This window comes from Macaca fascicularis, chromosome 15, assembly GCF_037993035.2.
Source record: "Macaca fascicularis isolate 582-1 chromosome 15, T2T-MFA8v1.1".
NCBI classification, from domain to species: domain Eukaryota; kingdom Metazoa; phylum Chordata; class Mammalia; order Primates; family Cercopithecidae; genus Macaca; species Macaca fascicularis.
The window spans coordinates 123,350,536-123,407,889 of record NC_088389.1 but is presented as its reverse complement, the minus strand read 5'-3'; the positions used below and the strand labels follow the sequence as shown (position 1 = coordinate 123,407,889).

General features: G+C 55.6%; 2 protein-coding genes across 8 annotated transcripts; one reads left to right on the top strand and one right to left on the bottom strand.

Moving 5' to 3' along the window:
• Window positions 1-10,043: 10,043 nt before the first annotated feature.
• NINJ1 (ninjurin 1) lies at window positions 10,044-23,883 on the top strand. Its single transcript, XM_065530828.1, has 4 exons — window positions 10,044-10,152; window positions 17,720-17,948; window positions 19,266-19,429; window positions 23,154-23,883. Exons 1-3 carry the CDS (start codon window positions 10,078-10,080, stop codon window positions 19,418-19,420), a joined length of 459 nt encoding a protein of 152 aa, XP_065386900.1. The 5' UTR covers window positions 10,044-10,077; the 3' UTR covers window positions 19,421-19,429; window positions 23,154-23,883.
• Window positions 23,884-32,608: 8,725 nt separating this feature from the next.
• CARD19 (caspase recruitment domain family member 19) lies at window positions 32,609-51,104 on the bottom strand. 7 transcript variants are annotated; one of them, XM_005582265.4, is made up of 6 exons: window positions 50,933-51,104; window positions 38,712-38,854; window positions 35,656-35,809; window positions 34,259-34,318; window positions 33,915-33,986; window positions 32,609-33,213 (listed from the first exon to the last, which is right to left on the bottom strand). In XM_005582265.4, the coding sequence occupies exons 1-6, from the start codon at window positions 50,937-50,939 to the stop codon at window positions 33,098-33,100; spliced, it is 552 nt and encodes a 183-aa protein (XP_005582322.1). In that variant the 5' UTR covers window positions 50,940-51,104; the 3' UTR covers window positions 32,609-33,097. The 7 variants fall into 7 exon arrangements, 5 of the variants coding, with proteins under 5 accessions (XP_005582322.1, XP_045228906.1, XP_015292075.1 ...); XR_012424909.1 differs by having other exon boundaries at window positions 33,915-34,318; XR_012424910.1 differs by lacking the exon at window positions 34,259-34,318 and having other exon boundaries at window positions 33,915-34,194.
• Window positions 51,105-57,354: the final 6,250 nt, after the last annotated feature.

The following is a 57,354-nucleotide window of genomic DNA, read 5'->3' as shown; positions in this document are numbered from 1 at the left end:
TTCCTTTTTTTTTTTTTTCTTTTTTTTTTTTAATAAATCACCACAACCAGACAATGAGATGCCTGACCCGGATTCACCATGACCCTTTCTTGCCCTTCTCCAGTTCCTGTTTTCTTACACATTGTTACGTTTTTTCCCTGCTCTGTAGACCCCTAGTTGTAGTCAGTCAGGGAGATGGATTTGAGACTGAGCTCCCATCTCCTCAGTTACAGCACCTGATTAAAGCTTCTTCCTTGGCAGTACTTGTCTCAGTGACTAGCTTTGTGCGCGGTGAGAAGCTGGACCTAGACAGAACCCTGGTGTTTTGGTAACATTTCCATACTCAGCCTCTCAGTGGTGGTGGTATCATCACTCTTTCAATTTATTTATTTATTTTATATTTTTTTGAGACGGAGCCTCGCTCTGTCACCAGGCTGGAGTGCAGTGGTGCAATCTCAGCTCACTGCAACCTCTGCCTCCCGGGTTCAAGGGGTTATCCTGCCTCAGCCTCCCAAGTAGCTGGGATTACAGGCACCCACCAGTATGCCCAGCTAATTTTTGTTTTTAATAGAGACAGGGTTTCGCCATGTTGGCCAGGCTGGTCTCCAACTCCTGACCTCAAGTGATTCACCTACCTCAGCCTCCCAAAGTGCTGGGATTGCAGGTGTGAGCCACCATGCCCGGCCCTCAAATTTTTTAGGAAAACAGCCATAACTCATAGCTCTGGACACCCCAACAGCCTGGAACGGGTGGGAAAATGTGTGGGAGGCTGTTGGGTGCTAACAGACGGAAACAGCTACTGTTCAGCCCTCTGAACCTCCTGGGGCATGGGGTGTCCGTGGAGGGGGCTGAGGGTGGGAAGGGGAAGACTGTGGGCCCCAGTGGACCTAGTGAGGGGGCATGTGTGTGCAGAGAGGATGCCCTCAGGGGAATCTGGGGGTTTATTGGAGGAGGTGCCCCAGACTTGGAGAAGGGGGACTTTGGTCCCCGGCAGAGGAGGCAGGACAGACGGGGCCTGCTGGCTGGGTGCACTAGCCCCACCACCATCTGATGCGAGCTCACATTGGCCCGTTAATGGCTGTGCACTGAGCCCTGGGCCAGGCACTGAGCTTTGAGACCCAGTTGACTAAAGAGATGTTACCTAATTGTAGCCCCAGGGTTGGGCTTTCAGCCCAGCTGGCTCCCTGGATGGGCCAAGGCCAGCGGATGAGGCTGAGCTCGGAGCTCGGAGCTTGGCCTGGGCTCTTGGGAGAGGAAGGGGGAGGTACCCACGCTGAATCTGATTCGCCGGTGGATGTCTGTTCGCCAAACCACAGATCACCTGCCCCGCCAGAGGCCCATCCTTGCTCCCATGCTCTCTGGCCCCGTGGCTTTGTGGCCTGAGTCAGCGGTCGATGTCAGGACCAAGAATAAGAAGCCTGGGCGGCCCCTGTCATTAGTGGTTTGCTGGGAATGGGCTGGGCCGAGCAAGCTGGACAGAGGGACGCCTGGGAAGTGTGCCTGGAGGCTGGACAAAGAGAACGTGGCCAGGCCATGCCCCGGGCAACCACCTGGGTGGTGGGCAGCCTGTCGGCGGCACCTGGGGGCTTTGAAGTGGATTTCCCTCCCTCTGGGTCCACTGCCACTGAGATGCTAGCCTTTTGGGGAGAAGGGCAGACAACACTCACACAAGCACCGGCACTGACCCAGGTGTAGACAGGTGTTCCGCACTCAGGTGACGACGGGAAGGAGCCAGTCACGTGGCGATCTGGCGCAGGATATTCAGGTGGAGGAAATGGGGAGGACAAACAGCCTGAGGTAGAGAAAAGTCGACAGAACAAAAGAAGGGGATGGCCAGTGTGGAGCGGGCGAGGGGAGGGCAGGGGGTCAGGCAATGTGGGGGCTCAGTATGCAGGGGCCAGGAGTAAGGATGGTCATGGGGAGCCTTCAGGGAGATTTAAGCTGGTCAGTGACATAATGTAATTCACTTTTGCAAAGTAGGATTGACATCAGCTCTATCAGAAAAAAACCAAATTACAGCAGCCGCTGAACAGGATAGTTGTTTGTTTTTTTGTTTTGTTTTGTTTTGTTTTTGTTTGTTTGTTTGTTTGTTTTGAGACGGAGTCTCGCTGTGTCACCCAGGCTGGAGTGCAGTGGCGCGATCTCGGCTCACTGCAAGCTCCGCCTCCCGGGTTTACGCCATTCTCCCGCCTCAGCCTCCGAGTAGCTGGGACTACAGGCGCCCGCCACCACGTCCGGCTAATTTTTTTTTTTTTTTTTTTTTTTTGTATTTTTAGTAGAGACGGGGTTTCACCATATTAGCCAGGATGGTCTCGATCTCCTGACCTCGTGATCCACCCGCCTCGGCCTCCCAAAGTGCTGGGATTACAGGCTTGAGCCACCGCGCCCGGCCTGTTTTGTTTTGTTTTTGTCCTTACTTACACTTAAGAAGTCTGGAAGTGGGCAGCCCAGGGAGGCCTGTGCTGCAGGCTTTGTGGATGCAGGTTGTTTCTGTCTTCGACTCCACTATTTGAGGCTCCCACAGCCAAGGTCTCCTCATGGTCCAACATGGCTATTGGAACTCCAGCCATTACATCCACTTTCCAGCCAGCAGGATAGAGGAAGTAATAAAGAATGGCACACGCCTTCTGTTTAGGATCCCTTCCCCGATGTTGCACACGCACTTTCATTTCCAGATGTAGCCATAAGGGTATCTCTAGCTGCAGGGGAGACGGAAACGAAGCTCTGATTCTGAGAAGCCACTGGTGCAGCTGAAAGTCAGCAGCCTGGGACTGAGGGGGAAGAAGAGAGCACATAGTGGGGGATGACTACTCTCCCTGCCACTTTGCTGTGGCAGCTGGGGACAAGAGCTTTGCTGGGCACAGATGTCCATAAATGCAAAGTGGCATCAGCCCCAGCCTGGCCCCTGGGAGCCCCAGTGGGAGAGACGGAAGCACAAACAGGCAGGAACAGAGCAGTGTGTCAGGGCGCAGCAGAGGAAGCGGGGCCAGCCTCCAGCTCCTGCCTGTTCTCTGCCCGCAGTGCGGCTGGACCCCTCCACATCTCCTGGCCTGGCCTCGCTTGCTCTGTAGACGAAGCATCCCACTCCCGAATGCAGATGGCCATTATCCACTTAGCTACTCCCTTGTGGTGGACATCCACTTTGTTTCTGCTGTTATGTGGCCTTCTAGGGCCAGCTGTGCCTCGCTGTGCAGCCTGAACACATTGCTCCTCTGTGGTGGACAGCATGAGAGGCTGTCATACCTGCGTGGTGCTCATCTCCTGTCACCTAGCCCCTTATCATCCTTGACCTGGCTGTGCCTCCCCTCCCACTGGACCCTGCCTGGTGACCTTGGTGAGTCCCTTGGCTCTCCGAGTCTCTGCCATCCCGTCTTTAGTGTGGGGATGATGGCATGGCCACATCCAGTCCTCGCAGGCCTGGGCTTCCTTCCTCTGTCCTTCTGGAAATGGGGTGGCTATGCCACCCTCCCGCCTCCCTTACCTCCCTGCTCTGTCCGCTGACCTGGTGGGAGCTGTGGTCCCTGGGGACCGCCTGATAGCAACGCAGACTCTGGGCCCACCCTGATGCCAGGTAACGGCTCCCTCAGGTGGGTGGGGAGTGGATGGGCCACACCTGGTGCTGGCAACACCACAGGCTTCCAGGGAGTTGCCATTGCCCTGGGCCAAATGCCGGTCCCGTCCTCATCCCGCTCACGTTAGCAAGAGCATGTGCAGGCGGGCAGGCGGGCATGCAGAACTGGGTCGCCTCGGGCATGCCACGCCACCTTGCCAAACTCGCTTTCTCCCTTGCTGATGTGGAAATGGCATCCCGGCCTGCAAGCCTCTCCGAAGTGGAGGCAGCCGGGGCTGGCTGCTTCTGAAGGCTTTCTGTGGGTAAAAACATGGTCCGTCTGACCCACTGACCTTTCAACAGCTTGGTGCTTTCACCACATGTTATCCAGGTCCAAGAGACACAACTGTACTCCCCACAGCAGGCGGTGGGGGGGCGCTCAGACCGTGCTCAGTCCCAGCTCCTAGGACAGTGGGTGAGTGAGAGGCCCAGGCCTCCGGTGTGCCTGTCCTCTGCCCCACTGGGGTCTCGTTCTTGGTCAGCGGGATGGAGTCACCTGCTTGAGGTGGCACTGTGAGGAGTGGGCTGAGGTGACGCCTCCATGGTCCTCACACACCATCTTGCCATATACCCACTTTACATATGATGAAGCGCACCCCAAACCAGAAGGGGCAGATCTGAACTCAACACAACACCAGCCCCAGAAGAATCCACCAGTCTTTGACGGGGGAGAGGGATGCACCACGCCTCCCTGGGCACCAGACAGGCATCCCGAAATACCCTGTGGGCTGCTCCGCAGAGGCCTGGGGCCCTCGTGCATATACAGTGTTTGTGTGAGCACACCCACCCACACATGGGCCTGCTCTGCCGGAGCACCTGCCAGCCCGTTCCTCCCAGCCACAGCCCTCCTCTGTGTCTCTCATGGGGACGTGTCCCTCAGCTCAGGGTCAGCATCTAGAAACTGGTCTTGGACAGGCCATGCACTCATGGTCTCCAGGAGAACTTGAAAGTAGGTGGATGGGCCGGGCGCAGTGGTTCACGCCTGTAATCCGAGGACTTTGGAAGCCTGAGGTGGGCAGATCACGAGGTCAGGAGACGGAGATCATCCTGGCCAACATGGTGAAACCCCGTCTCTGCTAAAAATACAAAAAATTAGCTGGGTGTGGTGGCACGTGCCTGTAGTCCCAGCTACTTGGGAGGCTGAGGCCAGAGAATCATTGAACCTGGCAGACAGAGGTTGCAGTGAGCTGAGATCACGCCACTGCACTCCAGCCTGAGCAATAGAGCGAGACTCCATCTCAAAAAAAAAAAAAAAAAAAAAGGTAGATGGAGGGGACACGGGGGACACTGTGCCTTTAAGACTTGTCCTGGGTTGGATCCAGCAGAGAACAGTTGGGTAAACAGCATTGAGCACAGTGGGGAAAACAGACACTACATACGCAAATGAGGATGACGGAGCAGACACGGGAACTCCGGGAACTCCAGCGCTGCAGCCTGCCTGAGCCCTGACACCCACACGTCCTCCCAGCAGCCCCAGGAGCTGAGGAAACTGAGGCTGGGAGAGGGTCGGATGGCCAGCACAGAGCAGGTTTACAAACCCTGAGGCTGATTTCCCAATGTCACTGGCACTGCGACCCTCCCAGCTTCCTCTTAGAAGGTGGGAATGGGGCCAGGCACTGTGGCTCACGCCTGTAATCCCAGCAACTTAGGAGGCCGAGGTGGGCAGATCACCTGAGGTCAGGAGTTTGAGATCAGCCTGGCCAACATGGTGAAACTCTGTCTCTACTAAAAACACAAAAATTAGCCGGGTGTGGTGGTGCCACACCCGTAGTCCCAGCTACTCAGGAGACTGAGGCAGGAGGATGACTTGAACCTGCAAGGTGGATGTTGCAGTGAGCCAAGATCGCACCACTGCACTCCAGCCTGGCGACAGAGCGAGATTCCATCTAAAAAAACAAACAACAACAAAAACAAACAAATAAACAAACAAAAAACAGCGGGAATGGTGAAGCACACTGAGGAGCTGCCGCGTGGCCCGAAGGAAGGAATACTCTCAGGATGGGGTCTCCGCCCATCAACCCCTCCCACCAACCCCTCCCGCCAACCCCTCCCAACTCAGGGCCTCTCCACCCGCCCTTGGCCTTCCAAGGTCTCAGGGCTCGTTCCCAGGGCCCTTTCTGGCTGTGCCGTATTTTCTCTGTGGTCCCCCACCTCCTGCCCCTCCAGGAATTGAGCCCTCATGGGCTGGTACTCTCCCCAGAATAGCAATTTGTCCCATCCTGTGAGACACCTTTTTTTTTTTTTTTTTTTTGAGAGGGAGTCTCGCTCTGTCGCCCAGGCTGGAGTGCAGTGGCGTGATCTCAGCTCACTGCAAGCTCCGCCTCCCAGGTTTACACCATTCTCCTGCCTCAGCCTCCCGAGTAGCTGGGACTACAGGTGCCCGCCACTGCACCCAACTAATTTTTTGTATTTTTTAGTAGAGATGGGGTTTCACCAGGTTAGCCAGGATGGTCTCGATCTCCTGACCTTGTGATCCACCCGTCTCGGCCTCCCAAAGTGCTGGGATTACAGTTTTGAGCCACAAGATACTTTTTTGTGTGGATGGTGCTGGATTTCCAGCTGCTGGTGAACACTCAGGTGTGCCAACAGTATCCTGATTATGCATGAACAACAGCAACTATCCCCATTGTGGGTCATGATGCCAGACCCAGTCCTGCAGATCCCCTCTGAGGCAGAGCTGGGGCAGTGACAGCCTGAGCCTCAGTTTCTCTGCTGTGAAGTGGGCCAACAACAGCTCCTCCTTCATAGGATGACCCCATTGGGAGGAGCCAGACAAGCGCAATCCTGCTGCCCTGCCCATGCCCATACACTCCTACCTCCTGTCCCGCTGGTGGCCTGGTCGAACGGAGCCTGGGGTCTGAGCTGGCCTGCCTTCCTCTGCCCTTCTGGAAATAGGGTGGCCATGCTGCCGCATGCTGACTATGCTGTGGTCAGGATGAACTCCCCTGGCCTCCCAGGGTGGCCCTCACATGCTGTCAACCCCAGGTGGGCACAGTGCTGAGAAATGAACAGATGGAGAAACAAAGGCCAAGCAACCACTTCAATCATACAACAGGTGGAGACCTGCTTGGCATCTGGCCAGGGTTCTGGGCACTGTGATGCCCCCAGCCCACCTCCTGCCACAGGTGGCACAGATGTGCCCAAGTCAGGAGCAAGGCCTGGACAGGGTGGAGTGGAAGATCCTTTTTTTCCTGAAAAGTTGCTCATGGTGACTTGCATTTTCCCCACTTACAAAACTCACCCCCTCCCCCAGCAAGGGTGAGGCATGGGTCAGGGGGAGAATGGGAGCCCTACACAGGCGAGGCAGGCACAGGGTTCCAACGCTGGTTGGGTGGCCACCTGTGCAGCCTGAGGGCCGAGCAGACCTCACTTTAGGGAGCGTCCAATGAGGCAGGGGACAGTGCAGGCAAGCTGTGGCCTAGAGGACAGCACAGCCTCCTCAGGAGTTCTGAGGAGGGGCTCCGGTGCTGAGGGCTCCCTCCTGGGCTCTCCCCAACTGTGCCTCAGTTTCCTCCCCTGTCAGGTTGGGGGGGATGCCCACTTTCCAGGGCTGACAGTAAAATAAGAACTGACGCAGCTGTCTGTGTGCCTCTTGTTCATTGTCGGACCCCATCGGTGCCACAGGAGCAGGCTTCCACTTACAGGAAGAAACTCCAGACTGGGCTGGGCTCCAGGCTGCCCTGAGGATTTGCATGGTGATCTCGCACACTGCTACCTAACCTCTCTCTGCTCTTGTTTCTTTACAGGCAGGGAGAAGGGATCATGCTCACATGGCCTTGACCAAACCCCAGCCTTATGCTGTAGCAGGACGCGCCGCAGACAAAACTCCTCAGACACTGAGTTAAAGAAGGAAGGGGTTTATTTGGCCGGGGGCATCGGCAAGACTCCTGTTTCAAGAGCCCAGCTCCCCGAGTGAGCAATTCCTGCCCCTTTTAAGGGCTCATAACTCTAAGGGGGTGCACATGAGAGGGTCGTGATTGATTGAGCCAACAGTGGGTATGTGACTGGGGGTTACATGCACCAGTAATTAGATGGGAACACAACAGGATAGGGATTTTCACAGTGCATTTCTATACAATGTCTGTAATCTATAGATAACATAACCTATTAGGTCTGGGGTCAATCTTTAACTACCAGGCCCAGGGTGGTGCCGGGCTGTCTGCCTGTGGATTTCATTTCTGCCTTTTAGTTTTTACTTTTTCTTTCTTTGGAGGCAGAAATTGGGCATAAGACAATATGAGGGGTGGTCTCCTCCTTTAATGCTAATAGCACCAAAAGGGAAGCTGATGCAGAGAGGTTAAGCCACCTGCCTGAGCCCACATAACTACTGGTGGCAGTTCTGGGATGTAGAGTCCTGCCAGGGTGACCCCCATCTGACCTCCCCAGGGAGTTTGGGGGGTCAAGAGTCCACTCACTGTTTTGGAGGCTTTAGTGGAGGCACCAGCAGACATGGTGAGAGAATGCACGCCTTGGGTGGGTCCTGGAGGGGTGGGGGGCTATGAAGCAGTGGGATCTGGGAGTGAGGCCAAGGCCAGAAGTAAAAGACACTGTTGCGGGAAGTCAGGGACCCCAAACAGAGGGACTGGCTGAAGCCATGGCAGAAGATCATAAATTGTGAAGATTTCATGCACATTTATTAGTTCCCCAAATTAATACTTTTATAATTTCTTACGGCTGTCTTTACTGCAATCTCTGAACATAAATTGTGAAGATTTCATGGACGTTTATCACTTCCCCAATCAATACTCTTGTGATTTCCTATGCCTGTCTTTACTTTAATCTCTTAATCCCATCTTCAAAAGCTGAGGATGTATGTCACCTCAGGACCCTGTGATGATTGCATTAACTGCACAAATTGTTTGAACAATATGAAATCTGGGCACCTTGAAAAAAGAACAGGACAACAGCGATGTTTAGGGAACAAAGGAGATAACCATTAGGTCTGGCTGCCTGAGAGCCGGGAGGAACAGAGCCATATTTCTCTTCTTTCAAAAGCAAATAGGAGAAATATTGCTGAATTCTTTTTCTAAGCAAGGAACAGCCCTGAGAAAGAGAATGTGTTCCTAGGGGTAGGTCTCTAAAATGGCCACTCTGGGAATGTCTGTCTTTTACGGTTGCAGATAAGGGATGAAATAAGCCCCAGTCTTCCATAGTACTCCCAGGCCTATTAGGACCAGGAAATTCCTGCCTAGTAAATTTTGGTCAGACCAGTTGTCTGCTGTCAAACCCTGTCTCCTGAAAAGATGTTATCAATGACAATGCGTGCCCTAAACTTCATTAGCAATTTTAATTTTGCCCCTTCCTGTGATCTCGCCCTGCCTCCATTTGCCTTGTGATATTTGTGATCTCTGGGACCTACACTCTATTCGTACACTCCCTCCCCTTTTGAAAATCACTAATAAAAACTTGCTGATTTTGCAGCTTGGTGATGCCTCCCCCAGCACCCAGCTTTAAAATTTCTCTCTTTTGTACTCTTTCCCTTTATTTCTCAGACTGGCTGACACTTAGGAAAACAGAAAAGAACGTACGTGAAATAACGTTGAATTATCGGGGGCAGCTTCCCCCGATAGGACACAGCACCCCAGCCTTCACCCCAAGCTCCTGCAGCCCAGTGCCACCAGGGGAAATAACGTCCTCTGCATCTCACCTGGCTTTCCAGCCTGGAAGAGGCTTTACCAGCACGTCCTGGGGAAAAAAGGGCCGATTGAACCAAGGGCTGGAAGGTCCAACACACTTTGCCCAGCCCCTGGTGACTGGCCTGGGCACAGAGTGCCACCCTAGGGCAAGTCAGGCTCCCTCTAGTCCTCTGACACAGAGACGGCTCCATCATGCAGGAGAGGCTGAGAGCCAGCGCACCTTCATCCCCTTTGTGCCTCCCCCCGCCCCTTCAGGAGTCTGTGCCCTCATAACCCCCATTTCCCAGCAAGAAAGCCTAAGGTCAGGGAGTGGGAAGCTGCATGCCAGCGTGACCCGCAGTCAGGGGAAACCTGGACTCTGACGCTGTTACTAGGGGCGCAGTAGGCGCTGTGCTGGAGCGATCTGCGGTTCTCAGAGCGAACCCCGCCTGGGAAAAACCCAACGTGGGCGCCAGCGGCAACGCCCGCTCGCTTTCATGCAGTTTGCCTGGTGGCCAGGGAAAGGTCTGTTCTTGGCCTCATTTTGTGTATTAAAAGTGTCCGCGACGGAGGTTCAAAGCAAGATGCAGCGCAGGGTCCTCTGGGGCCATCGGCGTCGCGCCCCCTCCCTTGGGGGGTCCCGCGGGAGCGTCTCAGGCTGGAGAGGTTGGAGTCGCCCGGAACCGCTCGCTCTCAGCGGACGGCCTCTAGACCCGGTTCCGCCCTGAGTGGAGGCGGAGTCTGGGGCAGCCGCTGGCTGCGGGGCGGGCCGGGGGCGGGCCGGGGGCGGGCCGGGGGCGGGCACGCAGCTGGAGTCAGGTTGAGGCTCGGGCGCGCTCAGGCCCGGATCCTGGCGGCCTGGGCGGCCGCACCATGGACTCGAGGACCGAGGAGTACGAGCTCAACGGCGGCCTGCCGCCGGGCACACCCGGCTCCCCGGACGCCTCGGTAAGACCTTCCTCCCACTGCTGCGTGATCTTGCCCGGCCCTGTCCTTTCCGGGTGCCGCGGCTCCCCGGGCACCTGTGGGCGCCCGGCCGAGTGCGCGCCGCGTTCGCACTGCAGAGTGGTGGGGGACGTCCCGCTCCAGGCCAAGTCCCTCCTGCCCCATCAGGGTCAGAACGATGCCCACGGGAGTTCCAGCCACCCCCGGCAAGTGGGCGGGATGTGGGGGCGTGGGGGCGCAGGGCTGGCTGGCGTCCCCAGCCCTACTGAGCAGCGCCCGCGTTTGGCTGCGCGGCGGAGCGGGCCTGGGCGCAGCTCCTCGGGCTAAGGACTGCCGGCGCCCGGCTTTCCCGACCTCCCCCGACTCCCGCGCGGCCCCCTCTAACTTCAGCCTCGCCGCGCCGGCTCCTCAGCGCACTTTGCCCGGGGGTGGGCGGAGAGGAGTCACAGCCTCCGGGCTCCAGACCAGCGACATGCAGACACTTACGTCACCCCACGCTGACTACACAATCTGATGCGTGCCTTGATGGGGGAACTTGGAGCCCGCTGTGGTCCCTATTCCACTTACCTGCCTTGAGAAATAGAAACGTCACACAACCTTCAGTGTATGTCCCCACAGGCCCTCCAGAGCTTGCCCTGTCCGGCCTAGTAGGACTGTGGGCAGGGGCAGGCCCTGGCAATGGTCTTGCTTCAGAATTCTTCATCCCAGGACTCAGAACTTACTGAGCACCTTGTGTTTGTTGCAAGGTCCTGGCATGGCCCTCTGATGACTTGTTTACTTTGGACATTCTTTCCTTTTCCAACCCCCCAGGGATGGGGGCAGGGAACAGCAGCCTGTGGGTTTTTCCAGGCCTCTCCGTGGCGTGGACCAGACGGGGGCAAAGATGCTCTGCCCGCTTGCTGGTGGACAGTCCTAGGCCGTGCTGTGGGGACAGGCCATGTTCAGGGAGGTGGGGCCCCATGAGCCCCGGGATAGGATGGCCCTGGGGCTGCATGGACACTTGTCGCTAGGTTAGAGATGAGGAAACTGAGGGCTGAGAGGAGCTGTCGCACTGCAGGACTTGACCGGTGTGCAGGACCCCAGGGACCTGCCCCTACCCCAATGTGTGAGCACTTTGGAGCAATAGGCAGGGGGCTTCTCTGGCTGTGTGTCCCTGGGAAGTTGCCGCACCTCGCTGGGCCTTTTAGACATGGTCTTATAAAGACAGAACACAGGCTCCCACCTGCCTTCAGGGAAGTGGGGAAAGCAAGTCAGGTAGTAAACAGGGCAGTGGCTTGGAAGCGCCTTGGAAAGGGAGGGATACTACTGCTCCCCCACCCTTGACCTTGCCTGGGCAGTGCCCTCCACTCAGAGCAGTCTCTGCTCACCTCTGCGGGCGGCAGGATGGGCTGTGCCTCCTGAGATGGGTACATCTCAGGCCCAGAGGAGATTGGGTTGGATTTGTTCCCGGATCACTGTCTTGGCTCTGGGCACCAGAGGGAGGGAAACACAGCCCCGCCCCATCACGACGCGGTTGGAAAGCAGCCCAACCCAGACAGGGCAGGAGAGGCCAAGGCAAAGCATGGGGTGCCCTAGGGGCTGGCGGACCGTTGTGGGGGGCGGGGCATGGTGGTCAGGGAAGGCTTTCTGTGGAGGTGGGGACATTGGCGCTGAGCCCTGGAGGGTGGGGAAGATGGGTGGGCAGATCTGGCTCTCTGAGATGTGTGGAAGGGCATCTAGGCAGAGGGAACAGCAGGAGCAAAGGCTCGGAGGCTGGACCACAAAGCACATGAGGGCTGGGTAGGAGGTGGGGGGATGGGAAGCCAGGCCGATGAGAGGGGCCTTGCAGGCCTGATCACGGTCTGGTGTCCAGGGAGCTGTGGAAGGGCTATGAGCCAGTGTGAGGATGAGCACATTTCCCCTTGAAGGGTAAAAACTTCGAGGGCCACTCTACTCACCGAGCCTGGAGGCCCAGGACCACCCAACACACCTGTTCCTCTTCCCACCCTCAAGACCTTGCTTCTCCATTTCTTGGGCACATCATGTCAGCACTCTGTGCCTCAGTTTCTCATCTGTGAAATGGGCGTGATTGCAGTACCTGCCGCAGAGGGTGGTGAGGACTCAGTGGCTGATGTACATGAAGTGCTTAGAGCCAGGCCAGCACTCAGCGCCCTCATCCTTACTTCTGCCTGCCATGGAGACCCTCTCCCGGTGGTGAGCCCTGGCAGTGGTTTGGAGAGGGCAGTGCTTTGCCCAGCGTGGGTCCCAAGGAGAGTCTCAGTTTCCTTTTCTGTAAAATGGGGCACAACTGCTCACCTCCCAGGGTGGCCGAGGCTCAGGGAGGAGCCGCACGTGGAACTCCGGCCTGGGTGGGCTCTGTTGGGCCACGGCCGTGGGAAGCTCTCAGGTCTCCCCCGCCCCATGTGTCCTGTGCCCCTGTGGCCCTTCATGTGAGGGCCCCCATCAGTGTCCAGGGATTGAGTCAGCTCGCTGTGGCTGTCAGCAGAAGGAACAGTAAACAACAATTTCAATGTGAAAATGGCCTGAATCTGTTATCCCGAGGGCATCTCAAGGCAGGGAGGTGGTGGGGATGGGGTTGGGACACGGCCATCTGGTGCCAGCCACACCTTCCTGACCCTCACGGCCCGCATGTTGAAGGTTCCTGGGGCCACATCTGGGCCGAGAGGCATGGTCTTCGGACGCAGGTAGCTGTGCCCGGTACACCTGCCGTCTGGGCCGTGCATGGCCTCAGCTGCCCAGGGGGAGGTTTGCTCTTTTTCGCATTTCTGCTTTCCTGGCAGATCCTGAGGCTGGCAGGGTCTGGGCCAAGTTCTGAAAGGCAACCCTATGGTCTCAGGGCCACTCCTGGTCAGTGCTGAGTCCACAGGAAGTGGGTCTGCTTGGCCCAGCTGCGGTGGGGACCCCGCCTCCCAGCACTTCCTGCTCTCTTGCTGGGGATTTCCTGCCAGGAACACAGACGTGGAGCTGGGAGACCCTCTCGGGGCCTGCTTCCTGGGCTGGCCAGTAGGAGATGGTGCAGGGCTCCAGTGCCAGTCCCCGCCTGTCTGTGTGGCATCTGGGGAATGGGCACAGCAGCTCATGCCCCTACTGGTGGGTCAGACAAGGGATGTCGGAGGCCCCAGGCAGGTCCTAGCATATGGTAGGGGAGAAGAGGGGTTGCCTGATTCTCAGGTCCCCCCACCGTCTGCCAATGCCTGCTGAGTCCAAGGTTAGGGCCAGTGAGTAGGACAGGCTGCGAGCAGCCAAGGTCTAGACTAGGACCCCCCAGGCACCCCGGGCAGGCACCTCATCCACTGGGTCCTGCTCAGCACAGGAGAGCCTGTGCCCCAGGCTGTCCTTTCTTTGCCGTGTGACTGTTATGTGAGCCTGTTCAGCTGCTTTTGAGTCAGTGGAGTTGGTTGGGGAGGCAGAGTCTTTCAAAACAGTGAGAGCCAGGCATCAAGGAAGAACAGCCCTGCCACCTACTGCCATGTGCTCCACCAGCTACGGGGCCTCTGAGGCCATCCCATTCAGTCGCCTCCACATCCTTGTCTACCCATTTTACAGATGAGGAAACTGAGGCATAGAGTGGTCAGTGTTGAGGCAGGACTGGGGAGGTAAAGGAGGTGCTGTGGCAGCTTCCAGCCCTGCTTCTCACAGGCCCTTGGAAGGGGTGGATGATATGCATCACCACATTTGTGGACCCCCAGCCCCTGACCCTGTCTCTGCCCATCCAAGCCCTGGGTGAGCCGGAGCACCCATTATGCTACGGCCAGAGCCAGGCCCGTGGATGCAGCAAGCCTAGTTCATATCCCACTTCTGTGCCAACCCCTCCTGCCTGAGCGGAGGATGCTCACTGCAGTGGCCCTGGGACCCACCGTGCGGCCCAGCCCCAACATGTGCAGCCTGCAGTGGGGAGGCTGACTGTCCACAGAAGGTTGCACGAAGAGCCAGCCACGCCCCTGCCCAGAGCTGACCTCCTCACCAAGCCTCCTTCCTAACTTTCAGAGGAGAAATATCTGGCCTGGCCCCAGGCCCCGGGTGCTGCTGAGGTTCTGGGAAAGTCCCGCTGGCCCTGGGAATATATTAACCAGGGTGTTTATTCCCTGCCCTGTCCAAGCTATGGGCACAGGTCTTGGCAGGGCTCAGCTCCTGGCAGCTCCTGCTGGCCGGTCAGGACCACAGGGCTCCCTCACGTGTGGTAGCTGGGTCCCCCGGCCACCCTAAGGCCCATCCCAACATAGAGGCAAGTGCCCAGGACTGGGGGAGAGTGGGGTCGTCCTCCCTGGGACCTCCCTGTGCGGTGGTCAGCTCCAGGGCTCCAAGGCCCAGAGCACCGAGGTGAGGGACAGGGAAGCAGACCGGCCCTGCCGCCCTCCCCTCCACATGACGCTCCCAATGTGGCCTGCTGCCCGCGGTGGTTGACAGCTACGCTGTATCCTGGGGCAGCCCTATGCTTTGGGACACACAGTCCTGGGAGGTGGCTCTGGGCAAACCTCCTCCGAGCTGCAGTCTGCTGGTCTGTAGAATGGAGAGGAACACAGCCTCTCCCTTGGTGAGTGGGAGCTTCCCAGGTGCAACCCTAGATACACTGAGTGGGAGACTGAGGCCAACGCAGGGGGAGCTTGTGTCAGGGCCATGGGCTGGGCTGTGGTGAGCCAGGGCTTGACCTGCATGCAGAAGCTTCCTTAGCTGCAGGTTGGACAGGAAGCAGATGGCCGGATGGGCTGGAAGTGCCCTTCACCAGCAGGGGTGTGTGGTCAGGGCATTTGCTGGCCACTCAGGGCTTGGAGGCCATCCCGGGGCATCTGCTCCACAGCCTCGTGGTACACATGGGAGACTGAGGCACAAAGTGGGGCTAGTTGTCCTGAAGTGACACAGCTGGAGCCTGAAGCAGGGAGCCCCTGAGAGCTCAGCCCCTAAGGGGACAATGGCGTCAGCTACCAGAGCTTCTGAGACCCGGTGCCTGGGTTCAAATCCTAACCAAGCCCTCACTTGCTGTGTGGCTTTGGGTAAGGAACCACCTTTGCTGGGCCTCAGTTTACCCACCTTAAGTGGGCATGAGGACAGCAGGGGCACAGGCTCCCCGTGGCTGGGGGTGCTGAGAGCTGAGGCTTCGGGAGCTGGGGGCTCTGTGCGGACGGCCCTTTTTAATGGCTCTGAGTGTTCCTCGTGACAGCATGGCTATGAAATATTTAAACGGCTCTGCAGAGCTCAGAAAAAAGGGAATTCTTCCTCCTGCCCAGAGGCCAACACAGTTAGCCTGGGCATGTGTGTCTGTTTATGTATGTGTGTGTGTAGTTTGTGTATATATGTGCATGTGTATTTGTGTGTGCTGTATTGTGTGCACCTGTGTGTCTCACGTGTCTATGTGTGTCTTTCTGGGGGATGTGTGTTTCTGTGCCTGTGTGACTAGGAACATGCACATATTTGTGTAGATGCCCTTGGAAGGTGGAAATCCTCACAAGGTCTATACTTGGCCGCCTTCTCCCAGCACAAGTCCTGGGATGGAGACCTGGATGAGCATTAGGGTGGCCTTGAAAGAAGGCACTTTGGCACTTGAGGTTTGTGAAACAGGAGCACATGCCCACTGTGGCCAGCAGCCCCCTCGACACTGCACCTCACAGAGCACACGTGTGATGGGGTGTGACCCTCTGGACGGCTTCGCAAGAGCAGAGCTGGAGACCAACTCAGTGCCAGGCACAGGCCTTTACGTCTGGGCCGTCCTCACCCAGACCCTGGGCAGCCTGGAAGGAAGCCCCTAAGTGGATAATGGTGGGACAGGGACACACAGTCCTGGGAGGTGGCTCTGGGCAAACCTCCTCCGAGCTGCAATCTGCTGGTCTGTAGAATGGGAGAGGAGCGCAGCCTCCCAGTCGGCGTGTGCCCTGCCTGTGCTGGGGCCTGGGGAAATCCCAGGGAGTGCAGCGTCAGGCCCAGGGTGGGAGAGGCGAAGTACAGACCCCATAGTGGCTTCGGGATATGCATGGAGTGACCCGAGAGCACACCAGGGCCCCAGGGACAGGGCTGCTGGCCGGCCCAGGTAAAGGCGGCTGTCCCTGTGCACACCCGTGTCCACGTAAACTTGCTACTTAGAGAGCGGCTGATGCTGAAGGCAGGTTGTTGGAATGCCCAGGCCCAGGTGTAAGCAGCAGAGCCCGCCGGTGTCCCCTGACGCCCACTGTCTCTTCCTCCTGGGCACATAATTTTAGATGAAACTGAAAACGCACAGCACGAAAGCAAGGCCCCTGGCCTCTGCTGGCTCTGTGTTGGCTGCCTCATGTATTTTTCATTGTGCATGCTTCCAGCCTGCAGAAAGTCAAGGCCTGGATGGATGCCCGTGTCCGCCCCTCCCTGTGGCCCTGCGGCACCCCGGCCTCCCGGCCTGCATCTTTCATGAGTCTGGAAACAGTATCTCCCAGAGCAGGCCCCAGGAGGTCGGCTGCCAGCAGTGGGTTCTCACAGCTGCCTCCAAGCAGGTGACCAGTCCTGGGAGGCTGTGGTCCAGGGCCTGGCAGCTCAGGGGCGCCTGCGGACAAAGGGCTGGGCCAAGGGGCTGGCAGGTTTGTCCTGAGTGACTGAAGAGGGCCCCACCAGGGCAGCTTGAGAGGGGCAGACTCTTGCTCCAGAGAAAGAGGAAGTTGGATACTTCGGCCTGCCTTGGAACGAAGGGCCAGCGCTAGATAGGACCTTCCTGTGGCAGGAGAGAGGGCCATGTCCTGCCAGGGGAAGTCCTGGGAGGCTTCCTGGAAGCAGTGGCCTCTGTGTGGGGCCTTGGAGCTTGAGAGTATCTGGCAACAGGGAAAGTCACTGGGGGCTCCAAGAGAACTGTACGGGGCCCCTCCCAGATGGGCCCCTAAGGCAGAGAGGATTCCATCAGAACTCGCATTTCCACTTGATTACTCTGAGAAGTAATGTGGAAGCTAAGCTCCACTGTATGTCCTATGCCAAGACATCTGTTGAGCCTCTGCTGTGTGGGGGCCCGGCTCTGGGTGGCCCACCTCAGTGAGGGCTTGCTGCTAATGGCCAGATAGTTCTGCAAGGCCTGTGCTGAGGCCTGGAGGCTGAGTGGCCTGTCGGGCACCAAGTCTGGGAGGTTGGGAGGTGGCAGGGGCGATCTCAGCCCTTAGGTCCGGCCCAGGAAGACTCGTTTCTTGCCTGGGCCAGTGTGCACAGATCTGTCCACCCACACGTCACTTCCTTTCCTGGCATCAGGAGCTCAGACTCTGAGGCGGGGGGAGAGGAGGCCAAGGGCACAGACGGGTAGGGGCAGGCAGGGAGAAGCAGCCGCGCCTATGGCAGGAGGGCAAGGATCGGGCAGCGCTTTCCAGTGGAAAACCAGAGTGCATGTACTAGGGTTGCTATGTCATTTCCGTTCTCTCCAGGACTGTATTCCTAGGGGAGGTTTTATAAAGACCGAGCACATTCTCGCAGCCTCTCCTTAGGGTAATAAGCACTTCTGACTGAGCACTTACCGGGGTGGGGGCAAGGGTAGCCCTCACCTGCAGGGCCCAGCGACCCCCAGAGCCCAACTCAGGCGCAGCCCTTGCCCCTCCCCCACCCTCCTTGCTGACCATCCCCCTCCCCGCAGCCGGCCCGCTGGGGCTGGAGGCACGGGCCCATCAATGTGAACCATTATGCCAACAAGAAGAGCGCAGCCGAGAGCATGCTGGACATCGCGCTGCTGATGGCCAACGCGTCCCAGCTGAAGGCCGTCGTGGAACAGGGCCCCAGCTTCGCCTTCTACGTGCCCCTGGTGGTCCTCATCTCCATCTCCCTCGCGCTGCAGATTGGCGTGGGGGTGCTGCTCATCTTCCTCGGTAGGTCCCCCGGTGGGGCAGCCGGGCCACCTGCTCGCCTTGCTGGCATCTGCTCGCACCCCCGGGACAGGTGCCCACCACCTTGCACACTTGGCTCTCAAGGAGCTGCCGAGTCCCTGGCCCTCATCACCCAGACATGCAGTCCAGGAAGTGGTACCCCACCCCCTACGCCCTCCACTTTGGTTTTTGTTTCGTTTTGTTTTGTGTTTTGAAACAGTCACCCAGGCTGGAATGCAGCAGCACAGTCTCGGCTCGCTGCAAACTCCATCTCCTGGGCTCAAGTGATCCTCCCACCTCAGCCCCCAAAGTAACTGGGATTACAGGCGCTCACCACCATGCCCGGCTAATTTTTGTATTTTTTGTAGAGATGAGGTTACGCCATGTTGCCTGGTCGAATTTTTGAGCTCAAGTGATCCAACAGCCTCAGTCTCCCAAAATACTGGGATTACAGGCGTGAGTCACCTCGCTTGGCCTTGCTTTGTTTTTGAAACCGGGTCTTTCTCTGTCTTGATCATGGCTCACTGCAGTCTCAACCTCCCAGGCTCAAGTGAGCCTTCTGCCTCAGCCTCCCAGGTAGCCTGGACCACAGCTATGTGCCACCATGCCGGCTAAATTTTTTTGTTTTTGTTAGACACGGGGTCTTGCTATGCTGCCCAGGCTGGTCTCAAACTCCTGGGCTCATGTGATCCTTCTGTCTCAGCCTCCCAAAGTGCTGGGATTACAGGTATGAACCACCGTGCCTGGCCCCACCCTGCATTTTGAAAGAGCACAGAGTGGGGTCAGGGCCTGGCCTGTGGGCATTAGGGCAGGTGTTTCACTGGGTTCTTGTTGACTCATGCCATGAGATAGCCTCAGCCATGCCAGTCCTCACCTCCTGGGCCCAGGGTCCTCCTCGTGACTGCATGACCTTGGGCAAGTGGCTGAACCTCCCAGGCCTCACCTATAAAACAGGCATCATAATAGAACTACAGTTTGTGGCAGGAATCACTAGATTAAGGCCCGCAAAGGGCTCAGTGCATTTGCCCAAACCTGGCCTTTGGTTGACATCCATAGCTTCAATTCCTATAAGGAAAGTGCGGGGGCTACAGAAGGTGGGGTCGTAGACTGAGGGGCTGCCCAAGCCAGGGGTGCTGTTGTCAGTGTTTCAGCAAAACGTGTATTTTTCTCCGGGCGACAAAACTCATCGTAAATGTGATTGAGGGCCCTGTAATGTCCCAGGACAGCTTGACCACTGGGGTGGGTCCCCTTCCACTGTCCCAGGCTGGGGTGCTGCATCTGGGCTGCCCTTGGCACCATCCACTCCTCTCTCGCCCACAGTCAAGTACGACCTTAACAACCCGGCCAAGCACGCCAAGCTGGACTTCCTCAACAACCTGGCCACAGGCCTGGTGTTCATCATCGTGGTGGTCAACATCTTCATCACGGCCTTCGGGGTCCAGAAGCCCTTGATGGACATGGCGCCCCAGCAATAGGGCACCCAGGTGAGCCGGGAGATGGGGCGCGAGGCCTGCAGTCCTGGGGTTGCTCACTGTCGGAGGCTCTCGCAGTGTGGCGAGTCCCTGGCTGGCCAGCCTTGGACACCTTCCTACACTATGGGCATCCTTGTCCACACCTACAAGGCCAATGCCTGGCCACTGTCTTGAGGCCAGCCTTGCCACTGGTGCTGGCCACCTGGGGTCCTGTGGTCACAATGTTTAGATGTAATGTGTGTAAGAGCCACCATTTGAACATCCTGGAGAACTCACTTAAACATACGTTTTCTATGTATTCAGAACATCTGTCTGAAAAAAAAAAAAAAGATTTCTGGGTCAGGTGCTGTGGCTTACACCTATAATCCCAGCACTTTGGGAAGCTGAGGCAGGCAGATCACTTGAGGTCAGGAGTTCGAGACCAGCCTTGCCAACAGGGTGAAACCCCGTATCTACTAAAAATACAAAAAGTAGCCGGGTGTGGTGGCACATCCCTGTAGTCCCAGCTACTCAGGAGGCTGAGGCAGGGGAATCGCTTGAACCCAGAAGGCAGAGGTTGCAGTGAGCTAAGATTGTACTCCTGCACTCCAGCCTGAGCGACAGTGAGATTCTTTCCAAAAAACACCCAAAACCCAGAGATTTCTGGCTTCTCTTGATAAGTCAGGGGCTCTGCACCCCTTATCAGCTCCACTTAGCAAGTGAAGCTTCCTCCCAGCCCTCATCTGAGAAAAAGGGGCCCTGGTATGACCGCCTGCCTGACCCCACTGTGCCAGTCTAACCAGGACGGTGGGATTCAGGATCTTGTCACATGAGCCCCTGTGACTCTTCAAGTCTGCCCCGTGCCGGACCTCACAGAGTCTGTTAGCTGCCTGCCCTAGGCTGGAGCCTGGTTGTGTGCGGGATGCAGACGGAGGCTGTCCCCACAGGACGAGGCTGTCCCCACAGGACGAGGCTGTCCCCACAGGACGAGGCACCCAGTGTAGGAAGACTTCCCACACCACACACACCCTCTCCCTGTGTCCTTGCTCAGAGCGGGTGAGCGTCTGCCCAGTGACACAGCCTAGGAGCAGGATCCACAGGAAGGCCTAGGATGCAGCCATGGTCAGGGCCACATGGTGCACACACTACAGTCCATGCAGCCAGGCCAGGGCCACACACCACAGTCCCTGCAACCTCGGGCCTAGGGGTCACCCCTCCGGTTTGTAGCAGAGGTGGAGGTGAGTTGCCAAGGGAGGGGTGGGCACTCCTGGCAGGTGGCCATCTCTCCGCCAGTGGTGGCCCACGGCAGAGTAGACAGGAGCAGTGTGCTTGGGACAGAGCACCTGTGTGTCAAGGATATATAAAAATTTCCCCAGGCCGGGCGCGGTGGCTCACACCTGGAATCCCAGCACTTTGGGAGACTGAGGCGAGCAGATCACTTGAGGTCGGGAGCTTGAGACCAGCCTGACCAACATGGAGAAAACCCATCTCTACTAAAAATACAAAATTAGCCGGGTGTGATGGTGCCTGCCTGTAATCCCAGCTACTCTGGAGGATGAGGCAGGAGAATCGCTCGACCCTGGGAGGTGGAGGTTGCGGTGAGCCAAGATTGCGCCATTGCACTCCAGCCCAGGCGACAATGCAAAACTCTGTCTCGGGGAAAAAAAAAAAAAAAAAATTCCCCAAGAGGGCGTAGTGGAGGAAGAGGTGGGGTGCTGGGGCCAGCAGCTGGGTTGGGAACGCCCCGCATCCACCCGGCCTCGCCCCTCCCCACACAGGGGCCAGCTAGGAGTGGCTGCAGCTCGTGGTGACCGATGCTCCTCTACCACACCCATGGCCATTCCCCCAGTGGGGTCACACCAGCCCCAGTGTCCCGGCCGTGGAGCCTGAAGTCACCTTTCTGAAAGGGCCTGGATCTGAGCGGCCCCAGTGGGGTCCGAGTCACTGTTCAGATGCTGCCTCCAGTTTGTATTTGTCCCCTTCCAGAACACCTAGATGTCAGCTGTTCCCTGGCTTGGGGCATGTGGCCAGGCCATTTATTAACCACCTGCTGTGTGTGCTGAATGCACTCCCTAACTCTCCCAAACATCAGTTATCTGCCTGCCGGGAAGAGGGTGCTGGGCCTGTGGGCCAGGTGGGGACCCAGCAGTGGACCTTAGGGCTGTCCTCAGAGGCTTGGAGGCCAAAGCTGCTGTGTGTCCTGTCTGGAGCAGCCAGAGAGGTCTCAGGCTTCGTGGGTGGCTATGGTCATAGCTGCCCAGCCCCAGCCCCCCATGGTGGGCCAGGCCTTTAAGTCCTGGCAGTAACCCGGCCATGCTATATTCATTCCATTTTCAGAGGGGAAACTGAGGCATGGAGTACTTTGACACCTCTCATGTCAGAATCAGTCTCTTCTCCTTCCTGAGTTCGGGTGTCCAAATGGCGCCGACACTTGGGGCTGGTCACAGCCTGGCTCAGAGCTTCTCTTCTCCCTCCTTCCAGGCCCAGACCCTCTCTTCTCCCTCCTTCCCAGGCTCAGACCCTCTCCTCTCCCTCCTTCCCAGGCTCCTCTCCCTCCTTCCAGGCTCAGACCCTCTCCTCTCCCTCCTTCCCAGGCTCCTCTCCCTCCTTCCAGGCCCAGACCCTCTTCTCTCCCTCCTTCCAGGCTCAGACCCTCTCCTCTCCCTCCTTCCCAGGCTCCTCTCCCTCCTTCCAGGCCCAGACCCTCTTCTCTCTCTCCATCCAGGCCCAGACCCTCTCTTCTCCCTCCTTCCCAGCCTCCTCTCCCTCCTTCCAGGCCCAGACCCTCTCCTCTGTCTCCTTCCAGGGCCAGACCCTCTCCTCTCCCTCCTTCCCAGGCTCCTCTCCCTCCTTCCAGGCCCAGACCCTCTCCTCTCTCTCCATCCAGGCCCAGACCCTCTCTTCTCCCTCCTTCCCAGCCTCCTCTCCCTCCTTCCAGGCCCAGACCCTCTCCTCTGTCTCCTTCCAGGGCCAGACCCTCTCCTCTCCCTCCTGCCAGGCTCAGACCCTCTCCTCTCCCTCCTTCCTAGGCTCAGACCCTCTTACCTCCCTCCTTCCAGGCTCGGAGCCTCTCCTCTCCCTCCTTCCCAGGCTCCTCTCCCTCCTTCCAGGCCCAGACCCTCTCCTCTCTCTCCATCCAGGCCCAGACCCTCTCCTCTCCCTCCTTCCCAGGCTCCTCTCCCTCCTTCCAGGCCCAGACCCTCTCCTCTCTCTCCATCCAGGCCCAGACCCTCTCCTCTCCCTCCTTCCCAGGCTCCTCTCCCTCCTTCCAGGCCCAGACCCTCTCCTCTGTCTCCTTCCAGGGCCAGACCCTCTCCTCTCCCTCCTGCCAGGCTCAGACCCTCTCCTCTCCCTCCTTCCTAGGCTCAGACCCTCTTACCTCCCTCCTTCCAGGCTCGGAGCCTCTCCTCTCCCTCCTTCCCAGGCTCCTCTCCCTCCTTCCAGGCCCAGACCCTCTCCTCTCTCTCCATCCAGGCCCAGACCCTCTCCTCTCCCTCCTTCCCAGGCTCCTCTCCCTCCTTCCAGGCCCAGACCCTCTCCTCTCTCTCCATCCAGGCCCAGACCCTCTCTTCTCCCTCCTTCCCAGGCTCCTCTCCCTCCTTCCAGGCCCAGACCCTCTCCTCTGTCTCCTTCCAGGGCCAGACCCTCTCCTCTCCCTCCTGCCAGGCTCAGACCCTCTTACCTCCCTCCTTCCAGGCTCGGAGCCTCTCCTCTGTCTCCTTCCAGGCTCGGAGCCTCTCCTCTCTCTCCTTTTCAGGACCCTGGATGCTGCCTGCCCTGCAGCTCAGCCGCCCGACCCCAGGAGCTGCCGTACCTGTGAGGTGTCCACCTCCCTGCATGTGGCACTCCCCAGACTGCCAGAGCCCAGGCCGGCCTCATCTGCACCATGTCCCCGGACCAGCCCTGGCTCTGACTGCGACCAAGCGCCATGCAGGAGGCCACTCTTGTCTCTCGGCGGCTGTTCCCAGGAGGCAGCTCCCTCCTGGCACATGGGGCTGGCCACTATAGCCCAGAGGGTCAGAACTGGATAGCCACAGAGACCTGTGCCCAGAGAAGGGTCTCGACCCACCCAAGGACACACAGCAGGTCCGTGGATGGGCTGGAAGAGGGACCAGGGCCAGCCTCTGTCTTAGGACATTCCAGAAGGACGAGGAGGTGTCTCTCCCTCTCGCGAAGCACCAGCGTCCCCACCTCGCGTGGGCCCTGTCCGGGTCGCCATGGTGACCCCAGCCTCTATCCACTTCCCAACCCAGGGACCCTGCACAGCCAGAACTGCCTTTGGCCCTACTAATGGTCACTGGCTCTGGTCTCAAGTGCCTGGGCTTGGTGGCCATCAAGAGGGAGCCAGCCAAGCCTGTGAGGGCCATAGACCCTGTATATACCCTGCACCAGCAGTGACCAGGCAGAGCCCAGCCCCCTCCACGGGGGTCCCAGCGCCCACTTTTCTAATCATGAATGACCAATAAAGCCCATGCTCTTTGTCAGGCTCCATGTGCCATCTCCCTGTTCCCAGGGCTGGACCGGCCTTGGCCTCCCCGTCCCCTCTCCAGCTATGCTGCACGGGCGTCAGGAGCACACGGTTCTGGCCAGGGCCGCCTTCTCCAGAATCTTGGCTTGGGGAGCTCTTTGGCTCCTGAAATCTCCTGGGGTGAGGTTTGGAGGCACAGAGGTGGAAGTCTGAGGTCACTGGCATCAGCAGCCCCTGGTGACTTCTGACCCAGGCAGGGTCAGGTGTGGAGCAGCGGCGTGTTGCCCCTCACACGTTTCCAGCACTGTTTCCTGGCCGCCTGCTGACAGGCCTTGAGGTTCTGCCCCTGCGTCTCTCTGCCCAGTTTGAAGTTGCTGCTTCCCCACAGTGGTGTCCAGTGATGCCTGTGGTCAGCGGGGACGTTCTCTGGGCAGAGGGGAGCTGGGAGCCATGCCGGGACCAGGCCCTGCATTCTCAAGGCCCACCTGCCCCACAGGACCCCTCACCCAGTGGAAATCTGGCTCCCGGGCCACCAGTGTCTGGCGCTTCACTCTCTTCTCCTTGGTCCCCTGTCCTTCCCCAACCCCCCACTACCCATTCTGTTCTCCCCACTGGCCCTCCCAGCCCCAGCCCCTCATCTCCCGGGACGCGGAGCATCTGGTGGCCTGAGGTGGGAGTAGGGCCAGCCTGCCCCATTCTCCATCCCACACTGCCTCTGTGTCCCCGCTGTGGTACCTGAGCATCTCCTGCCAGCCTCTGCCCTTTCCTCCTCCAAGCAGCCTTCCAGGGGCACAGGGGAGGGGCGAGGCCTCCAGCACTGCCAAGGCCCCCACTTCCTTCCTCATCGCTTTTCTTCTGTCCCCATCTGGGCTGGGCCCCATGACTTGGGGTGACTCCAGCTCCCGGTTCCTCGGATGGATGAGCGGCCCCCACCCTGCAGTCCTGTGTCTGGGCTGACATCGGGTCTGCACAGCCCCATTGCTGAGGTGACGGAAAGCAGAAGCACTCCTGAGTGAAGGGGTCTAACCTGGGCTCTGCTTGAAAGCACTCCCGGGGAAAACAGCAGCAACTACTGAGTAGGTGGACTGTGGATGCCGAGAAGCTGAGCTTGTGGCACTGCTTTCTCCGCTTTTGTGTTTGTCCCATAGAGGGTGTGAAAAGCAGTTGATACGGGAATGGGCTCTGAGACGTGCTGAGTGGAAAAGGAAGCTGTGAAGGTATATGGTGGGTGCGAAATGTGTCCTGAGAGGAGGCGATGTGGCGTTGGCCACAGGTTGCGTGGCCAGGGCTGACTGAGATGCATGCCGCCTAGCACTCGGTCCCTGCTTTGGCCGTGGCCTGTGATGTGGGCTGGCTGGCGGTCCGGCAGGAGAGAAGGCCCCCTGTGTGCCTGGCCTCACACACAAGCAGCCGGATGTTGGCCAACACATGTCTTAGCTCCTCCTTTGGCCAGGAAAGGAAGTTCACCAGGACCAAGGGGGAGGGACGAACCCAGATGGCTGTGCTGGGCCCTGGGCCATCCCCAGTTGGATATGTGCACCCTGACCCCCTGCAGTCCCCATGCCAAGGTGGCCTCACCTACTCAGACACCCATGCTGGCTGCCCCCAACCTCCCCGCCCACCAACTCCCAGGCTCATTCACCAACCACTCCACCAGCTCTGACCCTGATTTCTGGGGTTCCCATCACAGTCCTCAGCCTGCGCTGCTGCCCCCTGAAGAGCATCCTTCCAGGCCCCCATCGGCTGGCCGGGGCTTAGCTCTAAGGTTGCTCCGGAGGCCTTCCTGACCAGTCTGATGCCGCCCCTCCCTGATCACTGTCTTGGCCCCATTGCAGTTTATGCTTTGGTGCCTTGGGCTAGAGTCACTGTCCATGTTGCCAGAGACAGTGCAGCCAGGTGGACTCTCCCCCTGGAGCTGGTGTCTGAGTCCAGCCCAAGTCCAGGGCGGGCACTCCAAGAATGAGTGTTCTACCTGCTGGGTCTCCTAAGGGCCAAGGGGCTCTGCAGGAGCCGGGGGCAGGGCTTGACACCCGCATCCCTGTCTGTGCTTCTCCTACTTAAGGATCCTTGGTCTGACCTGGCTCTCCTACCAGATGCCACCACCTACCTGCAGCTTGTGTCCTCAGCACTGTCCAGCATATAGGAGGTGCTCAGTAAATGTCTGGGGCAGAACCCACTCACCTGCCTGTCTGTGCTAGGCCCTGTGCACCTGTCACAGCAGCCAAGGGACAGACAAAAAACAGGCCCAGGAGCTGCTGAGAGCCAAGCTAGCTTCTGGGAGGGTTTGATAGCCCCTATGGGATCCTAGGACCTGATGTATCCACTCCAGCCTGTCCTGCCCGTGGATTCAGCTCTGCTCTCATGGGGGACCTGGAAAGTCAACAAGATGTACCCACCAAGTTGGGTGGTGGGGGGGACAAGGAGGGACACACAGGGAGCTCAGGAGGGATGGGCAGGGAGGTCAGTAGGTGACCTGGGATGATGGCGAGGGGCCATGTGGAAGTCTGGGAAGAAGGTAGTGCTGTGAGCTGGGCTGTTGCTGGGGAAGCAGTGACGTGTGGGAGCAGGTAGGGGCAGTCACATACAGCTGGAGATGACCAACGGGGCAGAGTGCGATGGGAGGGTCTCCTAACCTCTTTCCTATAACAGAGAGATTAGATAGATAGATGGTAGATACATGGATGGACGGATGGATGGATGGATGATGGATGGATGATGGATGGATGGTCAGATAGATTAGATAGATAGATAATAGATAGATGATGGATAGATAGATTAGATAGATGATTAGAAAGAGATGATTGCTAGAAGCTGTTGTATTAATTTGATAGAAAAGATGAAAAGATTGATAGATGGATGATAGATGAGAATAGATGACATTGGATAGTTTGATAGATGATGGATAGACGATAGATACGTAGGCAGGCATAGATCTCAGTGGCTTGTTGCCAGGTGAAGAGGTACCACTGTGCCAGCCTGAAGCCCAGCCTCGGCCGCTCACTCCCTTACAGGGATCCCTCGCTCGGGTCTCTTCATGGCTGAGGTGCCCTGTGCATGTCCTTGACACTGCTTATTCCTGCCCACCTAAAAGCACTGGAAGTGTCTTCTAAGTCTTGTTGGATCTACAGCTTCCCTCTCCCAGGGCAGTGCTTCCTGTCTGGTTCACCGTTGAAGGACCTGGCCCATTCATTCCACATGTGCAGAGGAAGGACGAGGGCAGCTCATGCCAGATGAGTGGGGAGGCAACTGGGCCTCCATGCAAGGTGCTGGGCCCAGGCCTGGTAGGGCCAGGCAGGGAGGAGCACCTGATCCGTGTGTACTGAGGAGCTGGCCATTGTGACAGAACCCACGTCACACCCTATGTCCAGCCCTCCCCTCCATTTCCTAGGGACCTCCACTTCCACCTGTGTTCAATCAGAGTGGAGTGCCTGGTTCTTCACTGCATTATTCTTTTTTTTTTTTTTTTTTTTTTCTGTACTGCATTATTCTTAACAATCAGAGGACTGGGCCCGGCACGGTGGCTCATGCCTATAATCCCAGCACTTTGGGATGCCCAGACAGGTGGATCACCTGAGCTCAGGAGTTCATGACCAGCCTGGACAACATGGCAAAACCCTGTTTCTACTAAAAATACAAAAAAATTAGCTGGGTGTAGTGGCACATGCCCGTAGTCCCAGCTACTCAGGAGGCTGAGGCACAAGAATTTCTTGAACCCAGGAGGCGCAGGTTGCAGCAAGCTGAGATCGCACCACTACACTACAGCCTGGGAGACAGAGTGCGAGATTTCTGCATCAAAAAAAAAAAAAAAAAAGGCACGGTGGCTCACGCCTGTAATCCCAGCACTTTGGGAGGCCAAGGCAGGCGGATCACGAGGTCGGGAGTTCGAGACCAGCCCGGCCAACATAGTGAAACCCCGTCTCTATTAAAAATACAAAAATAAGCCAGGTGTGGTAGTGGGCACCTGTAATCCCAGCTACTGAGGAAGCTGAGGCAGGAGAATCTTTTGAACCTGGGAGACAAAGGTTGCAGTGAGCCAAGATCGCGCCACTGCACTCCAGCCTGGGCAACAGGGCGAGACTCCAAAAAAAAAAAAAAAAAAAACAGGCACAGTGGCTCATGCCTGTAATCCCAGCACTTTGGGAGGCAGAGATGGGTGGATCACTAGATCAGGAGATCGAGACCATCCTGGCTAACATGGTGAAACCCCATCTCTACTAAAAATACCAAAAAACAAAAAAAAAATTTTGCTGAGTATGGTGGCAGGCGCCTGTAGTCCCAGCTACTTGGGAGGCTGAGGCAGGAGAATGGCCTGAACCTGGGAGGTGGAACTTGCAGTGAGCCAAGACCGCGCCACTGCATTCCAGCCTGGGCGACAGAGCAAGACTCCGTCTCAAAAAAGAAAAAAAAAAAAAAAAAAATTAGGGGTCTGAATGCTTTCATATTTTTCTTCTCTTTCTCTCAAATACTTTACTTTAGAGGAAACACTAACTCCAGGTGCTGCTGCCCTGCTGTGACCTCAGGAAGCTGCCCCACCAGCTGCAGCCTCTTTGGCCCCCAGCCCAGCACGTCCTCGTACTTCCAGCCAGCGGACAGCTGGGCTCTCCCACCAGCTGTCTGTAGGCCAGTTTTAGGCCAGCGTAGCCCACTCCCTCCACACTTGTGGCTGCAGCCTGGTCTGTGGAGACCCACTCCCGCTCCCTCGCCCCTCTGCAAGGCAGTGCTAGGTCCCCTCCCCAGATCTGATCACCATTTGGGGTCCCACCGCAACCCATCCAGCACTTGCCCAGCCAGGCTGCGGGACGGTGGGTGTTCCTCACCTGCCATGCTCATGCTAACCCTACAGCTGGGGGAACCAAGGCTCTGAGCTGTGACATGACCCCAGCAGGCCGTGGTGACAACAGCATGCCTCTCGTACTCCATCTCCCGAGTGCCCCTCAGGTGCAGGGGACAGTAGGGCGCACAAGAGGCTGGACCCCTTCCCAGATTCTGAACCTGTCTGTGTGAGGGGGGTGTCCAGGGCTCACCCAAGGAAGGCCAGAACCCTGTGGCTGCTGAGGCCCGGGTTGGTGCAGAGGTGTGAGAGGCACTGAGTGGGCAGGACCCCTGTGAGCCCTCTGCGGAGGAGCCGCTGGCCCCGGTCACAAGGCACTGAGCCGGCAGAACTGGAGGCAACAGCACAAGAAAGCCGCGTCAGCACCCCTAAAACCCAGTCTGTGTGTGTAGTCAGCAGGGCCATTTCTCCCAGACGGGTACCGCGGATTGTGCAAGACCCAGCTATACTTCCGGGCTCTGAGCTCAAGTGCTGACCTGTGACAAATATACTCCTGGGTTCCATCCTAGGCGCCCCCCAACACCCTTCCCTCACCCCTTCCTTACCCCCACCCTCACCCCTCCCTCACTCTCTCCCTCCTCCCTCAAATCCTTCCCTCACCTCTCCCTCACCCACTTCCACCTCCCTCCTTCACCCCTCTCTCATCCTTCCCTCACCCTCACCCCTCTCTCACCCTTCCCTCACCCATACCTCACTCCTCCCTCACCCCTCCCTCACTCTCTCCCTCCTCCCTCAAATCCTTCCCTCACCTCTCCCTCACCCACTTCCACTTCCCTCCTTCACCCCTCTCTCATCCTTCCCTCACCCTCACCCCTCTCTCACCCTTCCCTCACCCATACCTCACCCCTCCCTCACCCCTCCCTCACTCTCTCCCTCCTCCCTCAAATCCTTCCCTCACCTCTCCCTCACCCACTTCCACTTCCCTCCTTCACCCCTCTCTCATCCTTCCCTCACCCTCACCCCTCTCTCATCCTTCCCTCACCCATACCTCACCCCTTCCTTATCCCTCTCTTTTCACCCCTTTATCACCCCTCACCCCTCCCTCATCACCTCCCTTACCTCCTCCCTCACCCCTTCCCTCCCTTACCTCTCCCTAACCCTCTCTCATCCTTCCCTCACCCTCACCCCTCTCTCACCCTTCCCTCACCCATACCTCACCCCTCTCTCACCCCTCCCTCACCCCTTCCTTATCCTTCTCTTTTCACCCCCTTATCCCCCCTCACCCCTCCCTCATCACCTCCCTTACCTCCTCCCTCAGCCCCTCCCTCCCTTACCTCTCCCTAACCCTCTCTCATCCTTCCCTCACCCTCTTCCTCGCTCCCTCTCTCACCCCTCCCTCCCCTAACTCCTTCCCTCATCTATCCCTCACCCCTTCACCTCCCTCCTTCACCCCTCCTTTACCCCCCCACCCCTCCTTCACCCCCTCCCTCACCCCCTCCCTTATCTCCTTCCTCACCTACCTCACACACCCCCTCATTCCCCTTCCTTCATCTCCCTCCCTCATCCACAGCCCATCCCTCACACCCCTTTCCTCATACCCCCCCTTTCCTTCACTCACTCTCACAACCTGCATTTCGCCTCTAGCTCTCCCACAACCCCTCCCTCACACCAAAGCTTTGGTAATGGGAGTTCCCTCGACCCCAGCATCTCCTACCAGCTCCTGCACAGTTCTGAATGTGAGAACAATATCCCATGTCCAGGTGGGGTAGCTTGGAGGAAACTGCTCTTCTTACTAGGGTATCATGAGGGCTTCCTGGAGGAGGTGGCATTCCTGAAGGATGAGTTGATGGGCGGGGCTGGTAAGGAGTCCCAAGCTGAGGGAGCAGCATGGTTTTTGCCTGAACACCCGCAGCACAGGTGTGGAAGCACAGGACACGGCCATCTGTGGATGTAGTGTGGAAGTAGGGACTCAGGACAGCCAAGAGGGCCTCACTGCCCAAGGGTGCCTTCCCCTCCCTGGGGACCTAGTTCACTGCTGGTCACAGGAACTGGTTGGCCCGGTGGTTGGCAGGGCTGGGCCTGATGGGTGGCTGAGGCCCAGGCACGGGTGCCTATCATTCTCCCTCCTCCAGGCTCCAGCCTCAAAGGGTGGGGCAGCCACCAGGTGGGAGGCAGCAGATGCAAGAGTGGGCCTGGTTGGTGGTCAGGGACGTCACAGACTCAGACCCAGGCTTGAGTCCAGTTGGTCAGGGATGGAGCTGGGGGTAGCTGGGTGCTGGAGGGCAGTCCAAGGACAGTGGGGCTCAGGACCTGGCTGATGTGGGCCTCGGGGCAGGGCGGTGAGTGCACACAGATGGACAGGGAAGGCAGCAGTCCTGGGGCCAGGCAGCCCCTCGCTGAGGAATGACACCTGCCCACGGGGCCTGGGGAGTCAGGGCCTCAGGTGGTGTCAGGCAGCCCTGAGAAGGTGTGTGTGTCCTCCACGGCCTCCGGCCGGGCCACCTAGGACTTGCCCAGGCCACACACCGGCCTGTGCCCTGCCTGCCTCGGAGGTTTCCTGCCTTCAGCTGACGCCGTAATAGAATGTTTTTTTTGTTTTGTTTTGTTTTTTTGTTTTGTTTTGTTTTGTTTTGTTTTGAGACGGAGTCTCGCTCTGTCGCCCAGGCTGGAGTGCAATGGCCGGATCTCAGCTCACTACAAGCTCCGCCTCCCGGGTTTACGCCATTCTCCTGCCTCAGCCTCCCGAGTAGCTGGGACTACAGGCGCTCGCCACCTCGCCCGGCTAGTTTTTTGTATTTTTTAGTAGAGAGGGGGTTTCACCGTGTTAGCCAGGATGGTCTCGATCTCCTGACCTCGTGATCCGCCCGTCTCGGCCTCCCAAAGTGCTGGGATTACAGGCTTGAGCCACCGCGCCCGGCCCGTAATAGAATGTTAATGTCCCTGGAGACCCCTCCTTAGCTCTCCAGGGACAAGTCACACCTGTCACCTTCACTAAGTATGTGTCTCCTTTACCCAGGCATGAGGGGGCACCTGGAGCAAGGTGGTCAATTCCTAAAAGGATTTCCGAGGCAGGGGGGCTGTGACAGAACCCATGCTCAAGGAGGAGTCCCGAGGGAGGGATCCCATTTCACAGGTGGGCAAACGGGCTGAGACTGGAGCACAGGCCCTGGCCCCGCGGCTCAGGGTGGAGGAGGGAGAGGGCAGCTAGGGCTGTCCCCCCGCCACCCCACTCAGTGGGCGCGTGGCAGCCTGGCAGGTGGGAGGGCTCTGAGGCTCTGGCTTTCCTTGTCCCTGGCCCTCAGATCCCTGAAGGGGCAGGCACTGTGATGACCAAGCAGCAGCGCTGCCCAGTAACGGGACATCATGTCCTGGAGCTCCACACTCCGCGGTCAGCCTGGTTCCCACTGTAACATGCGCAGCGACCCTGCGACTGACTGAGCATGGTCCCTCCAGGAGCCGCACTCATAGCCTCGCCCTGCCAGTGGCATCACCCCAGGGTTAGGGGCCCCCAGCACCTTCTGGGGCAAAGCCTGGGTGCCTCCAGAAACCCCCTGGAAAATGCAAACTCATGATGATTCTGCGGGTTGACAAATATTCTTGTTTCCCCACTAAAAGGCTTGGGGGAGGAGCTGACAAGGGGAGGGAAGCAGGTCTCCGGCCCAGGCTCAGCAGCCAGAGAGAGAGAGAGAGAGAGAGAGAGAGAGAGAGAGAGAGAGAGAGAGTGTGTGTGTGTGTGACAGAGAGAGGCACACAAGGTGGGAGGAGGGGGCAGTGTGGGGGACATCTGAGGTGGGGAGGCAGCGCCCGGGGGCTTATCCGAGGCAGGTGAACCCATGTTGGGGGTGTCCTGTCTGGGGGTCTGTGCCAGCAGCTGGATGTGGAGATGCCAGGAACACCAGGGCCAGTCCCAGCTGAAGCAGCCATAGCTACCGTCATGTCTGAAGCCCTCCTGAGACTGAGGAACGAGGCAGGCTGAGGGAACTTGAACATTTAATATGGTCAGCACCTGGTAAGATGAAGGTGTTTTTTGTTTTTTTTTTTGTTTTTTTGAGACGGAGTCTTGCTCTGTCGCCCAGGCTGGAGTGTAGTGGCCGGATCTCAGCTCACTGCAAGCTCAGCCTCCCGGGTTCCTGCCATTCTCCTGCCTCAGCCTCCCGAGTAGCTGGGACTACAGGCGCCGCCACCACGCCCGGCTAATTTTTTGTATTTTCAGTACAGACGGGGTTTCACCGTGTTAGCCAGGATGGTCTCGGTCTCCTGACCTCGTGATCCACCCGCCTTGGCCTCCCAAAGTGCTGGGATTACAGGCTTGAGCCACCGTGCCCGGCCGGAGGTGTGTTTTTTACACAAATTATAAATAATGAAAAATAAGCATTTAGAAAAAGAAGCAGCAGTCCCCTTGACGGGTCGGCTGGAGGACTCTTTGGTTGAGTGGCGGGTGAGGCCCTGGGTCCGGGGTCTGTCAGAGCCCCCCTAGGTCATCTGCCAGGAAGGCCAGCAGGTAGCGGCTGACATGTCTGTCGATGATGACAGGCGAGAAGCCGAGGACGCGCCGGGTCCCTGGCAGGCCCTTGGGGTCTAGAAGACAAAAGGGGAGGCAAAAGCTCACGAGCCAGTCCCAGAGGTGAATTCTGTGTTTCCCTCCCTCCCACGGGGGTGGGGGGGAGCGGGCACTGGGGCAGGGTGCTCCCTCCCGGTCATGGTCTTGGCTTGAGTTGAAAAGACAAGAATTAGGGCAGATTCCAGAGCCCCCAGCTCCCACCCAAGTGACCCAGGGGCCTTGAGTCTTGCCATGTGTGCCTGTGTCCTCGCGCCCAGTAGGCCTCCCAGCACGACAAACTCAGGCATCACAGAAAAGGGAGACGGGGCAGGCCAGGCTGGGCGCCAGTAGACGGGCCCTGGGAGGCTCCTATGCATCAGGCCTGTGGCTGGTGGAGAGACCCAAGGCCCTGGGGCACGTGACCTGCTCAAGGGCCCCACATGGCTCAAGGCCACAGGTGTGGCAGGGCTTTGTAACACCCAGAGTCCTGGCTGCACCCCTCCTCCCGCTAGGGGTCATCATTTTCTGGTTCCCAAGGGTGGCAGGAGCCAGTGGACGCTGGGAGCCTCCTTACATCCCATTTCTCATGAGCCCTGCAAGGTGACACCATCCCACTGCTCAAGTGTGGACACTGAGGTGTGGAGAGGCCAAGGGGTCCCAAATTGGGCAGGGTCTGGGGCCCTGGCTTGGTGGCAGAGGGGAAGCAGGCCCAGCCCTGTGAGGGTCCACCTGCACCCACCTGGTGGATAGCAGTACAGGAGCAGGGCCAGTCCCACAGCAAGGCCCAGACCAGCCAGGAAGCTCATGGGTCCTGGGGAGACACCAGCGTGAACAGGGCTCCCCTGGGCCTCAGAGGGGTGGGGTCCTGAGGCTCGGGGGCTGCGCAGGGGAGGGGGTGCCAGGCTGAGGTGCTGCCTGAAGAGCCCCCAAGCGAGCACCTTAGGGGGTCTGTCACCAACAGAAGGCCAGGAATGGAGCCACACTTGGGGTGGAGAAGCCCCTGAGGCGGAGATGGAGCCCTGGGGAGGGTAAAGAGAGAGGGAAAGAGAGGGAGAGAGAGGGAGGGCAGCAGGGAGGTGTTACCCCTGTCACTCAGCTCGCCGCTCTGGCTGCCCGAGTCTAGCTGTGTGCAATCTGAGTTCTCTAGAAACAAAACCACAGAGCATGGTTAGTCAATGGGCAGGGCCGGAGAGCAAGGTCGTCACCCCGTAGGAAGCCCAAGGCCACTGCCGCCTCCTGGGGCCGCCAGGCCAGACCAGGCCGTGGTACCCGAGACCAACCCTCCTCAGGGAACTATGCACAGTCTGGGTCTTCTCCGGTGGTCCAGCTGCTGTGACTTCAAGTGCCACAGGCATGGGGAAGGTCATTGTACCCTGGTGGCCACAGGCACCAAACGCGGCATGAACATTGCTGTGGACAGCGTGGCTGCTGTCGGCCTGGTGGCTGCCTCACTGGGTGCAGCTGGGCCAGAAGCTTTCTGCCCAGGCCTCCCCCGGAGGTTATCCAGCCTGAGACCTGCTGGACGGGCCTAAAGGCACGCGGGAGCCACAGAAGGTGCTCCACCTCCAGTGGGGCCGAGGCTGGGCCCTGCCTGGTTTTGAAAGCCCCCCGTGGCATACTCGTGGCTCGGGAGGGAGAGCCAGTCCCTCCTGCAGGGCTGGGCCTCCCCTCGAGCTCTCCCTGCCCACCATCTGCACTGTGTCCTGTGAGGCCTGGGGAGGCCTCCGGGGGCTCAGAGACCCCCAGCCCAGTAGCCTGGGGTGAGCCACCCAGTCCCTCTGGTCTCTGTCCTGTTGCTTGAGGGCCACGGGGCGGTAGCCCCTCCTCCTAGGGCCCTGACCACAGAGGCGCCAGATCAGAGTTGCCGTCTTCACCTCGAGGCGCCCTGAACGTCCCGGCAGCTCTGTGGGCCCAGGCTACTGGCATCCACATGACTCCCGGGGCCTGAGCGCACACTGCCTGAGGACAGGAGCCTCAGAGCTGAAATGCATGTGCTTCGGACCAGCCATCCGGGCCTGACCACGCCCTATGGAAACCCCCACACGTGTGCAGATCACGGCAATGAAAGGGTTCATCATGGGGTTGGGTAATTCCAGCGGGGACTGCCTAGGAGCGCTATGCAGCTGTGGGAACAAGGCTGCTGTCCACACAGACAGGAAGGGATCCCCCTGGAATGAGGCTAGAAAAGGAAGGGCAAGAGAGGACGCACAAGATGCCCCCTTCTGTGTGAAAACTGCCATGACAGAGAGAGATGGAGAAAGTGGGAGACAGAGACCAACATCTGCACTGCCTGTGCCTGCCACACTCTCCCCTCGGGGCTGAGGGTGGCCTCTGGGGAAGGGCTGAGGCGAGAGGGGATGCCAGGCCTGGGCTGCAGCAGACTTGGGAGGTCACGGAGAACATCCATGGCATCAGCAGCAGGCTGGGGTGCCCTCCCTGGGCCGGCACCAAGCATACATGGTTGGGGACGTGGAACTTACGCAGAGCGTGGCGGCTGGGCAGGCAGCTGTGCAGGGGCTGGGCATGGATATACAGGGCTCGGTAGAACTCCTGGCAGTCCCGCTCGCCGCTCCGCTGCAGGTGGCTCAGGAGGTCACAGAGCCGCACACGCAAGGACGCCTTGGGGTTCCGGAACTGAGGGTATAAGGGAAGATCAGGCCAGGGAAGATCAGGCCAGGGGGGCTGGCTGTGGGTCAGGGCAGGGCACCAAGGTCAGGCCCCCAGCCTCAGCTTCCCCATTGAGTGTCAGGACACCTGCTGGATGGCAGCTCCTGTGACACCCTGCCCCTTACCCACACCACATAGTGCCTGGCATTGCCTCTGTCACAGGCATCACTGCTACTCCTCATACTCCCTGTGGGGTGGGAGGTTGGGAAACAGGCCGGGAGCGGTCACAAAGAAATCACAGGGCTGGCTGGGCACGGTGGCTCACGCCTGTAATCCCAGCACTTTGGGAGGCCAAGGCAGGCGGATCACGAGGTCAGGAGATCGAGACCATCCTGGCTAACACGGTGAAACCCCGTCTCTACTAAAAAATACAAAAAAATTAGCCAGGTGTGGTGGCGGGCGCCTGTAGTCCCGGCTACTCGGGAGGCTGAGGCAGGAGAATGGTGTGAACCTGGGAGGCGGAGCTTGCAGTGAGCTGACATCGCGCCACTGCACTCCAGCCTGGGCAACAGAGCAAGACTCTGTCTCAAAAAAAAAAAGAAAAAAAAAAAAGAAGAAAGCACAGGGCTGGTGACATCATTCCAAGTGTTAGGACATAGTGTGGCTTCCTGTGTGACCTCAGCCAGCTACTCCACCCCTCTGAGACTTGGTTTCTTCATTTGTAAAAAGGGGATAATGAACCCTCATGGTAGGCTATGACAGGGAATTAATGAAGTGAGGTATAAGTGCTAACTTCTGTTATTTTGCAGTCTACAGGAATGTGATTCAAGTTTTTAAAAAATAAGTTGAAGCTGAGCGCGATGGCTCATGCCTGTAATCCCAGCACTTTGGGAGGCTGAGGCAGGCAGATCAGGAGCTCGAGGTCAGGAGTTTGACACCAGCCTGGCCAACATGGCGAAACCCCATCTCTACTAAGAGTACACAAAATTAGCCAGGCATGGTGGTGCATGTTTAATCCCAGCTACTTGGGAGGCTGAGGCCAGAGGATCACTGGAAACTGGGAGGCAGAGGTTGCACTGAGCCGAGATCACGCCACTGCACTCCAGCCTGGGTGACAGACTCCATCTCAAAAAAAAAAGAAAAGAGTGACAAAAGTATTGGCTCTTTTGATGTGTCTGACAGAGAAATGTGTGGTTCTCAAGGTCAGTGGACAGGCCACTGGGCCTTGACCGCCAGGACCCGGAGTCTGTGGCCCAGTGCTGCCACCTGGTGGCAGCATACCATTCTACATGGCCACAGGAAACGAGTAAAACCATGGCAGTGTGGAAATGACAGCCAGATGGGTGGCAGAAGCTATGGTGTCTGTGAGGAAGGAATATGTGGTTTTTCTTGTATAAACATCCGAAACTTTCTAAACTTTCTAAAAGTGAACATGCATTAGACTTCAATTACAATAATAAGAGATGGATTTGAGCTCCTAACTTTTAAAATTACTGTATCACCTTCACAATGGAAGAAGCACCTGAGCCAGTAGCAGGGCCCGTGTTGACTTGTGTTCTGTTGTGGGCCAACCTCATTGTGCCAGGAGATGCCCCAACCCTAAGGATAGCCCTGCATCATGACCCCCTGCCACGTGAGGAAATGACAGCTCCAAGAGAAGGGACTCAATTGGGGTCACCCAGAGGGGAAGGAGGCTGGCAGGACCTGTACCCCGAAGGCCTAGGGGTCTCTGGCACTCACTGCCCATCCCTCTGGTCTTGGTGATAGCTGTTAAGGAACAGGTGGCTCAGTGCGGGCGCCAGAGCCACAGATGTGGGCAGGGTCGGCAGGGTGTGGCTAACTCATCCAATGTCCCCTCAGGGCCACCTGGCACTGGGGTGATGGGGCAGGACAGACCTCCCAAGACAGAGCCCAGGAATTGCATCTTAAATGCCATCTCCAGCAGAGCCACCCTGCTGTTTCCAGCTCTGCAGCTCTGAGAGGCCAGGGCCATGTGACAGAGCAACAGCCACCGGCCCTGGGCACTTTCCCAAACAATAGGATGAACTCAGGACATGGCCTGGCACTCCTGAGATGAGCGGCCCCGGGCAAGCGGCTGCCTCTTGGGCCTTGGGATCACCTCTGTGAGATGGGGTGATGGGCGCGGTGCCCACAGGGCTGCAGGGCCATCTGGTGATAAGGGCTCTCGGGCAGGCGTTTACCCGGCTCAGCTCAGTCAGTCCACACCACACCTGCCAGGCAGGGCTCTCAGCGTCTGCTTCACACATGGGGAAGCTGGGGTTCCGAGGGGACCAGCCCGCTCAGCACTGCTGAGAGGGGCAGACGGTGGCACGGCCATGGGGTGGGTCAGCATCTGCCTTCCTAGAAGCTCGGTTGCCTACCTGTGACATGCTGGGCTTTCCAGCCGCGTACAGTAACATAGAAATTAGAGAAAAGGAAGCAATTGTTTGCCCACTTTGAACCTTCAGAAGATGCAGAATGCAAAGCACTATGGCACTAGGGTGGGCCAGGACTATCTGTTCCCCATCCCACTTCAGCTCTCCCTCTGCCTCTGCCCTCCTCACCCCTCCCTCTCGCCCTCTTTCTTGCCTCCCTCCAAGTCTTATACTGTCATGTGCTTCATGTATTGTCACGTTATCTCCTATAATCTCCCAGCAACTCGGGGACAGCATACCCAATGACATAGGAAGAAACTGAGGCACAGAGAGCTGACGTTCTGGGCTTGTTTGGTCCAAAGGGCCCCAAAGGGTCAGTTTGTAGCTCAGGCAGCCTTAGGAGCCAGGTCCAGATATGTCACCTCTGAATCCTGACATACCTAGTGTGTCATTCCCGTGAGAGAATGACCCAGGGCTGGTCACCAGCTTCTCCCAGCCCAGAAGGGAAGGGAAACTGAGCAGTGTCTCGGGCACCCCCCTCACCTCCTCAGCACCTTTTCCGCCTCCTTGTTGGTAAGGATCTGTGGGTAGTAGCGGTTCAGCTGGAGGATGATCCTGTCCACCTGCTGCTCACTCAAGCGCCCGTGGCCTGTCAGGAAAGGCGTGTCCTGCACCAGGCGGTCACAATACGTCTGATCTAAAACAGACAGCACAGGGGCATGAGCCAGCACAGCCCAAGGGGACCAGAGACGACAGCCTTGTACTGACACCACAGGAGGGCATCACCCCCAAAGTGGGTGCCCACCAAGAGGGTGCACCCGCAGAATCACAGCCATCCCAGCCCGTGTGGTGTGCACTGCACAGCTGAGAGCTGCCCCTGGCCTGCCAACCTGCCTGCTGCCAACCTGCCCCACCAGAAGATGGAAGTGAAGGGTTGTGCTGGAAACCCACTTTCACAGAGCTCGCCACAGAAATCAAACTCAGAGGGGCTAAGAATCTACTTTTCATGGGCCACCTGCAGGGCCATCAGGAAATAGCTGGGGCCTAGGGTGGCACAGGTGGCTCAGAATGCCCAGGGCCAGGCATGGTGGCTCAGACCAGGTGCGATGGCTCACCCTTGTAACACCAACATTTTGGGAGGCCAAGGTGGGCAGATCACTTGAGCTCAGGAGTTCGAGATCAAGAATGCTCAGACGTGGGCTCTGCAGATCTTCACACTGGCACAGATACAGGGACACAGGGCTCAGGGTGGCCCGTGCTGGGATCACGATGGGACACAGTGTGTCTGAAAGGCCTTAAGAAGCTTCTACCAACAGTAAACCAGTGAGTTCTCCCAGAGGGCTAGAAATGCTTTTCATTTGCCTTTTTTTTTTTTTTTCCAGAATCACCATTAAAATATCATTGTACCACTTTTCCATTAAGAATGTTTCTTAGAATGACAGATCTTTAAGGCTGAGCAGTGGAGTGACGACAGGAGGGCATGGAGAGGATGGCACACAGGATCCCCACAGGGACTGAACATGTGCATCACCTTACATACTTGTGGCAGCTTGTCCTGTTTCCCCATGTTCACAAAGGAAATATTTATAGAACATAACACAGAGGAAAATGAGAAGGGAATCTAAATGTGTTGCTATAAAAAGTGAACAAAACACAAAAGAAGGCAGTAATAGAATAAATGAGGGTCAAAAAAGCTACAAGACATACAGGAAACACATAGCAAAATGGCAGTAGTAACACATTCCTTATCAGCAATTAATTCAAATGTAAATAGGTTAAACTTTCCTTTTTTTTTTTTTTTTGAGATAGAGTCTTGCTCTGTTGCCCAGGCTGGAGTGCTGAGGCCCAATCTCGGCTCACTGCAACCTCTGCCTCCTGGGTTCAAGCAATTCTCCCTGGGATTACAGGTGTATGCCACCATGCCCATCTGGTTTTTGTATTTTTTTTTTTTTTTTTTTTTTTTTTGAGACGGAGTCTCGCTGTGTCTCCCAGCACTTTGGGAGGCCGAGGCGGGTGGATCACGAGGTCAGGAGATCGAGACTATCCTGGCTAACATGGTGAAACCCCGTCTCTACTAAAAATACAAAAAACTAGCCGGGCGTGGTGGTTTTTGTATTTTTTTAGTAGAGACAGGGTTTTACCATGTTGGCCAGGCTGGTGTCAAACTCCTGACCTCAGGTGATCTGCCTGCCTTGGCCTCCCAAAGTGCTGGGATTATAGGCATGAGCTACCGCGCCCAGCCAAATTTTCCTATCAAAAGGCATAGATTGGCAGAATGGATTTTTAAAATATGAGACAACTAAGTGCTGTCTACAAAAGACTCACTTCAGATCTAAAGACACAAAGAAGTTGAAAATGAAAGGACCTAAAAAAATTCCCATACAAATAGTAACCAAAAGAGAGATGAGGTAACTATACTAACATCAGGCAAAATAGACTATAAGTCAAAAACTATTACAAGAGATTAAAAAGTATATTATGTATTAATAAAAGGATAAATTCATCAAGAATATGCAACAGTTATAAACATATATGCACCAAATATCAGAGCTTCAAAATGTATGAAGCAAACACTGGCAGAGTTGAAGGGAGAAATAGATACCTCTATAATAATATTTGGAGACTTCAAAACACCACTTTCAGTAAGAGACAGAACCACCAGACAGAAGATAAATGAGGAAATAGAGGACTTCAACAACACCATAAGCCAATTATACCTGGTAGACATACACAGAACACTCCATCCAACAATATAGATATTTTTCTCACGTGCACATGAAACATTCCCCAAGATAGGCCGCAAAACAAGTTTGTGGCCACAAAAACCAGTTTTAATATATTTTAAAAGGTTGAAATCATATAAAATATATTTTCTGACCACCCACAATGAAGCTAGAAATCAATAATAGAAAACTAAAAAATTCACAAATATGTAAAAATTAAATAGCCAGTGGGGTGCCAGTCATGGTGGCTCACACCTGTAATCCCAGCACTTTGGGAAGCTGAGGCAGGCAGATCACTTGAGGCCAGGAGTTTGGGACCAGCCTGGCCAACATGGCAAAACCCTATCTCTACTAAAAATACAAAACTTAGCCAGGCATGGTGGTGCACGCTTGTAATCCCAGCTACCTGGGAGGCTGAGGCACAAGAATTCCTTGAACCTGGGAGGTGGAGGTTGTAGTGAGCTGAATTCGTGCCACTGCATTCCAGCCTGGATGACAGAGCGAGACTCTGTCTCAAACAAACAAACAAACAAACAAGAAAACCAATGGGTCAAAAGAGAAATCATGAGGGAAATTAGGAAGTAACATGAGAAAAGCGGAAACACACACCTACACACACACACCCACACCCACACACACACACCCCCTACACTACGCCAAAACCTAAGGGATGCAGCAAAAGCAGTGCTGAGAGGGAAAATTATAGTTGCAAATGCATATATTAATAAAAAATCTTAGTAACCTAACATCACACTTTAAGGAGTGAGAAAAGGAAAAACTAAAGACCAGAGAGCTTGAAGAGCAAACTAAACCCAAAGCTCACAGAAGGAGGGAAATAATCAAGATTAGAGTGAAGACAAATGAAATAGAGAATCGAAAAACAGTGGAGAAAAATCAAGAAAACCAAAGTCGATTCTTTGATGATATCAATAAAAATGACAAAACTAGCTAGACTGACAAAGAAAAATAAGAGAAGACTCAAATTACTAGTATCAGGAATAAAAGTGAGGACATTACCATGAACTTTACAGAAATAAAAAGGAATGTAAGAGAATACTATGAACATTTGTATACCAACAAATTAGATAACCTAAATGAAATGAAAACATTCCGAAAAACACAATCCACCAAAACTAAACCATGAAGAAATAGAAAATCTAACCAATAACTAGTAAGATTAAATCAATAATGAAAAATATCTCAAGAAAGAAAAGCTCAGGACCAGATAGCTTTGCTGGTTAATTCTACCATAAATGTAAAGAACTAATACCAATCCTTCTCAAACTTACAAAAAAAACTGAAGAGGAGGGAACACTTCATAACTAATTCTGTGAGGTCAGCTTTACCCTGATACCAAAATCAGACAAAGTCGCTTCAAGAAAAGAAAACCACTTTGGGAGAGAGAGGCAGGAGAGTCACTTGATGCCAGGAATTCAGGACCACACTTGGGCAATACAGCAAGACCTTGTCTCTATGAGAAAAAAGAAAATGGAAAAGACTACAGACCAATACTCCTTAGGAATATTGATGGAAAAAATCAACAAAACCCAGCAAATCAAATTCAGCAGCATGTTAAAAGAAGTATACATTGATTTGTTCCTGGAATACAAGGATGGTTCGACATGTAAAAATCAAAAATCAATCAATGAAATATACATTAATAGAATGAAGGAAAAAATACATGGCCATTTCAGTTGTTTTAGAAAAAGCATTTGATAAATGTCAACATCCTTTCTTGATATAAATATTTAATTAATTAGGTCTAGAAGATGGTATGGTTTGAATGTGTCAACAAGCATGTATTGGAAACTTAATCCCCAAAGTAACAGCACTGAGAGATAGAACCTAATGGGAGGTGTACAGGTCATGAGGGCTCTACCGTCATGAATGGATTAATGCCAATTACAAAAGGGCTTGAAGTTTCAGGTTTGTTTTCTTCCTCTTAATCCCTCTCATTCTCTGTAGCCCTTCTGCCTTCCACCATGGGATAACACAGCAAGAAGACCCTCACCAGATGCTGGCTCCCTGATCTTGGACTTCCAAACCTCTAGAAGCATGAGCCTATACATTTCTGCTCATTATAAATTCCCTAGTTTCAAGTGTTCTGTTATAGCAGCACAAAATGGACTAAGACAGAAGGAAACTTCATCAACATGATAAAGGCCATAGAGTTGGCACTCTGTCTCTGCAGGTTCCATATCCAGGGATTAAATCAACAGCAGATATAAAATATTTGGGGAAAAGCAATACAAAATAAGACTACAGCCAAAAAATACAAGTTTTAAAAATACAGTACAACGATTTACATAGCATTTACATTGTGTTAGGTATTATAAGTAACCTAGAGATAATTTAAAATATATGGAAGGATGTGTGTAGGTGCAAATATTATAGCACTTTATATAAGGGATTTGAACATCCTCAGATGATTTTGAGGGGATTCCTGGAATCATCCCACCTCATATATTGAAGGACATTTTTATATGAAAAGCCCACAGCTAACATCATACCTTAATGGTGAAAGACTGAAAGCTTTTTCTTTAAGATCAGGAACAAGATAAAGATGTCTGCTCTTACCACTTATATTCAACATAGTACTGGAAGTTCCAACCAGAGCAATTAGGCAAGAAAAGGAAAAGGGAATAAAAGGCATTCAAATTGTAAAGGAAAAAGTAATATTTTCTCTGTTCACAGATGACATGATTTTATATATAGAAAATCCTAAAATCTTTTTCTTTGAAGTTAGAGCTAATTAAAAGCATGCAGCAAGGTTGCAAGAGATAAAATCAACACACAAAAATATTTCATCTCTACATACTAACAATGAACAATCCAAAAATTAAGAAAACGACTCAATTTATAATAGCATTGAAAAGAATAAAATACTTAGGAAGAAATTTAATCAAGAAGGCAAAAATCTTGTACACTGAAAGCCACAAAACATTGCTGCAAGCACTACCCAAAGCAATCTACAGATTCAATGCAATCCCTATCAAAATCTCAAGTGTTTTTTGCAGAAACAGAAAAACCCATCCTAAAATTCATATAGAATTTCAAAACAAAATACCTGTATAGCCAACAAGAAAAAAAATCTTAAAAAACAAACAAACAAACAAAAAACAGGGTTGGAGGACTCATATTTCCTGCTTTCCAAACTTACTGTAAAAAGATACAATAATGAAAACAATGTGGTACTATCATAAAGACAGACATATGGGTCACTGGCATAGAATAAGAGAGTCTAGAATTAAACCCTATTTTTAATTAAAAGAGTGGAAAAAAAGAGTGAAAAAACCATTCACATAAATGGGAGAAATATTTGCAAAGCATGTATCTCATAAGGGATTAGTATCCATACTCTATAAAGAACTCCTACAACTGAACAGCAAAAGACACAAAGAACCCAATTCAAAAATAAGCAAAGAACTTGAATAGACACGTCTCTAAAGAAAATATACAACTAGCCATCAAACACACAAAAAAATGCTTATCAGGCCAGGCGCGGTGGCTCCCGCCTGTAATCCCAGCACTTTGGGAGGCTGAGGCGGGCAGATCACCTGAAATCACCTAAGGTCAGGAGTTTGAGACTGACCTGGTCAACATGGAGAAACCCTGTCTCTACTAAAAACACAATAATTAGCCGGGCATGGTGGTGTGTGCCTGTAATCCCAACTACTTGGGAGGCTGAGGCAAGAGAATCACTTGAACCCAGGAGATGGAAGTTGCAGTGAGCCGAGATTGCGCCACTGCACTCCAGTCTGGGAAACAGAGCATGACTCAGTCTCAAGAAAAAGAAAAAGAAAAAATGGTCATGATTACTCATTAAGGAAATTCAAATAAAAATCATAATGAGATATCGCTTCATACTCATTAGGATAGCTATATATTAATATAACAAATGTTGGTGAGGATATGGAGAAATTCAAACTCATGGGCATTACTGCTGAAAATGTAAAATAGTGCAGCCACTGTGGAAAAAAACAGTATGGCAGTTCCTCAAAAATCTAAACATAGAATTATCGTATGATGGCTGGGCACGGTGGCTCACACCTATAATCCCAGCACTTTGGGAGGCCGAGGCAGGCAGATCACGAGGTCAGGAGAGCGAGACCATCCTGGCTAACATGGTGAAACCCGGTCTCTACTAAAAATACAAAAATTAGCCAGGTGGGATGGCAGGCGCCTGTAATCCCAGCCACTTGGGAGGCTGAGGCAGGAGAATCGCTTCAACCTGGGCGGCAGAGGTTGCAGTGAACTGAGATTGCACCACTGTACTCCAGCCTGGGCAACGGTGAGACTCTGTCTCAAAAAAAAAAAAAAAAAAGAATTACCATGTGATCCAGAAATTCTTCTAGGTATATACCTTAGACAACAAAAAGCAGGAACTCAGTCGGGGGTGGTGGCTCATGCCTGTCATCCCAGCACTTTGGGAGGCCAAGCTGGGCAGATCACCTGAGGTCAGGAGCTCAAGACCAGCATGGCCAACATGGCGAAGCCCCGTCTCTACTAAATACAAAAAGCTAGCCAGGCATGGTGGCACTCGCCTGTAGTGCCAGCTATTCAGGGGGTTGAGGCATGAGAATCACTTGAACCCAGGAGGCAGAGGTTGCACTAAGCCAAGATCACAACACTGCACTCCAGCCTGGGCAACAAAGTGAGACTCTGTCTTAAATAAATAAATAAATAAATAAATAAATAAATAAATGCAGGAACTCAAATGGATACTTGCACACTGGTTTTCATAGCAGCACTATTCAAAATAAAGATGGAAATAGTGCAAATGTTCACCAGAAGATGAATGAATTATCAAAATGTGGTATATACCTATGTACAACAGAATATTACTCAGCCCTAAAAAGGAAGGAAATTATGATACATGGATGTCACAACATGGATGAACCTTGAAAACATTATGCTAAGTGCAATAAACATGGCACAAAAGGACAAATATTATATGATTCCAATTATATGAAGTACTTAGAGGAGTCAAATTCATACAGACAGAAAATAGAATAGGGATTACCAGGAGGTGTGAGCAGAAGGAGAAAGGGCAGTTATTGTTTAATAGGTACCAGATTTCTGTTTGGGATGATAAAGAAGCTCTGGAAATGGACAGTGGTGACAACTGCACAATATTGTGAGTGTATTTAGTATCACTGAAGTGTACACTGAAAAATGGGTAAGAAGGTAAATTTTGTTTCTGTATATTTTCTCACAAAAAAATGTAAATGGATAAATAAACTCTGGTTTATCCATACAATGAATATTATTCAGTGCTAAAAAGAAACGAAGGCTGAGCGTGGTGGCTCACGCCTGTCATCCCAGCACTTAGGGAGACTGAGGCAGGTGAATCGCTTAACCTGGGAGGCAGAGGTTGCAGTGAGCCGAGAGTGCGCCACTGCACTCCAGCCTGGGCAACAGTGAGACTGTCTCAAAGAAAAAACCAAAACAAAAACAGTGTCATCGTGTTGGACATAGCGGGGCCCCCTCTTGGGTTTCCTCCTTGAGGCACAGACTCAACAGACTGTTTTACTTTCTCATGCCTCTTTCCAGTTGCCACTTCCTCCTGGCTGGTCTTTCTGCCCCCCAGAATGTGGACCCGCCCCAAAAGCAACCATGCTCTGTGGGGCCCTGTGCAGACCCTACAGACCCAGGCCCAGGTGAGAACAGCCCATCTCAGCATGCTCGCCCTGCGCCGGGCTGGGGACCACAGCGATGGGCAGATCCATCCACATCCTCCAGGGGCTCACAGTGTAGGGGTGTGGGCTGGCATTCACCAAGCAACCCCGCAAACACATCCTTAACCCCACAGGTACCTGCCCTCCAGAGAACAACAGGGGGGCCATCCTGGTTCACAGGGTCCCTGGTGATGCCCACATTGAGGCCATCAGCCACCCTATCATCTGGCTGAAGCCACTTGCCATGGGCCGCGCAGGGAGGCAGATGGCTGGGGGCTGAGTCAGCCCTCACCTGCACTGAGTCCGCCAGCAGCCCCACCATGGTGAGGAAGTTGAGCGCAAGGACGTCAAGTGACCTGCCAAGGCCACACGGACAGGCCCAGCTGGGCGGTCTGGGTCCAGCGCCTACAGTCCTCTAGTTAAAAGAACTAAGATGAATTAGCCAAGATTCACAGAACAATCCCACACGTCTGGCACTCTGTGAGCCCTGCGTCTACCTACAACCTTCATCCTTCCAACAGCCCTGCAACATAGGGACAACCACCAGCCCCGTTTTCAGATAGGGAAACTAAGGCACAGTGAGACGATAAGGTACCTGCCCAAGACTGCAACCAGACACGAAGTGACAGATCAAGATCCAGGCCCAGGCACAGCCGTGTTGAGGACCACCTCTTGACATCCAGACATTCTGCCTCTCTAATTAACATGCGACTTCACTGTAATCAGCGACAGCAGTCTACTCCCTGCCAGACCAAGAGACCAAGAGCAGACCCAAGGCTGTCCTCCCCAGCACTGCCCACTTGGCTAAGAATCCAGTAGTTAGGTGCTCACTAAAGAGTTCTGCAGGCCGGATGCGGTGGCTCACGCCTATAATCCCAGCACTTTGGGAGGCTGAGGCAGGTGGATCATGAGGTCAGGAGTTCAAGACCAGCCTGGCCAACACGGTGAAACCCCATCTCTACTAAAAATACAAAAGAAATTAGCTGGTCGTGGTGGCACACGCCTGTAGTCCCAGCTACTCAGGAGGCTGAGGTAGGAGAATTCCTTGAACCCGGCAGGCACAGGTTGCAGTGAGTCAAGATAGCGCCACTGCACTCCAGCCTGGGTGACAGAGTGAGACTCTGTCTCAAAAAAAAAAAAAAAAAAAAAAGAGTTCTGCAATGAATGGTCCAAGGCCCAAGGGCAAGCACGGTAGGTGGACGGTGGCCAGCATCCTGTAGCGGCCTCCTCCTGCCCTGCAAGCCGCTAACCAGGCGGAGCCTCCGCTGCTGCACAGCCATGAGTCACCATGAGCCATGAGTCAGCTGGCACAGGCCGCAAGATCTGGGGGCTGAAGCCAGGCTCCGCGGCTCGGGGGCTCTGTGCTTCCTGTGGTTGCGAGTTGTGCACACAAACACGCAGCACTTGGAAGCCAGAAAAGGCACGAGAAACGAAACCATCTCAGTGCCAGCTCCCGATAAACAAGTCCCTGAACTGTTTTTATAGGACAAAGGAAGATGGCTTGCTCTGGCACAGACCCGGCAAGCCTTCACCATGCCCTACATCCCCTTTCTTCTTGCCAAGCTGGCACCAGCACTATAGACCCCCACTCTATTACCCCAACATGAACCTTCTTATCAGCTCAGACTGATGCCCTCAGCCTGGCATTCGAGGCCCCATGGGAGCTGGCCCCACCCACTCTCACCCAGCCCTCCAGGCCCATGAGACTTCCTGCGTGGCAGTCCCCAACAGCACCATCCTGTCTGGGAACCTTGCCCCAGGCTGAGAATACCTGTTCCTCGGTTTCCACCTGGTTAATTCATGTTCACCTTGCTATCCTACGTGCAAGAGGGCTTCCGAAGTTCCTGTCATCCCCAACCAGTTGGAGTCCAGACACTTGGGCATCAACCTCCCCTCTCGAATTTCTTTTTTTTTTTTTTTTTAGACGGAGTCTTGCTCTGTCCCCCAGGCTGGAGTGCAGTGGTGTGATCTCCCCTCACTGCAAGCTCCGCCTCCCGGGTTCACGCCATTCTCCTGCCTCAGCCTCCTGAGTAGCTGGGACTACAGGCGCCCACCACCATGCCCAGCTAATTTTTTTGTATTTTTAGTAGAGACGGGGTTTCACTGTGTTAGCCAGGATGGTCTCAATCTCCTGACCTCGTGATCCGCCCGCCTCAGCCTCCCAAAGTGCTGGGATTGATTACAGGCTTGAGCCACCGCGCCCAGCCCCCTCCCATATTTCTTCCAGGAGCCCCCTTGTCTCAGTGCTCAGCCCAACTAAAACTGCTCACTCGCTGGCACAGCCCAGGGGGGTAACTTGTCAAGCACCTGCCCCACGCAGACACCTCCTCAGCGTTCTGCAGGCACTGGCTCACATGCGCTGCTTGCAGCGAGGGCTGGCGCGACGCAGGACCCCAGTTGGTGCAGGGAGGTGGTGAGCCTGGGACTACGGGTCTGCAGCCTTGCAGGGCTGTTCATATGACCCTCCCAGAGCTGTGCTCCATGGGCCTTGGCTCTCCATGCCAAAGACTAAGGCTTGTGAGGGAATGTCTCCAGGCCCAGTGAGTAGACCCAGCAGGTAGGAAGCACACATTGGAAAAGGTGAGGCCTACAATCAGAGCCTTCAGGGACCCCTGCCTGACGTGATCTCCCAGCTCCAGCGTCCCCTTATGCAAGGAAGCTTCCCTGACAGAGAGCAAGGGACAGGGTCCCTTTGTGCAGGAAGGCTCCTCAATGGACAGCAAGGCCTCAGGCTCTGCCAATACCTAGTCCCTGGGACAGGGCTCCCTGGAGACCAGCATAGCTCTGAGTTGTGTCCCACGCATTCTGATGAACTCACGAAGGGAGTTAAGGAATTCCAGCGTGGGCAGGGCACAATTTGACTTTGTTTCCCCATCTGTACACAGACAAGATACTCCACGTGTCCCCATCTGATCATTTTCTTTCTTTTTTTTTCTTTTTTGAGACGGAGTCTTGTTCTGTCCTCCAGGCCGGAGTGCAGTGGCGCCATCTCGGCTCACTGCAAGCTCCGCCTCCTGGGTTCAAGAAATTCTCCTGCCTCAGCCTTCCCAGTAGCTGGGACTACAGGTGCCCGCTACCACGCCCGGCTAATTTTTTGTATTTTTAGCAGAGACGGGGTTTCACCATGTTAGCCAGGATGGTCTCGATCTCCTGACTTTGTGATCCGCTCGCCTGGGCCTCCCAAAATGCTGCGATTACAGGCGTGAGCAACGGCGCCCGGTCCCCATCTGATCATTTTCAGACAGGAATCACCCAACATAGGGTCCAATGCACAGTAAGTGCTCAGATATGAGAGCCACAAATAAGAAGGGTTAGAAGGGAGGACAAAGGGGAGCAGGTGGCAGCTGGGGGGTCTCTTGTGGCCTAGGCTGGAAGTCTCTTCTGACCTGGTGTCCTGGAAGTCGTCAGTTTCCAGCCCATGAGATCCTATGTGTGTGCAGGACCTAGGCTGAGGCTCAAGTGAGAGCACTGAGAGAGGACTAGGGACTTCTGGGGCCAACCTGAGCCCCTGAGCCAATTCTGCTCCATGAAGCCGAACAGTGAGAATGAAGTACAGCTTCTGGGAACCCCCATACTCCCTGACCGGGCTGCCATGGGGTCCCTTACCAGCCCATCACCCTCATGGGGTTTCTCCAACAGGGGAAGGTCCACAGAGCAGGGTCACCCTGTTTGGGATCAGGAGGATGGTGGGCAGGTCCCCAGAGAGGCCCTGGGGAGGAAGGCTGGGCTGGGGCCACTAGTGTGGAGCACAACAACACTGGAGGGTCCAGTCGTTGTCTCCGATTCCCTTAGGCCTAAACACGGGCAAGACCGTCGTGGACCCCCAAAAGAGTCTGGGAGGCTCCAAGAGTCCCACAGGAACCACATGCAGCCGAGGAATGCATCGCCTGTGCTGCGAGGTCGTTGGGGTGGTTGCAAGGATGGAGCGTTGTTTCCGTGACCAGAATCATAGCAGGACCGCTGTGAATTCTCTCTGTTGTCATTTCTACCACCTCCTACTCTTTCATACCAAATTCCCCACCACGGGACACCTCCCAACACACAGACTGGCAGTGGCCGAGCCCAGACCCTGGCTGTGCAGCCCCACCCTGGAGCTGTCTTGTCGCCCCCGCCCTTTTCAGGCCCCGCACCTGGCCACCACCCATCGTGCCCCACCCCGCCTCGGCTGGCACGGCCCCGCCGGGCAGAAGCCCGGGACACCCACCACCTCGCAGGGGTGCACCCGCGCACCACCGGCAGCTGACGGGCCAAGGTCACTCGGCCCCCGCAGCCCAGGCGCGGCCTGCAGGCAACTCGCAAGACAGCCGGACCCTCCGGCCGGGCCACCCATCCAGGGCGCCCGCATCCCTGCCGCCCAGCCAGCCCCGTGCCCACCTGTCATGGCGACGGACACAGCGCCGCCCGCAGTCCCCAGCTGTCTACCCCTCCGCGCGTCAGCCCCTCGGTCAGCCGCCCAGTACAGCCTTTCCAGTGACCGCCGCCCGCGGGCCGTCCTCGCCCGCCCCTTTTGGCTAGGCCCGTCCCCCGGCTTCGGCGGTGTAGACTCGGGGGCTCTAAACCCCGCCCCTCGGCGAGCCCTGCCCCCTTCCCGCTAGGCCCCGCCCCTTCCGCGCCCACTACGGCGCCGCCAGGGCTCTAAACTCCGCCCCTCACTCGAATCCCGCCCCCTTGCCGTCCTGGGATAGGCCGCTACGAAGATCCTTGAGCCTTGCCCCTCACTCGAGCCCCGCCCCCTCCGGATCGGCTTCCGCGCCTCCAGTAGTCCTGAGCCCCGCCCTGCACCCGAACCCCGCCCTCTCCGACGAAGGTTTCCAAGCTTCAAGGACCCACTGGGCCCCGCCCCTCACTCGGGCCCTGCCTCCTCCGGCACGGCTTCCGCGCCTCCAGGAGCCCTGGGCCAGCCCCTCACTCGAGTCCCGCTCCCCTGCGGCGTCGGCCTCCGCGCGTCCAGGGGCCCTGAGCCCCGCCCCTTCCTGCTATACCCAGCCATTGCGGGCGTGGGCGGGCGCCACCGGACCGCCCGCCCGCCCCTCCCAGCGTCCGTTAGGGCGCAGCGAGGGGCCCAGAGTCCCTCCCCTTGCTGGGCCTACAACGCCGTCGCAGCGGCCTTAAGCCCCGCCTATCACTGGAGCCATGCCCGCGTCCGAGTCCCACCCTCACCGCTGCCAGAGCTACGGCGGCCGCGCGCCTTCGTGGCCGCGCCCGCTCCTGCCCGGGGCCCCGTGTGTCTTGGGCCCGCCCTTCCGGGCGCTGCCGCGCTGGTTGGCGGAGTCGGGATCCAGGTGGCCCGGCGGCACCCGGCCCAGTCCACCGCCCCTCCCTCGGCCTCGCGCCCCACCCTTTGGCTGAGGAAACAGACTGAGAGGGGAGGTGACTGATCCAGGGGCATACAGAAATTCAGGCCCTGGGGAGTATAGGGCCAGGCCTGGGGCAGAAGACCGGTTGGCGTCCAGTACGCCGCAGGGACCCGCCAAAGGAGACAGTGCCCAGTGATGCTCTCCCAAATCCAGGGGAGAAGGACTCAACGGTGTGACCTCGGGGTGGGAGGAGGGGGGTGGCCACGCCTTCTTGGGGGACCCCAGTCCCCCACCTTCAAAAGACACTAGCTTGGCAGTGTGACCGTAACTAGGGAGGTCACTTAACCTGCCTGAGCCTCAGTTTCCTGGACTGTAAAATGAGTGATCTCGGGCAAACTCTCCACCTTCCCTCCCGCTTTCTGGCCTTTCCAGCTTCCACCACAAAAAGACGCCAGCCCCATATGATGTGAATGCACTGGGCCCCAGCCAGGAGATGGAGACCCGTGAAGGGAAGCAAAGCAGCGCCTTCCCAGCCAGCAGCAGCAGCTACCCCTCCCGTTTCCTTCTTTGCCTGTGTGGGCCGTTCCCTCATAGCAGCTCTAATATGAGATGCTGGAGCCTGACCCAGAATCGGGGCCCAACACAGTATCCCCTTCTCGGACAGCACTGTGGTCCCTGCAGTTCATGCGCCGTCTGTCTCTGTGCCTCAGTTCTCCCCTGTGCCATGACCTCCCATCAGGGCCAGCATATGGGGCATCAGGAGAATGGGTGCAGTTGTCACCTGGAAACCTCAGAACTCTTGGGGCCCAGTTATGGCCATACACAGCAGCCACCCCTGTCCCCAAACACTGAAGGTGAGCCCCTGCCCAGACTCCCCAGGAGGCCAGGCTGCCATCAGACCCAGCCTGCCCCAGGCCTGTGGACAGGGCCAGTCCCAGGGCAGGAGGGTAGTGGCCCAGCCTGTGGGTCCCTCCAGGCCTCTCATCTGCTTGTGTGCCTGAGTAAGTCCAGGCTGGCTCTGGGCTCCAGGTGCTCCCCTGGAGGACCCAGAGGGGGCTTCCCCAGAGGGCCTCTTTTGCCCCGATGGGATGTGGCCTAACGCCAATTCTTCTGCATCCATCACACCGTTATGGTGTCTAGTACTTAGCTCTCTGGGTTTATTTTGCACACACTCCTGCCCCTGAGTGATGTCAGAGCCATAAGGGTGGGGACAGAGTGGAAGGGAGACACAGTGGGGACCACAGTGGCTCCATGCACTGCCCACCTTCAGGGAGCCCTGACCCCAGCCCCTTTTGGGAAAGCTAGCATCCCACCTTCACAACCACTCCTGCACCCCCAGCACTGCCCCGACCATGTGATGGACAGGGAAACTGAGGCTTCGAGCATGAAGCCCCTTGCCCAAAGTCTGGCAGCCAGGTGTGGCCTCCCAAGTACAGGTCGCTGCTCCTCGGCCACCTGAGGGTTTGAAGAGGATTTACTTCAAGGAACCCAATCCTGCATGCAGGGACTCAAAAGCCCTGTGCCCTCTGGGATGTGCCCTCCAAGCCTATGGGATGGAAGGTCACGGCAGAAAGCAGGACAGCTGCTAGTGCAGCCAGGGATCTACAGCCCAGATGCCCACCACGGGGGCTGCAAGCAGGCATGGACACCCCCATGGTCAAAGGGCAGGTCCTGGGCATTCCCCCTCCCCCAGGCATAGCACACGCATCCTCCCTCCTGGCTAGCTCTTGCCAGCTATGGCTGCCTGGACCCCAAATGGAAAGTGAGTTCCTGAGAAAGTCGGGGGGCCCCTTAGGAGGAGTGAACTGAGGTGTGACAGGAAGTCCTGCCCTTGGACACTGTCAAAGAAAAACCAGAGCTGGACTGTGGTTACAGATGTAAAAACAGATTTTTATTCAGGACTCTTGTGATAGGGGAAGACAGACATCAGCAGAGAACTGGGCTCAACTCCGAATACAGCAAGGACACTTGGGACAGGAGGCGGCTTTGAGGATGGAAAATTAGGAAGAGGAAACATCGGGGTGAAGGGGATTCTGGCTGACAGAATTCTTGCAAAGACAGCCTGGGCTGATAAGATCTCACCCAGAGGATGGTGCGGGTGAGGACCGTGATGGGGTATCAAGGGTGACCAGGTATCCAGGGTGGGGAGTTCTTGCTAAACTCACTAGGAGGATTCTTTGTTGAAACTGGATTTTACAAGGAAGTTCACAGATGGGCCAAGGAGAAAGTTCAGGAGCCTGACTAAAGTTTGGTCAAGCAGAGAATCTTTGTGAATGTCACAGAAGCCAGGGCGCTGACACACACACACACCCGCTCCTCTGAACAGCCTCCACCTTACTATTTGCTTCTTTCAGATGTTCTTGCCATTCACATGCTGGATCTCGTTAGAAAGCAGGCAGAATTTTAAAATTATGCAGGCAAAGCTAATTTCCACAGGGGTTCTTTGCATTGGGTTGGGTGGGGGCACTTCCCCCTGGTTTTCCTATGGCCAGCCTTTCCTCACTCAGGCCTCTGCTCACCTGCACCCTGCACCTGTGGGCTCTGCCTTCCAAGCCCAGCCCTGCTCCCACCTCGGTGACCACCATCCCTGTTATCTCTTGCTTGGAAGGTGGCAGCTGCCTTCTCACGTCTCTTGTGAGATGTGAGACGTGCCCCATCCTTGTCCCCACAGCCCAGTACTCACATGGCGGCCACAGGCCATAACACTGAGTCTGACCGTCCTCTTCTCCCACCCCGGGCTCATAGCCTTCCTGTTCCTCCAGCAGCCACCTCTGCCATTTACAAATCTTCATGTGTGCTGTGACCACCCAGAATGTTCTTCCCAGCTCCCTGCCTAGCATCCTTGCCCCCGCTTGGAGTCTGGCCCTTCTGGACCACATCACTCGCCACCACACCCCACCCCCAGTCTCAGTTCTTCAGAGCACTAGCCTTGCCCTATGATGGTTTCCCCACTGACCATTATCTGTGCTGTAGTGTTCACTCCACAAAGGCTGGCATGCAGGAGGCACTTAATGAATGCACACAGATAGCTCTGTTGACAATTAGGGTTAAGGATAGGAGGGCAAGGACAGATGCTATAAAGATGACAGGGTGGCCTCCCTGAGAGGCTGACGCTGAAGACGGTGTTTCTAGGCCAGGGCAGGAGGCACGAGGCCCCCATGGGCTGTGGGAGACCTTCATGGCTGAAGCCAACTGTAACCAGGCCAAGAGGTGATGGTGGGTGATGAAGGGCCTGAACACTGAGGAGCAAGGACATTCTCCTCCCACATTCTCACATGGCCAGAGGCCATCATTTATCCATTCAGCCACTGATTAATTCATTCAACAATATCTCCTAAACATATGCCCAACCCAGAGCTGGATCACAGGGAAGACAGGAAGTTCCATCCCCCTGATGGAGCTTCCCTGTTACCAGAGGACACAAACACACATCTGCATGTTGATCTAGTAAGAGCTAGGGAGGTGGGTCAGGCCAAGAAAGAGGCAGAGGATGCCTGTGAGGTTGCCAGCCTCCAAGGTGGCCCCAGCAATCCTCACATTCCAGGTCATGCCCTTGTGTAGACTCCTCCCACAGTCAATCAGGCTGGTCTGTGTGGCCAGTGAAGTGTGGCAGGGGTGACGGTGTGACTTCTGAGGCTGGGACACAGAGGCATCATAGTTTCAGCCTTGCATCTTCAGATAGCTTGTTCTGGGGCTAATCAGCCACCATATTGTAAGGATGCTCAACCTGCCTTGCAGAGAGCCCTGTGTGGAGAGGAACTAGGCCCCCAGCCAACAACCAGCAGTGACTCACTGTGAGAGAGGGAATCATCTTGGAAGTGGATCCTAAGCCCCAGTAGAGACTTCAGATGAGACCTCAACCCTGGCTGACATCTGACTGCAATGGCATAAGAAACCCTGAGTCAGAACCACCCTGCAAAGCCCAAATTCTTGACCCACCAAGTGAAAGAGAATAAATGGCGATTGTTGTGTTTGAACTCCCATTTTTGGGGTAATCGGTTCCAAGGCAATAAATAACTAATGTACTATTCATCTGAGCAGAGGCCTAGCTGCACTGAGGAAGCCAGATGATAGCTGGGGAAGTGTTCCAGATGAAACAGGGCACGCAGGAGCCTCGAGGCAGAAGTGAACCTGCTGTGCCTGAGAGACAGCCAATGTGATGTTGTGGCTGGAGTGGAGCAAGGGGAACAATAACAGGGAGTGACTGGGCATATTAGGCCGGGTCACACAGGCCAGGCAGCTAGGAGCCCATGGTTTGGGGGCTGTAAGCTGGGGGAAGGGCATGGTGATTTGCTCTGATTTACATATTTTAACAATCCTCTGTATACACAAAATAACTAAAAGCAGGGTCTCAAAAGAGATATCTGCACACTGATTCACAGTAGCCAAGAGGTGGATACAACCCAAGTGTCCATCAAGAGATGAATGGGTAGGCTGGGCGGTGGCTCACATCTGTAATCCCAGCACTGTAGGAGGCCGAGGTGAGTGGATCACTTGAGGTCAGGAGTTTGAGACCACCCTGGCCAACATGGTGAAACTCCATCTCTAGTGAAAATACAAAAACTAGCTGGGCATGGTGGCAGGCGCCTGTAGTCCCAGCGACTCAGGAGGCTGAGGCAGGAGGATCACTTGAACCCGGGAGGCGGAGGTTGCAATGAGCCAAGATCATGCCACTGCACTCAAGCCTGGGTGATGGAGTGAGACTGCATCTCAAAAAAAAAAAAAAAAAAAAAAAAAAAAAAAAACCGGTGAAAGGATACACAAAATGTGGCCTTATTCAGCCTTAAAAAGGAAGGAAATTCTGACCCATTCTACAGCAAAGGTGAACCTTGAGGACACCATGCAAAGTGAAATAGTCTAGTTACAAAAAGACACATACTGCGGGACTCCACGTATGCAAGGTATCTAAAGTAATCAAACTCATAGAAACAGAAGACTGGATGGTGGCTGCCAGGCACCTGGGGGAGGAGGGAATGGGGAATTAGTGTTCCATGGGGACAGAGTTTCCGTCTGGGAAGATGAAAAAGTTCTAGAGATCGACGGTGGTGACAGATGCACAGCAACGCGAATGCACTTAATGCCACTGACCTGTTTACCTAAAACGATTAAAATGGTAATCACACCTGTAACCTCAGCACTGTGCAAGGCCAAAGCAGGAGGATCACTTGAGGCCAGGAGTTCAAGACCAGCCTGGGCAACATAGTGAGACCCTGTCTGTACAAAAAAAAAAAAAAGTAAAAAAGTTAGCTGGGCATGGTGGCACGTGTCTGTAGTCCTAGCTACTTGGGAGGCTGAGGTGGGATCCCTTGAGCCATGGAGGTAGAGGTGGCAGTGAGCTATGATCACGCCACTGTACTCCAGCCTTAGTGACAGAGCAGACTGTCTCAAAAGAAAAGTTACACTTTTCGTGTATTTTGCCATAATTTACAAAACAAACCTTCTGGTAGCTGTGTGTAAGTTGACTGGTCGGGGGCTTGACTGGAGGCAGGGAGACCATGA

What these genes read in the sequence shown, in the direction of transcription:
- NINJ1 (XM_065530828.1), top strand. Translation starts at nt 10,078, where the DNA reads ATGGACTCGAGGACCGAGGAGTACGAGCTCAACGGCGGCCTGCCGCCG. An exon ending in CCGGCTCCCCGGACGCCTCG is followed by an intron (nt 10,153 to 17,719) that starts GTAAGACCTTCC and finishes CCCTCCCCGCAG; the next exon opens with CCGGCCCGCTGGGGCTGGAG. An exon ending in GGTGCTGCTCATCTTCCTCG is followed by an intron (nt 17,949 to 19,265) that starts GTAGGTCCCCCG and finishes TCTCGCCCACAG; the next exon opens with TCAAGTACGACCTTAACAAC.
- CARD19 (XM_074017869.1), bottom strand. An exon ending in CCAACAAGGAGGCGGAAAAG is followed by an intron (nt 35,810 to 38,711) that starts GTGCTGAGGAGG and finishes TTATACCCTCAG; the next exon opens with TTCCGGAACCCCAAGGCGTC.